This window comes from Aquila chrysaetos, chromosome 26 (assembly GCF_900496995.4).
Source record: "Aquila chrysaetos chrysaetos chromosome 26, bAquChr1.4, whole genome shotgun sequence".
Taxonomy (NCBI): domain Eukaryota; kingdom Metazoa; phylum Chordata; class Aves; order Accipitriformes; family Accipitridae; genus Aquila; species Aquila chrysaetos.
In genome coordinates, this window is record NC_044029.1 from 17,646,070 (window position 1) to 17,715,979 (window position 69,910).

At 48.8% G+C, this 69,910-nt stretch overlaps 2 protein-coding genes and 1 long non-coding RNA gene across 3 annotated transcripts; all 3 read right to left on the minus strand.

Moving 5' to 3' along the window:
* Positions 1-10,734: 10,734 nt before the first annotated feature.
* On the minus strand, positions 10,735-14,301 carry LOC115336082 (T-cell activation Rho GTPase-activating protein-like). The gene is made up of 10 exons (XM_030002593.2): positions 14,221-14,301; positions 13,956-14,075; positions 13,562-13,723; positions 13,368-13,477; positions 12,826-13,021; positions 12,478-12,598; positions 12,034-12,179; positions 11,486-11,577; positions 11,232-11,399; positions 10,735-10,850 (listed from the first exon to the last, which is right to left on the minus strand). Exons 1-10 carry the CDS (start codon positions 14,299-14,301, stop codon positions 10,826-10,828), a joined length of 1,221 nt encoding a protein of 406 aa, XP_029858453.1. The 3' UTR covers positions 10,735-10,825.
* Positions 14,302-15,077: 776 nt separating this feature from the next.
* On the minus strand, positions 15,078-26,168 carry LOC115336083. The gene is made up of 7 exons (XM_030002594.1): positions 26,063-26,168; positions 25,547-25,767; positions 16,302-16,495; positions 16,092-16,211; positions 15,712-15,882; positions 15,296-15,337; positions 15,078-15,183 (listed from the first exon to the last, which is right to left on the minus strand). The coding sequence occupies exons 1-7, from the start codon at positions 26,166-26,168 to the stop codon at positions 15,078-15,080; spliced, it is 960 nt and encodes a 319-aa protein (XP_029858454.1).
* An 11,750-nt stretch (positions 26,169-37,918) lies between these two features.
* Positions 37,919-58,775, minus strand: LOC115336356. The gene is made up of 3 exons (XR_003921730.2): positions 58,765-58,775; positions 54,107-54,109; positions 37,919-38,063 (listed from the first exon to the last, which is right to left on the minus strand). It is a non-coding gene; the product is annotated as an uncharacterized LOC115336356 (long non-coding RNA).
* Between the last annotated feature and the right edge of the window lie 11,135 nt (positions 58,776-69,910).

The following is a 69,910-nucleotide window of genomic DNA, read 5'->3' on the forward strand; positions in this document are numbered from 1 at the left end:
CCTCTGGGTTGTGTAATTGCCCACTGGAAAGATATTGTTGGACCGGAGGTACGGAAAGTAAAAAGAACCTTATTAAATACTGCAATCAATGGTGGGCCATTGTATAAGTTAGAAGGTGATACGAAGTGGCCACTTAATGGGTCAATAGATTATAATACTCTATTACAACTAATGCTGTTTTAAGGAGAGAAGGAAAATGGGGTGAGGTTTCGTATGCACACATGTTTTTCAACCCTCCGAAATCATCCGGAGTGGCAAAGGGGACTGTGGAATGGTACACCCAGAGGACGCCATGGTGCTTGCACTTGAGCGAGAGAACAACAAGGAGCTTAGAGGTAAACTGAGGCGGTGTTGTTCGGCATGTAGTATTGGACAAAGAAGTACAAAGATAAATAAAATCCATCAGGCACCAGAACAAGATCTCACTGATTGGTTTAAGCCTCCCCGACGACCACACGAACAGGATGCAGACTCGGATAGAACTCCGACCACCCCCCGGACAGCAAAGTACCCTTTTCTACTGCTGACCTAGGGGAATGGAAAAAGGTTGCAAAAGATTATAGGAGTGATCCGGTAAGTGTAACTAAGCATTTCCAATTTATTGTAAAATAGCATAACCCTGATTGGAAGGATATACAGCTATTACTGGAATATATGACTGAGACAGAGAAGAAACAGCTGATTTTAAAAACCTGGGAACCCCAGCCAAAAAGCAACAGAGCTACGCTCCTTGTAAGAGTTTAAACAACAACAAAACATCATTCCCACTGCACAGAGAAAATACTCAGCAAGGCAGATGAATTCCCAATTTATTGCTCTTAAAAAGCATCCATTCTTCCACAAGGACTGTTCCTTTTCAATTTTCTGCCCATTTGTATTTTGTGCATCTGAGGATACACAGGATGAGAGATCAGATCTTTTCAGTCGATCCTCACTAACCTTTAGGATTGGGGTTTTTGACAAGGTGCCCTCAAACCAGCACCTCTCTCTTCCAGCCTATCGCAATGCCATTCTGCTCAAGGGACTAAAACAAGGAACCGGCAGGACGTGTCTCTTAATCCCCTCCACGGGGCAAACCTGCAGAGGAACAGGCCTTCACAGCATTGGAGCTAGGCCCTGTGATGCTGGGAGTTGCGTACTGCCTGCATCAAACTGTGTTCCCAACTATTAACTACATCTTTTGTAAGCCAGCTTCTCAAAAGTTGTTTGCTGCTAGGTATCGGCCAACAATAAAATGCACAGGGAGAGAGAAGGTCTCAGAGAAAAGCTGAACCCATTAAGAAGTAAACAAATGTCGCACAAATGTCACTTGGAAATAAGGAAATACGGTGGAGTGTAAGGAATTACGGCGTGCAAGTATTCTCTGGTATATGGTCTGGCAGGCAGCCATTCTCATATCCTCCACATTCAGGGGCCCCAGCCAGAACTCGGTCAGAGATGAGAACTTACCTTCCTCTTCAGAAAGGGCCCTCTCCTTGCTTAATACGGAACAAGTTAATGAAGGAATTACACAGCGCGCCACACCAGAAGGACAGGTATCACCCACCCAAGACTTACGCTGTGGTCATGAAGTCCTTCATGAATCAGCAGGGACACAAAAGTACGATCAGGAAGGGACGCTGAAGTGGCGATGAGGAGAAGAGGGTGGAAAGAATGGAAGAAAGCAAGGGGGCGATGACAGGCTGCCAAACTCAAACAAATGCAGTGCTCTCTCTACCATCAGGAGATCAAACACCTGCAGGCTGTTCAGAAACGTACGCGCACTACTGGCAGTGCCGTCCAAAGGGATTACACTGAGGGAAAGAGCTTGGGTCACAGACAAGAGCAACATTTCAAGCATCTTCTGAACACCACAAGACAGACAACACACCTTCCTCTCCAAAATCAACACAGAGAACAAAACAAGGAGGAAGGTTAATCCTCCTGGATCTGACACTATTCCAGCAGAATGCTAATAAGCAAAGCTAAAGAAACAACTGCGTTTCAAGTCATCCCCAAATAAAGTCACGCGGCAGAATTTCAAAGACCCAGCCCACTTTTCCAAAGGAAAAAGGAGACTAGTGTGGCACGAGATCTAATGTAGCTTCAGGTCTGGAGACAGCCTAATTCGCATGGTGTTCATAGCACAGTCTCTTCAATTCTTCTGCAGCTAACAACTGTCACTTCCAGAGTAAACCCAGGCCCTGGCAATGCCTGTGCACATCTCATTGCCAAGCAAATTCACTCACACTCGTAAAACCACTCTCTAGGCAGAGGCCTGAGTCATTGCCTACGGCATTTTGGCCCTGCTGCAACCTCACTGGCATGAAAACAGGGGTTTCGGGATGCCACGATGCTCTTCTCTTTCTCTGATGCAGGGATACCTCCTGGCTCCAAAGGATCTCAATCCTAGTTTCTGCATGGGTGCCACCACCTGAAAAGAGACTTAACCTCAACACTTTAGAACACTTTCCAAAAGCCTCTGAGGGCATCACCTTGAACTGCTGTCTGATGACGATCACAGCCTTGGAACAACGTACACAGGAGCCAGATTATGCCGAGGCACTGCTTTTTTATTAATACTTATGAATACTATCTTATTAATTTTTTATCAGAGGCTGAGACAGCAACATCTCATAAAGTTTCAGACCAAGTCTGAGCCCTACAGAACACTCCTTCAGCAGGACCCAATCTATAAGCACCTGCTTAAAAATACAACCCTTAAACCTAAGCAGCTCCAGCTCCTTTTCCGGAGCAGCTCAAACTTCTGGAATTATTACAGATCGCAGCCTCCGGGAATTCCAAGTCCCCTCTCAAACTAAAAGCTCCAGAGCTCCTTGAGTGAGCTGGTCAAGGTTTTGCCCGCTCACAAAAGCACTTGCCCATCATCTCTGTGTGCCTGACTAGCAGACACAAGCAGATTCCTCCAGGGCAATACCCTCAGGGAAAGTCTCTTTTTCACTTCTCAAGGACCATCCTCTTCACTTGTTTTACATCTTCCCCAGTTGGCCAGACTGCTCAGCACCCTGTGCTTCAGTTACTTGGCTGGCTGCTAACTCAGACTTCCCATTTGAGGCTTACCACACAACTGTTACCTCCCACAACCCTCCTATTCATTGTCCCCTGCACACCCAAAGGCCGCTTTCCTTTCTCTGCCTTGCATGCCAGCAGTACCACAGACTAAAAACACTCTCCCTTCACTCTCCTTTCTCAGGCTTGCCACTACAGCGCCTTCTAGAAACTGAGAGCAGCAGTTAACCTAAAAGTCCTGTTCGGCCCCTCTGCCTGCAGCAGAGGCACGCTCTTCTTTCAAAACAACAGGACAGGTTTGTCACAAACACATCGGAAGAGAGTGGCAGCGCAAGGGGAGCCTTGTGAAAGAAAAAAATCCCAAGAGCACAACAAACAACTACTGCCAGTGAGAGTTTCCAAAGACTCTTTTCCACATCCACACTTGAGCGCCAGATTGCCAGGCCAGCGAAAGGCACACTGCTAACAGCAGACAGCCCAAGAAATAAGAACATACTTTGAGTCAGAGCTTCACAGCTGTGCTGGTTTTGACTGGGAGAGAGTTAATTTTCCCCACAGTAGCTTGCACGCGGCTACGTTTTGGATTTGTGCTGAAAGCAGCGCTTACGCAGCATCAAGGCCTTTTCTGCCTCCTCACACCACCCCACCAGGGAGTCGGCTGGGGGTGCACAAGAAGCTGGGGGACACAAGGCTGGGACGGCTGACCCCAACTGACCCAGGGATATTCCAGACCATAGGATGTCACGCTCAGCAATATAACTGGGGGAAGAAGGAGGAAGGGGGGACATGCCCAAGTAACAGGTGTGACAGAGCCCTGCTTTCCCTGCAAATTAAACACCTGCCAGACAATGGGAAGCAGTGACTGAATTCCTGATTTTTGCTTTGCTCGCGTGCACAGCTTTGCTTGACTGATTAAAACCGCCTTTATCCCAACCTGCGAGTTGATTCACCCTTCCGATTCTCTCCTCCCCACTGCGGGGGCAGCGAAGCGAGCGGCCGTGCGGGGCTTAGCTGCCGGCTGGGGTTAAACCACTACAAAGGCTCTAGAGCTTCTCAGTTGAACGCTTTCAACAAAATTTCAAAATACCGTCAGTAAAACCAGCCCCTTTTCCCACTGAAGCACGAAATCCACACACGGCAGCGAAACAGGAGCGCTTTTTACAGCTCCCGTTACTCTCTCAGGCCGATGCTCAGCCTGTGCAAGGGCAGTAGCCACTCGGAAGCGACCGCTTTCACGGTCAGTGACAGAAGGCAGGAAAAGAGCAGCCCCCACCCTCTGAATTTAGGGTCTCCTATGAACTCGATGCCACCCGCAGCCACCAAACTGCAGGCTGTAGCTTCAACATGCTCACCTGCCGATTTTAAGTCCGTACACAAGCCTGCCTGCATGAAGAAACCCGGGGTCAGGCCACCGACAGGTACCTGCTTTCGAGGACGTCCTCCTTTCTCCCAGCCTAGGGAAGGAAGCAGGAGAGCCAACGGGACGTGACTGCTCTGGAAATGCCGCTGCCGACCTCCCCGAAGCTTGACAGGCCTCTTGCCCCGGGGGCTGCCAAGAACGCCCGGGCAGGACCGTGGCGCAGCCCGCCACCGACGCCAGGCTGTGAGGGACACCCACGGCGGCGGCGGGTCCCTGCGGGGACAGCCGGCAGAAACTCCTTTCTCTCCGCAGCCGCACGTCTCCGCGGTGCCCGCCGGCCTCCGCCGGACAGCCACCAGCGGCAGGCACTCCCTGCTGCCCCCGCAGCCCCGGGGGCGGCAGGAGGGGCCGGGGCTGCCCTGGGTCTGCTGGGGAGAAGGCCGGGACCCGGCGCCCCGGCCTGCCGCGAGGGGAGATGCCGCCGCCTCAGCCCCGCTGCCGGCCTGCGAGGCCCCCGGGCAGCCCCGGCGCTCCACGGACGGGGAGGAGCCCCGCACGGCCACCGGCACCGCCGCGCCCGCCGCCCGCCCTTGCCTCAGGCGGGGGCCGGCCGCGGCGCGGCCGGAGCGGAGCCGAGCCCACAGCCGAGCCCAAACGAGTTGAGAGCCGAACCGAGCCGAGGGGAGCCGAGCCCAGCCGAACGACATGAGACGAACCGAGCCAAGCCGAGCCCAGCCAAAACGAGATGAGCCCGAACCGAGCCCGCCGAAGGAGCCGAGCCCAGCCGAATGAGCCGAGCCCGGCCCGGGCGCCCCCTCCCTCTGCTCCAGCTCCCCACGCGCTCTGCACTGGCGGCTGCTGCTGCTGCTGCGCTGCGGAGGCAGCTGCATTTTGGGGCTTGGAGCGCTTTGGGTTCCAGCGTGAGCCCGAAGCATCAGAGGAGTTGGCCTGTACCTCGTGGCAGGTCTTGCAGCTGCTTTCAGGGGGGTCCGGGCTCTGCCCAGGCCTCTCGAGTCAACGTTAACTCTGGTGCCTAATGACAGTATGCTGGCAGTGGCCCTGGTAGCTCAGCCCTTTCTCTCCCAAATTGCGACGATGTCAGCAGGTTTGCCTTTTCTTGGTCTAGGCACCCGTCACGCAAAGATTCCCAGAGATTTTTTCATCCCTCCCCTACACACACGGTGGGATTCCTGGAGGGCCACAGAAATGCAACAGCAGCAGCGTTAGGCTCTTCTGGGGCTTGGGGGAGGAAACGCCCTCGTAGATAGCTGTCTGGAGCTTTTCTGGCAGCCACCTTTTACTTCTCAAACAGACACAACCAAAAAGCTCCGACGGTCAGTGACCTAGCCGAGCGATGATCAAAAAAGAAGCCACTTTTTATCCCACGAAAGCCTAACAGCGACGTTTGTAGGAAAAAACAATGTCGCCGTTAGTTCTCTCGTGCCAAACACAAAAACGGATTTTGGTGTAAAAGAAGAGGCTCCTAATGAACTAAATAAAAACCTAAACACAGAACGTGGGGGGTGGGACAGTCAGCATTTCCCTTTGCCCTCTAAAGTACATCCTTTCCATTCAAATGAGGAGTTCCTCTTTGTTGAACCAGCAGGCAGGCAGTGCTCACGGGCTTCTGACGGCAGCCCTGCCTGGGGAACCCAGCTCAGACAAGTGCTTGCACCACTTTGGTGCTGCTTGGGAGATCTGGACACCCCCTGCCTCTCAGCAAATGCCTGGATCAGAAATGAGCTCAGCCCTTCGACTCTGCCTGGGGAGCTGCCCGCTGGAAACTGGAGCGGCATTTTTCCAGGAGGAATCCTCTTTTCTGATTGCTTTTCCTCGCAGCTCACGTACCTGGGCGTCTAGGGTCGAGGTAGGTTTTCCATCCCACTTCCTCATGTCCTCTTCACGGTCACGCAGGTAAAACCACAGGGTACACCATGGTGTGTACCTTCTAGCTCCTCTCTCTTGAGCAGAGGAACGCTTACTCCTAACAGCTGCGATGCGGGCCCATACAGGTGGGGAGAAGGACATAGCCTCTTTGAATTGCTGGAACTCCCGGGACGGTTCCTCTACAGCCGAGACACGGGCCCGTCAGGAGGAAGAGAGACTTCCTTTGCATTGCCGGAGTCAGGCAGCCACTTCATCCACCGTTTGTCCCTCGCCTTCTTTCCAGGACATCACTGCCAAGGAGTTGGCATACGACGCTGGTGCACGTCGTAGAAACTTCCGCCACAGGGTTTGTGTGCATTGCACTTCATCTGGATCTGTGGGTGACTGCTCGTTATCCGGATCGTTATAAATCACCTCCAGCACGGCTCATTCCCTCAGGTACTGGATACCTTTCTCCATGGTGGTCCACTTGCCTGGGTGACACGTAACATCTTCCTTGAAGGGGTATTTTTCCTTCACGCCTGACGGAATTCCCCTCCAGAGGCTGAGGGCTCGTGTCTTTTTCCCAATCGCCTTGTCAATGGCCCCTTCCCTAGACAGGGATCCCACCTGCTTGCCTTCCCTACCCTCTAATTCCAAGCTACCGGCCCGTTACCCCAGCATCGGAGCAGCCGGGTAACAACGTGCTCACCCGGATGGCGGCCGAAATCCTTTCGCGTATCTTGCAGCTCACTCAGGGACAGGGATCGGGTGATTATCTCGGGTTCTGCCTCTTCCTCCTGTTCTCATGATGACCCTGGTTCACCTTCATCCCTCGCTAAGCGAACCGATTTCTCCGTGTATTTCTCTTTCTGCATAGGGGCCACTGACACCGGCACAGGTTGGTTCTCTGGTTCAGTCGCAGCGCCTGTCGCCGGGGTTGGTTGGGGTAGCTGCAGTGCTTGTCACGAGGGTTGGAATAGCTGCAGTGCCTGTCGGTCTGTTTTCCCTCCCTTCCCCCTGGGGGTGCTGCATAATATCGAGCAGTGGTTGGCAGATACCGGCCAGGGCCCAGCACAGCGCGGTAAGTTGTGCCTCTCTGGAATAGGCACCGCATTTTCCTTTCCAAGGTTCTATCACTTCACCAGGGTCCTGTAGCTGTTTGGGAGTGAAGTTCCAAACCATCGGAGGTGAGAAGTCCGCTAGATACCTGCCCGTTTTCTCCCACATGCCACGCCACCCATGACTAGTCAGCCTTGGGGCAGATCTCTGGGTGGTATTCTTAAAAAACTTTTTTGGAGCCCTAAACAAGACCTGAAACACGTTCGGGAGACATAGCAAGACGAGCATGCTGGCTTGAACATCCCAGGGATATTCAAACTTCTCAAAAGCTGCTGAAGGAGGAAGGGGAGGTGAACGAGCGGGGAGAAAGTATTCGCCCCAACTTCCCCACAGATTGGGTGCGATTACCAACGAATTCCGAGAGAGGCCGCCCGAGGCACGGGAATGACATCGACGCCGCACACAACTGCCAGCTTAACCTCAGGACCCGTGACGTAATCATTTTGTAAGTCGACGTCACCCAGGACAGCGAAATGATAGTCCTGAGCCCGCGCCCAGAGGTGACAAACATCACCGCAGGGAACACAGAGTGCACGTAAGAACTCACACAACACTGCCACGTGAACAAATGAGCCAACACTGGGACCAGCGACTATTTGACTAACGTAAGAAATGCGTGCAACAAATTTGTTTTAACACGCTCCGGCCAGATCTGTCGTTATCTCAACCCTTCGTGCCCCACGTTGGGCACCAAAAAGGACTGTTGTGGTTTCAGCCCAGCCGGCGACCAAGCACCACGAGGCTGCTCGCTCACTCCCCCGCTGCCAACACCTTTGTCCGTCCAGAAACAGGAACGAAGACTCTCCCCGAGAGTAACGTCCCGACGGTGCTCCACGAAATCTAGAGTCCCCTTGGACGCTGGCGGGAGCAAGCTAGGAAAATCTGAGTGCCCAAAGCCCGCGGAGTTTCTGCTCTCAGCCCCAGGACAGATTCCTGTTCATCCGTAACAGGGAAGCCAGCGTCACCCTTGCAGGGCGGGAAACAAGGCTTATCCGACCGACGCCGAAGCGCCACGTGAAGCCAGAGCGCAAAGCTGGGCAAAACCGGGGGGGCAGGGGGGAAAGCCCGGCCCGGCCCGGCCCGGCCCCCTGGGAGCCCCGAGGGTCCCCGGGGAGCGCAAAGCCGGGCAGCTGCCCTTCCTCACGCTCCCGGCCGGCTCCTCCCTGGAAAAGCGGGCACCGGCCTCCTCAGCCATCCCGGGGCCCGGCCGGGAAGACCCCCGCCAGGGACAGCCCCGGGCGGTGCTGCCCAGAGCCCACCCGGCCCCGCCGTCCTCCCCTCCGCGGCACCCACCCCTTCTCCCCCGTGGGTTTGTCCCCGCGGCAGCTGCAGCAGGATCGCGCCGCTTTCCGTCCCCAGCGTGCGGGGCAGGGCTGCCCGAACGGAGCCCGGGGGTCGCGGCCCGCGGGCCGAGACCAGCGGAGAGCCGCCAGGGAAACCGCCGCCTCGGTCCATCGCACGGACGGGAGCCGCAGCAGCCGGAGAACGCTCCCGAGTCGTGCCGCTCCCAGGGCGAGCCCAGGCACCGCTTCACGCGTGGGACGTGCCGTCCCGAGAGCGGGGCTAGCCCGGGGGCGGCGGGGACAGGCTGGCCAGCAGCGCTGAGCCCGAGGCAAGTCTGCCGCGGGTGCAGCCGAGGGCTGGCGCGGCCTTAGTCCCGGCTGGCCCTCGGCGCCCCTGCAGAGCGCCGGAGCCACGAGAACCGGCTCGGTCCCTTTGCATCGGTGTCCTCGCCCCCGGGGCAATCGCTGCCAGAGACGCGGGGCCCCCCGGGCCGCTCCCCGGGCCCTGGCAGCGTCCCTCTCCATCTGCCCGCCCGCCCCTGCCGCGGGCAGGAGGTCTCCGCGCCCGCGCTCCCCCGGACGAGGAGCTGCAGCGCCCGGTGCGCGGTGCCGAGGGGCCGGCTCCTGCCCACCATCACCTGCGGCTGGCGGAGCCGCACCGCGCCCGCAGGCAGCGCTGCCCGCCCTGCCCGCCCATGCCGCTGCGCCCGACCGCCTCCGCTCGGCTCGGCTCGGCAAAGCTCGGCTCGGCTCGGCTTCGCTGTGCTTGGCTCCACTCGGCTCGGCTCGGCTCAGTTCGGCTCCACTCGGCTCGGCTCGGCTTCGCTGTGCTTGGCTCCACTCGGCTCGGCTCGGCTCAGTTCGGCTCCACTCGGCTCGGCTCGGCTTCGCTGAGCTTGGCAACACTCGGCTCGGCTCGGCGGAGCTCGGCACAGCGCCGGAGCCCCCCAAAGGCGAAGCGGTCGGGATGCTGACCGAGCAGGAGCTCTCCTTCGGCGGGTCCCGGGACATCCCTGCTGAGCTCAGCCGAACCCTCCTCGCTGGGCAGCAGCTGGCAGGACAAAGAAACCCGGGTGGGCGCAGGACAGAGACACGGCGGGAGCCACCTGCCCTTCCCGGGAAAGAGGAGTCAGCGACGGCTCTCCCGGGACTGATGCCCCACGCCCACCCGTGCCTCTGCACCAAACAGGCTGGAAAAGGTCCCTGGCTGCCGACCCCAAACGCGCTCCCCCGCAGGAGCTCCCCGGACCCTGCTCGGGGCACCGGGGCTGGGCTCAGGAAGGAGTTTTTTCCCCCGGGCAGATTGGCACAGGTCCCGGGGGGGGTTTCGCCTTCCTCTGCAGCACTGAGCACAGCCCCTTGCCGGGGTCCTCGGGGCCGTTTCTGGCCAGCGAGTCCCTGCTGTTGCAGGAGCAGGAGCCCAGCTGTGCCCTCCAGCCCTCTGCCTCTTCCCTGGGCCAGCTTGGCAGGGGAACCTCACGGACCTCCACGTCCCCAGGTCACCTGCAAAACAAGGAGCCTCAAGGAAGCCGACTTTTCCCTCGTGCTTTTAAGCTGGCACACTTCAGTGGGGAGAAGAGAAAGCCTGGGGGTGTGGGGGGGTGTCTTATCTATCTATCTATCTATCTATCTATCTAAACCTGCTGGGAGAGAATGAAGATGAGGGAGCCAGGCTCTTCTCAAGAGTACCCACTGAGAGCACCACAGGCAACAGGTGCAAATTATAACACATGATATGCTCCAGCTGCACATGATGAAACAACCTTTTCCTGTCGGGGTGGTCAAACACTGGCACAGGTTGCCTAGGGAGTTAGTTAGCGGAGTCTCCGTCCTTGGTGATGTTCAAAACCCAAGGGCACGTTGTCCTGGGCAACCTGCTCTAGGTGAGCCTGCTTGAGCAGGCGGGTTGGACCAGAGGACCTCTACAGGTCCCTTCCAACCTCCACCCTCCTGGCGTGAGTCTGTGCTTTGGTTTCACTCCTAAAGCACCTGAACGCAGCCCTGATACCTGCTGGAAAGGATGCTGGGGCAAGGCACGATCGCAGACTCCTCCCCGAGGACTCATCACAAAACCCCGTCTACCTAGTCCGGAATATCGTATGGCAGACACACTCAGAAGAGAGAAAAGATCCTTTTATTGTGAACATCAACTGCGGTGGGGGGCAGGCCTGGGAGTCACAGGGCTTCAGCCAGTAACAGGGAAACGGCACCTACAACGACAGAGTCAGACAGCACTGATAAACCCACAAAGGCAGGAATAGGCATGACTCGGTTCCCCTTTCTTTGGGGAACACTGTTGATGAGGAATTGTTCATAGCCCAGAAGAGAGAGCTATGGCTGGCATCGACCAGGGGACGGCTCTGGCGCCTCATCCCCACGGGTAATGCCCTCAGAGACCTGCGTGCATGCAGAGATGCACAGGGCCCCCGTGCCACGCAGCAGGGCTCGATGGGGAGCCCCTGGGGAGCGGCCACGGAGTTATTTCCAAGCCCTGCGCAGCACCATCCCTCGCTGTCCCTTGCCAGCAGTTTGGTCTGACTTGGAGCAGCGCTGAGAGTTGGGAAAGATGGGCAGCAGAGCCTGGTACACACCTGGGCTTCCTGACCTGCTGGACCGTCCTGCATCTTTTCACTGGTCCATCCCCAAAAACGTTTTCTCTCTTCCTCCTCTTTTCTGCGCGTCTGTCACTCTCCTCTGCCCAGGCCTGTTTTCTCTTTCGGTTTTTCTTTTTCTCCTTGTCCTGGGGAGAGCCTGCAAACCTTTTCATCCCACAGTGGTATTAGGTAGGGAAAGGCACGACCCACTGGGGTTGGTTCTGATTTTAACAAAAGCGAGCTCGTTTTACCGTCTTTCCTCTGACAGGTTCGCCAGCTCTTCTGGGCGCACCAGGGGCTCTGCCGCACTCTCAGGCGTGGTTGGAGGCAAAGCTGGAGGTGCCTACAACAGAAATGTCAGAGTCAGCAGGTGGCAAGAGACGGCCTGGAACAGTAAGCGACTGTTTGCCAAACTGCTAATCTAGCTCTCCAGAGGAGATCCTTTTGGCTGGTTTGCATCATCCACATTTCACACAGTCCCCCCCGCCCCCCCAAAACAGACTTGGAGAAGCACTGACGAAGTTGGACCTCAGCAAAACCCTGCTGAAGTTGACAGCTACTCCCCTCTGTCTATTTGTAGGTGATTTGCAGACCTTCTGTTTAACGAAGCACATGCCAAGTGCATTTGAGAAACAACCTCGCCAGTTTTCCTTGCTAGGTATCTTCCCGGCGGGTGGAGGAATAACCCAAACACACTCCAGCTCTACTGCCAGGAAGAGGCACAGCAGGGACTCGGCCTCATCAGAAACTCCCCTCTTACACCAGACATGCTGTCACAGTGTTTGGGGACCTGACATACCTCTCCCCTTTCAGACTTCACCACCATAGCTCCCCCAGCTTCTCTGAGGACACCGAGCAGAGAGGGGGGTGCATGCAGCAAGGCTTCTGCCTGATGCTTGGTGTCTGCTGTGACTGCTGGCACACTTTGCTCTTCCAAGTGCAGTTCTGGAAAGCAAAAGCATGTGCAGCAAAGTGACTTCTTGGAAGTAAACAACCGCTAAAGCAAAACCCACCCAAAGCCCTACACCGCTTAAGTTTTCAGCCCTCCGATGCCCTGTCTGCAGGCTTCAGCACATCTTGCAGAGCAAACCGTTCATGCCCCATGAAGCAGTGGCCAAAGAGAGGCCATGGGACAAGCGGGGCTGAGAGCACAACACTCCATGCCCAGCCCCACTGGAAACGACGCTGAGGTTTCTGGTGTCCCAAGCCCCAGCCTCTGACAACCCTCAGTCCTGCCTCTCACCTCCACAGCTCTCTGTGGGGGCTGCCGACAACTCCTCGGCCGCTGAACAGGAAAGGTCAGTTGTCTGCTCCCCAAAGAGTTCCCTGCAGTTGTCAATCATGAATTCCACCAGCACGTTCACCTGCACACACCAAACCCTCGGTCTCAACCCAGGTGCCTGAAAATGTATCACGCAGCCTTTCCCACTCCCGACCCTCGCCTCTGCGCAGGCGGCTGTGGTTGTGGGGCTGCTCTTGCAGGCAGCCACCCCACCAGCATTTGCTCAAGAGAGGAGGCAGCCAGGGACCTCTGAGCAGCCAAACTCGGATGGGCCGGTAAGGCTGCAGCCGGCTGCTCAGTACAGCGCACCTTCTCAGTCACCGCCAGCATGGCCTCGAGGGGGAGCAGGTCCTCGTTAGGTGGGCTCAGCAGATTTGGCCCAAGGCAGATGGCCAGGCTGCCGGCGGTCATTCTGCTGCTGGAGGCGTTGTGGCCGATGTGCTGGAGGAGGGCCAGCAGCCGCTTGAGGAGGAGGAGATTGGCTCCAGGCAACTTCTCGGCCACCCTGAGGGAACAGGAACTCAACGTTAACAGAGCAGATGTTGCCCACAGCCGTCCCCGAAGCTTGCCCAATGCGGGTGGGTTGCGCAGCTTTCCCGGTGCTCTCAGCCAGCGGTCAGTGCTCCTGCGCTTCAGGAAGGAAGCACGGCGTTGCTTCCCAGCTCCTCATTTCACCCGAGCCCAGGCAAGGGAAGGCTCCCTGTCCATGCCCTTTCCCCCAAAATCTAAGCCCACCCCAGCAAAAGCAAGCTGTCAGAAGACATAGCTTTTTAAGGAGACCGTCCCTTTTCAGGCAAGTCCTAGGCCTCTACAAGTCCCTCCTCGAGAGGCAGGCTGCTGCCCACACTTACGCTTTCAGCTCTTCAACCTTCTCCTCCTTGCCGCTCTTCTGCATCGCTGCCATCCACTCCTCGTAGAGGTCTGTCACGAGGAGCTTGGCGGGGATGCTTCGGAGGAAGTCCTGCAATGCCAGGGGCTCCAGGTGAGCCTCTGAACACTCCAGGCCAGGCAGGAGCTCTTCCAGCTGCAGGTCAGAAGCGCTCACCTTCAAGATGACGGCCAGCAGCAGTGCAGGCTGGCTGCCCAGGTCGACATCCGCACCGTGGTCCAGGGCCTCCCGCAGCTCACAAAACTCTGTCCCGCTGGCAGCTCTTTGGAATACCCCTTCTGTCGACGGTCCTTCCTTATGCAGGACAGCCAGCATCTCCTGCAGGAGGGGCAGGAGGACAGTTGCTTGGCTGAGAAGCTGCCTTCCAACAGCAGTGACCAAAGCACTGCCCCAGATCCTGCTCCTTGCCCCCCACAAAGGGGCTGGCACCAGAAGAGTCTTCTGGGGGTGAAAGGCCCAATCCCCCATCCCCAGAGCTCCTGGGGACACCCACCTCCCCTCTGGAGCAGCCGGAGGGAGGGCTGGGGACCCCCTGCCCAGGCTGGCTTACCTGGATGGGCTGGGGCAGGGAGCCGTCCTCCCCGCAGAGGGCTGCCAGGAGCTGTCCAAAGAGCACCCCGCGGCAGCCAGAGCCTGCCTGCTCTGGCGCCTGGGCAGCGGCTGGGGTCCTCTGCAGAGCAAAGGGCCAGGGCAGCCCCATCCTCCTCCTCCTGCTGCTGCTGCTGCTGCTGCTGCTCCCTCCTGCTGCAAAGGAAAACAGAGCAAGAGCACGTCAATGGAGAGAGCCAGGCTAGCTCTCCTGGAGCCTGCCCTGCCTGCAGCACGGTGCTGAGTGGCGTGGCAGCATGGGCAGGGAGCCAGCAGCTGGAACCACGGCTCCAGCTCAGTGGCTCCATCTCGGAGGCTCCTGAGAGCCGGCATGCCACCAGGACAGCCTGTCCCAGCCCTCGCCCTTATCTCCTCCAAGCTGTGGGCAGCAGCAGAGGCTCTGGGTCCCGACAGAACCACGTCTAGCGACCGCTGCCCAGCACATGTCCTTTCTTGTCCAGGTGACGTCCTCCCTTGGGGTGCCACACCTGCTTGGCGACACTCAAGGGACAAGTGAGCACAGCTCAACCGTTTGCAGGACAATGCGTTTCTTTCCAGAACTCACCTGGTGAGCGGCAAAGTCCCCCAGCTTTGATAGACGGGGCTGTTGGTGGCCCTTGCTTGGGATGATCCTGCAAGAAGCAGGCTGCGCTTGGAGAGCAGCCCCGCAGCAGAAAGGGCCACCGGCGAGCTGCCACCCGGCACCAGCAGCCTGAGCGTGGCAGAGCTGGGACCCTCTGCCCTCCCGGGCTCTCTGCCCCACACGGCAGGTTTCCCCCCAGCGCCGCCAGCGAGGATGTGCCGGCGTTCCTGGTGGCTCCCCAACCCTCTCTGCTCCCCGAGTGGCACCACGGGACCGCTCTTCCCTCTATCCCTGCCAAACGAACTCACCCCACTGGCCGCACATGCTGGCACAGCCAGAGGCGGGTGAAAGCCAGCCATTCTCACCTCTGCCTGACCCTCTATCAGCGTCTCCAGGCTCCTGGTGCTGAATGTCCTCCACTGGCAAGAGAGAAGGAGCGGAGGAAGGTGAGCAGTGATGCCTCTGCTGCTCGGCTGGAGGACCAGGGCTTGGGGATAGAGCTCAAACCAGAGAGGCACTCAGGCCGTGGTGGCAGCTCAGCTCCTTCTCCAGGGTTTTGATGGACGGAAGACGGGTCACTCGGGCTCTCTTTGCTCCTTCTGGTGTCCTGTGCACCGGGAAGGGACAGGGAGAGAGCTGGCTGAGCCCCAAGCTGCCCCTTCTCTCCTGTGAGGCAGCTCTGCCCGAGAGCTGCCCGCAGCCGCAAGGGCCCGGCTTACCCCAGCAGTGTGCCCACCCACTGCTCCTTCAGTGCCTGGGAGCTGCAGAAAGAGAGGAGAACCAGCGTCAGGTCCCGCCGCCCCCCAGCCCGTGGGCAGAGGCGGGCGCCTGCACAGCCCTGCCCCGTGGGGAAGGACACAGGGGCACGGACAAAGCCCCGCGGGGCAGGACAGAGACGCTGCCCAAGCCCCGGCTCCCTGTGTCCTGCCAGAGCAGCTGCTTTTGCCCTTCTCTTCTGGGGACCCAAAGGGCACCAGGGGATGCAGGACCTGGCAATGCCCCCATCCCTCCCTGCCGGCGTGCTTCCCGCTCCCTGCCCAGGCTCTGCACGCAGGGCAGAGGCTGTTCACAGGATGGCGTGGGCATGATTGGGAACCTCTCCTGCCCGGCCATGGGACGTGGCACCACGACTCACCCGAAAGCGGCAACGCAGGAGCTGGTGGGCCAGATGAGGATGATGGAGGTCCTGTCCTCATCGCTGCCTTCCTCCTCCTCTTCTTCCTCCCCCGCTGCCTCCTTTCCGCCGCTCAGCACCCACAGCTGGTCCAGGGCCAGGCGGAGCTGTGGGCGCAGGGTGGTGCCACGTCTGCAGAGAGGAGAGGCAGGCGGTGAGCTGGAGGTGGCCTCCTGGGGGTCCCCCCGGGCAGAGCCCCGTCCCCCACCTGCCCTTGGGACGGACATCGATGGGTGCATCCAGCACCACGGTCCCGGGGCCTGGGGCTGGTGCCGGGGTGTCCCTGCCCTGGTGCCAGGGCCAGGAATGGGGGAAAGACAGCTGGGCTCTGAGGGTCTTACTGCAACTTGGCGACCACCACTTCCTCCTGGAGGAGGAGAAGGCGTCTCTCGCTCCTCTTGCGGCCCCGGGTCAGCCGCACGTCCGCGCTCAGCACCGGCTCGGCGTCGGCGAGAGCCTCCCTGCAGAGCAGAGAGCGGCGGGCATCAGAAAGGCCGCCGCTGCGGGTCCCGGCCGTGCCCGCGTGTCCCCGAGGCACAGGGAGAGCCCACCTGGAGCCGCAGCAGCAGTTGGCCTGGCCCATCCTGCCCGGGAGAGGAGGACCCTCGCCGCGGACCGAGGACGCGGGCCAGTCGGCGACAGCGGGGATGGGAAGCGAGGCGCCGGTGCCGGCTCGGTGCTGCTCGGCCAGATCCTGCCTCCTCCCAGCGCTCCTCCGTGCCAGCACAGCTCTGTGCTGCTGTCTCTGGTGGCCGTGGGCTCCAACTGACCAACATTCCGAGCCCAACGGAAAGTGGGAGGGGCACTGGGGTGAGAGTTCTCTCCAGTATGGCCGTCTCTGCCTGGCACTGGGGAGCCCAGGGCTGGATGGACACAGCAGAGGGGAAGGACCACCTACCTCCACCTGTTGCCAATGCTTTCCCTGCTGCAGCCCAGGATGCAGTTAGCCTTCTTTGCCCCAAGGGCACTTTTCTGGCTCTAAGTCGGTCAACTTGGCGTCCACCATGACCCCAGGTGTCTGCACGGCTGCTTTCCAGCTGGGTGTCCCCCAGCAGTTACTCGTGCAAGGGCTTGTCCGTCCCCAGGTCTCCAGGACTTTGCTCTTCCCCTTGTTGAACTACACGAGGTTCCCGTCAGCCCCTTTCTCCAGCCTGTCAAGACCCCATGACTGACAGCAGGACCCTCCGGCGCGTGAGCCTCTCCTCCCCGTTGTGTGCCACCTGCAAGCTGCCTGAGGGTCCACTCTGCCCCATCTCCCAGACCAGGGAATGTGAACAGGTCCCGCGTGGTGCAGCGCAGGGGGTGCAGACATGCACTTTGATAGGCCATCACTTGTCACAGTAGGTTCAGAAATTTAGCTGGGAAAATCCATATTGGTTTTGGTATTATTGACACAGTGCTTCCCCTTTGTATTCCTGCAAGCTATTAAAAGGTGTTCATATGTCTCCCTTTTCATCTGAATGTCACAGCTCTTCACAGTGCCGATGTTGTGTGTAACATTGGGTCAGGTTGTACTCTCACATAGATCGTTAGATAGTATGTAGCCTAGATTATTAGGTAGAAGATAGCAGATTATCTGCATTAATTGTGCTAACACCAACAACAGGAGGTTGCGTCTAGCTCTTGAGACGAAGGATAAAAATCCAAGGTGTCTATTGAACTCAGCGGGCTATTGATCAGCAGATTGAATTCACCATGTTCAAAAAAGAAAAGGTACGCGAGAAAGGCGCATTCCATCTTGACTGCTACAATGCCTGTTTTGGTAGGTATGAAGATATATTATCCATGCCCCTCCCGCCACCCCCTTCCAAAAAAAAAAGGACTAGAGAAAAAAGATTCAACTTCCAGAGCAATGGGGCTTTTAATAGCCAAGTATATTTCCCTAGATCATTCCCATTCAATGAGCCACTTTGTCTGACATTCTGCCTCTACTTGGTACCAACAGAAGACTCTACCTGTGCCATGCTATGGAAGATGTAGAATTCCTCTCTGATCCAGAACTTTCCACCTACAACCAAAACCATGGTGAAGTTTTCCTCCACCTCAACCCCTCCCTGGTGCCTCTTCCCCAGGGAAAGTCTTTCCTCTGTCACTCTGTGATCATAGCTGGTCACGGGCAACGCAAGCCCCAAGCCTCAGCCACCGTCCGAGGCCACCAACCCCCTTTAGCCATATGCAAGATCTCAAACTCCTTTTCAGCTGCAGGAGAAGGGTTGTTAGTAGAAACGGAGGCACACGGCACAGTCTATTCCAGAATAGCCACAGCGGTTAAAAGCTTTCCGTGTCCTGCATTGGTGGTTTTCAGGACCAGCTCCTGGGTGCCGTTGCACGAGGCTAGCGATAGCTCTATTTCATGTAGGTAATTCAGGCTTAATCCTTTGTCCCCACAGGCCCAGCAGCACAGAAAGTCACAGTGGGCTGTGTTTGAGCAGCCTGCTCCACTGGACTTGTGGCCAATGGCTGCTTCCCTGCTCTTCTGTTGTCCTCGTAGGGTCCTGGTCAATACAACAAGCTGTTTTCCCTGGAAATGACCATCGTGGCTAAAGACAGGCTCCTCCTTGTGGACGACAGCCAAGCTGTGGGAATGTCTCTGGCGCCCATGCTGTGCCAGCTTTCAATCCCCAAGAGACTGGAACCGAGGCAGGTCCAACAGGAAGAAAATTTGCAATTGTTACAGAAAGAGGGGAGCAACCACCGGCACTGAAGAGCCATTCATATCCTGCCGAAAGCCACAGGGAAATGAAATGTGTGGTGAGCTTAAGGCAGGAATACTCCTGTCCGTGGAGCAGCACACTCGGTTATTAAGGCTTTATCACACTTGGGTGATAAGGCTTTATCCTTGGCTCTCCCGCAGTGCTGACCGCTGTGGCTGCTGCCTGTTCTTTCCTGCCACGCTGGCTGCAGCCACCTGTGGGGCTGTCCTTGGGAAGGGCACCAGAGCCGAGAAACCCCCTGGGAGAGGGGCGGGAAGAAGCTCTTCTCCAGAGATTGGCCAGAAACTCTCCAGAGCATCCCTTTTCCAGCCCATGAGATGCTCTGTGTGACAAGGGAAGGTGCCTGTTGGTCCAATGGATGAGGCCCTGCAGGGCTCCCATCAGGGTCCTTTGACCTACCCATCTTCCAGCCGCCACTCCAGGGGCTGGGGGTCTCAGGAAGGGCAGAGCCCTGTCCCCCACCTGCCGTTGGGACAGACATCGGTGCATCCAGCCATTAAAACCTGCCGAGGCCAGCTAACTGGGAAAAAGAGATGAGCCACACTGCGCGTGCCCAAAGGGCGGACACTATGTCAATGATAACATAAATAAGTATATGATTAGAACAAGATAAGCTTGCCTTGCTGTAGGCAACGGTGAGCACGCTAGGAGGAACTAACCCCCCGTGCATCCAGCGCTGCAGTGAAGAACACCTGCTTTCTAAAACTCCAAAATCGAGCCTCAGAGAGTTTCTTCGACCGGCTTTTTCGGTTACGCACCCCTACCTCTGACTGGCAGGACAGAAGAGAAGATCGCTCGGGCACCTGTCCCTTTCACTCCTGCCCCCAAGACTCTCAAGTCCTGCTGGACCTTGCCCGCGTTTTGCTTTACCGTGTCCTGGTGCCCGCATGGAAAAGGAGCAGGGGACAGCAGTCTGTGTTCGAACCAGCGTGGCAGCCTCCCCGCGACATCCCGGAGCGCTCCTGGGCGGTCAGCACCACGGGGCCCTCCTATTTCTTCCGGCAAAGTCTCAGCTCCTACTCTCTGCCGCAGAGCGCAGCCCTCGCCTGCTCTCTGCCAGCACGCTCCTAATTCTCTGGCGACCTCGGGCTGCTGGGCAGGCTTGCACGGCCGCCAGCCAGCATGGGGCGGCCGTCGGGGCTGCAGCCCGAGGCGGCGGGCGAGCAGAGCGGGCAGCAGCCCCGCCGCTGACAGGGCGCGCTGCCCTTCCCGCGCTAAGGGCCGCTCCCGCCGGCCGGCGCTCCTCAGGGGCAGGTTCTTCGCGCCTTCCCGCCCCGTGCGAGCGACCGCCGGGGAGCGCCGGCACCCCCCGGCTCTCGCCCGCCGCCCGAGGGTGCCGGGGGGCCCGAGCCCCCCTCAGACAGCCGGCGGGGACCTCGCAAGCCTCGCCGTCCTCCATCTGCAGAGGTAGGGGAAATGGCCGCCTCACGGCTGCGCGGCGGAAGGCGCCGAGTGGCCCCCCCCGGCCTGGGCAGGAGCCAGAGGCAGCGCTGTCCTCTGGGGGGCACCTGGTCCCGGCGTGCCAGGGCAAGGCGCCTGGAAATTGGGGAGAGTTGTCCGCAGGCTTTCTTCCAGAAGGAGCACGGTTCTCCTCCGTCGGCTTCTCTGGTCAGCGACAGCGTTTCATTCCCCTGGGTTTGGGGGGTTTTTTGGTGGCTGTTCTCCTTGGCTTGTGTTTCCTCTGTTGTGAGTGAAACGTTTGGGATTGCTTCAGGGATTGCCGGGCCACAGCAGGGGTGAAGAAGAGGGGTAAACGGCGTCCCAGAAGCCACGGAGGGAGGGGGCTGAGCCCTGGGCGGGAGCAGCTGTCGGTCGGAGAGCAGCAGGTTGCTGCTGGGGAGGTTTCACCAAGCGAGGAAGTGGGGGGTTTTGCCAGTTGACTCGTGTCCTTTTCATTTCTTCCTGGCACAAAAGCCCCGTGAATTGTTGCGAAAGTGCTAAGTGTTGTCTGCCGGTAGGAAAAGCAGCGATTTCTTTCCTAATTACCACAGCGGCTGGCCAGACGCGCGAGTGTAACAAAATCCAGGAATAGTGTTTTAAAAACTATGTCCCAGAATGCAAAACCCCACACCGTTTCTCTTTAGTTCTTGGCGGAGACATGTGCCGTGACAGCCAACGTGAAAACCGGCTTTGATTTGGAGAAGGGGCGTTATGAAGCAGTATTCAAAGGGCTACACAAATTATTTCACGCAGGACTTGCGCGTGTTTCTGCGATGTCTGTGGTGGCCCTTCCTGGCATCTGCTAGGCTGTTACCAACCGTGAAGTCCAGGAGATCCACATTTTGACATCTGTCTCGGGAATGTAGGAGCCAGGGCATGAAATGCCCACCTGTGACTCTTCTTGACCTTGAGAGGAGGTAAGGTCTGGATGCCCACAATGTGATGCCATCCCTTCCCTTAATGAGCTGACAACCCGGATCGGAACACCCCTGGTACCTGTTGAGCTGTGGGTGTACGTTTCAGCGGGGGATCGTCGTGAGTTTGTGGTATTGCAGGGAGGTGCTTTTGAATCTGGCTACACCTGGAATATATTTTTGATTGTATGTTCAAACAAGCAAACAAAACCTCATGGGGTGGCAGTGGAGTGATGAAACTGAACAGGTTCTCTCTCTTCTTGTTGAGGGTGGTTTTGTTTTTTTTTCTCCATATGATGGAATACAGAAAAATGGGCTCAAGCCCTGACCTGAGCTCTCAGCAGTGATACCAGTCTTCCCTCTGAACAGAACTGGCTCATTGATGTGCAGAAAATTGCAAATTAGTGGGACTGCAATTGAGAAACAGCAGTGACTTGTGCGGTAGAAAAGATGCTCCTTTTCTAGGTGGTGGAAAGCATATTCTGCTTTCCCTGACTCCCACACGGCCCCTTTGTTTCCAGCAGGCTTCCCACAGGCGCCTCTGCAAGCCTGTTCTTAGGTGCAACCGAAAGGTGAATTTTCTCTTTATTATTCCCACACCTCAGAGGCAATTCTGCTTTCACTGAACTGAATGGAAATTTGTGAGTAAAGATGATGTTTAGATTTGTCTGCAGTGCCACAGTAGAGTTTGCGGGGCCCTGCCCATCTTCAATAAATGTCAGCTTTGTGTTGTGGTTTTCACTGGAGTGACAGCTACTGAATTGGAGAAGACCCATGGGAGAAAATAAACTGATGACGGAAGTTTTGAACGATGGGCTTGGGAACTACAGATGTGCGTGTTTATGGAGGACATCTCTTTCAATCTCCTGAGAGGATTTTTTCCTCTCATAACTTGAGTAGGATGGAAATCTTTTTGGTCTGGTGGATTTGATATTTTTAACGTCACTTTTTACTGTGTTGTGAAAAAAAATGCACGCGATCTTACCATTTACATCCCACAGTGTTACCCGCTGGTCAGAAATGTCTGAGGCTTTCACATCTCTTCCGTACCTCTGCTAACACTGTGCCAGTCTTGATCTGGTCGAATGAGAGCAGCTACTGCAAATAACGTTCTCGACTTCCCCATCTCCTCACTCTGGTTTTCCTCTGTTTCTCAGGCATATGCTTTCTCGAGACTGCACCTAGAGTCCTTCCTTATTCCTAAAGGCATCTGAAAGTTCTGTTCGGAGTCACTTGCTGTAAGATTATCTCCTGAAGTCATCGCAGAAATATCTAAGATTTTGTAGAAATTCTTTTGAGGCTCAGGAAGGTATGATTCTTTTCTTGTGCTCAGTTTAACAGAAGTCTCTGTAGCCTTGGTCTCATCTTCTTTAATGCTACATTTGAGGATTAGTGGTTCTCCCAAGCAGGGTGCCCTGCTGTTGAATTAGCCAGGCACAGCACAGAACCCTTGGTCTGGCCACGGCGAATACTTTTTTGGATAGGCTCAGACAAGCATGGTGAGTTTATGTTGTTTCAAGGATTTGCTGCAACATCTGTGCCTTTTTTGACCCAATACTGCAAGCCTTTTAAAGCCATACACTTTTTCCCCCCGCCTCCAATGAACCAGTCCGAGACTCTGTAGAGCACAGGATTATTGCACTATAATATAAGGTATTAATATAGCAGCAAAGCAGTCTTCCTTGCTGGAATACCTACCTAGCCTTCCTACCACGATAACAGTTTCATAATGTGTGTACTGGAATGAAAATGCTCATAAATGCAACATGAATATTTGCTAACTGCAGGTATTTTTACAGTGCTGATCCCTCTAATATCGAGGCAGATGTAGCGATAGTCACCCGTGTACTTCTATGAATCTGTGCAATGTTTAGTTTCTAATGGACTGGCGAGTGATTTCTGATGATGATTCATGCCTTATCAGAAAGGGAAGAAGTGGATGTGGAAATGGCAGGAGAGACTGGGAGCTTAAGTTTCTAAATATGGTAGCATCTGACAGTTCATCCAGTCTCAGTGGAAACTGTTTGGGAACAGCGCTAAGCACTGGATCTCGGTGAGCGGTCAGAGTAGGGTGGGAGAAGGCACCGTGGCTTTATTCAGATCTTCCCTTCAGCTGACTTAAGTAAGAGTGGACGAAAACCCTCTTGTAAAGAAGCACCTTTGCACCTTCCTCCAGACTTTGAGGGGTTTTGCCTTTGTATTTATACTAATGTGCAGTCTTTAAAATATTTTCCCCTGGAAAAGTATATCGATCTATGTGTTTCTTACTTATCGAAGTGTGTTAACATTAACTATTAGATAAAGAAGCTCTGTTGTATCAGAACCACTAGACGAATATTGTCACAGAACTGTATGGAAGTGGTGGTATAATTTAACTATGATTGCTCAGACAATCGTAGCAGGTTATTTTTATCAAAAGAATTGGTGCTGACTGGGAGTTGCTAACACTTATGGAAGCTCATTTTATGAAGCCTAAAAGCATGGGTAAAACAAGTGTGTGAAGGGTGATGGTAGGATGGGATTCAATGTGAGCCTTACATGCCAGGTGAGGTTTCCTAAATCAGACAACCAAGTAGATGGCTTCCTTGTGAACTGGTATGCATCTGGGATTAATTTAGGGACTAATGCCATTGGGATTAACTTCGGGACTAATGCCATTGCACAGTTGTGGCCTGATTCTACATTTCCCTTAAAGACATTTTTAAATAGGAAGCTGAGGATTCAACTCAACTTGTACAAGTCCCTGTTTCCTCTGAGAAGTACTAAGTTTTTGCTGTAAAACTAAAAGATGCCCAAGCTGAAAGAGCCTTAGCTTTCAAACAAAATCAGTGCTTTCCATGGGAAACATGCATAGACTCTTTAAAGATGTTTTTGTAGAGCCCTTCACACATCCTCCGCAAAACTACTCCTTTTTTTCCTAAACATCTCTATTGGCAGCGTAATTTCGTCAACTGCCAAAACACCGTTTTGAAATGCAATTGCTAAACGGCTGTGCAACCTAGGACAAGGCACCTTTAATTTACTTTCTGTCAAATTCCAACAAAGTGGGAAAAACTATTTCTTTTTCTCTGTTCACATTCTGAATGAGAATAGCATAGTTCAGCTGGAAGGGACCTACGAGTCCCTACTAGTCCTCCTGCCTGACCGCTTCATGGCCGACCAAAAGTTCAAGCATGGTATTAAGGGCATTGTCCAAATGCCTCTTCAACACTGACAGGCACGGGGCATCCACCACCTCTCCAGGAAGCCTGTTTCAGGGTGTGACCACCCTCTTGGGAAAGAAATGTCTCCTCACGTCAAGTCCAAACCTCCCCTGACAGTGCAGTAGCAAATGTCCCTTGGTGGATTGGTGAGGAACGGTGAGGAAACCATGCATGCTCTCTGCATCTCTGCAGAAGGAACCAAACCCCTGCCTTTCACCTCTGGCATCACCGCAACCAAAGGAATATCGGTGGCATAAATGCCCTTATTTACACAGTCTGAAGGGACCAATCAATTTTGGCACCAACGCACAAAATGGCAAGGAGAGTACCTCTCTTAATCTCTCAGTACTCAAAATACTAAATCCTAAAGGAAAAGGAGACTTGCCAGGGTTTCAGATAAGATCTGAACATCTTCCCACAAACCGAGGTAGGCAAAGAACTCTCAGAAAGGTTCAAGTCACAGATGAGCTGTGGAAGTTTTACTCATGCCTGAAGCGCGTTTTGTATCCCGTATAAACACGGCCAACGGGTGCGTTTAGCAGAGGAGCTGTGCAGCTTGCTTTCAGCGGGATAAGGGGATGTGATGGAGACAGCAGAAATGGGATATTTTGAGAGTTTGGAAGAGCTGTCCTTTGCCTGGCTGGGCTGTGGTCACGGATCCAAATATTCTAGGTCTGGATACGACCAACCTTTCCTTCCACCACACCAGTGTAAACTTCACTCAAATGTTTTTAAAAGCCTGTGTTATTCCGTTGGTGGTCTTTTGGCACCGTCCATCCCAGCCTAGGGGTCTCATTACACTTTGGCTTTCCTCCAGGCTGAAGCTACTGAAACCATCCTCTGTTATCCCCCTGGAAAAGGGTTTGTGTCCCTGCTCCTCCTGGCTGTGGGGCTGCATAGGCTTTAGCTCTGGCACAGAGAGGGGACGGCTAATAGAGGTGGTCTCAGGGCTGCAGGCTTGGTTTCTGCCACGGCCCGAGAGAAGAGGAACAGCACCAGGCTTGGCCGTGGGAGCTGAGTGGCAGAGCAGGCGTCAGGGACACCCAGCATCTGGGCCCAGGGCATGGCCACCAAGGGCAGGGAGAGACTCCCGCCCCTCCTGGGCACAGGGACTGCCTCGAAGCCAGCACCACAAAGGCCTTCCTCCGAAGGATGCTGGGCCGAGGGGTGGTGGGCAGGGCTGCGCACGGGGGCCCCCTCACCCCCGTGTCGCAGTGCCACCACCCGGCAACGCAGCAGTCACAATGCCCCGGGGCAGTATAAAAGGGGCAGCCTCCCCTGTCCCACCGCCAGTCTGCCTGGCAGGCGGCCCAGACACATCCGAGACCAAGTCCGCGAGGAGCCGCTGGAATGAGTTGGAGGGGGCTGAGGGAGGACCACCGGAGGCTGCACCAGGCTGCTGGAGACGAGAAGAACCACCAAGCCCTGGAGGTGCCCCAGGCCATCGGGCTTTTTTGGATGGAGAGCTGTGGCAAGACCAAGGGAATGCCTTCTTGAGGAGCACTGCAGAGCTCGCCGTCCTCACTCCCTGCGGAACCAGTGGCAGCAGCCGTAAGAAGTGGGATGCAGAGATGTTGCCGGGGTCCCAGTGCCGTGGAGCACCCGCTGGTGGCCCGAAGGCGCGGGAAGGATTCTTGCCCCCAAGGTCGATCAGGCCGCGGGCATTTGGCCACTCTCGGAAGCCCCGAGATGGCTCCAGGTTGAGGGAGAACAGGGCTCGGGCATCTTCTGGGAGGCGTGACCAGCCTGTGGGACCGGGAGGCAGGTCTTGCTCACGTGCTCAGGGAATAGCCGATCGCCAGCCCTGGGGTCAGGAAGGAATTTTCCCCCGGGGCAGATTGGCACTGGGCCCCGGGGGTTTTTTGCCTTCCTCTGCAGCACTGAGCAGGACCGCTTGTCAGGGCTCCGCCGGTCCGTTGGGGCTAGGGTACTGCCTGCTGCTCGTGCACCACGAAGATGGCCTCTCGTGCCCTGCAGCTGGGGGGAGGAAGGCTTTTTTTCCCCCACGGTGGGCTAGCAAGTGTCCCCGGGGGTTTTTTGCCTTCCTCTGCAGCACTGAGCACGGCCCCTCGCCAGGGCTCCTTTGGGCCGTTGTGGCTAGGTGCCCGCTGCTCGTGCTCCACGAAGGTGGCCCTCGTGCCCCGCATCCGGGGGGAGGAAGCTTTCTCACTCCCACGGCGGGCTCCAAGGGATGCTCCCGGGGGGTTGCTTCTTGTCCTCTGTAGCACTGAGCACAGCCCCTTGGCAGGGCTCCTCCGGGCCCTTTCGCCTAGCTCCCTGCCCGCTGCTCTTGCACCTCCCTCCAAGGCACCGCTCGTGCCCTGGCTCTCTCGGGCTCTCTTGCCCAGTGCAAGTCTGGAGCGGGAGCGAGCTCTGCTCTTCTCTTAGCTCCATTTCCCCAGGGGTTCTGGCTTGGGCAAAACAGCCTGTGCTCTCGGAAGGGCTCCAGGCTTGCTGCCCCATCAGGAGCTGCCACTTTTCAGCTCTCCCTGCATGCAAATCAAGCGCAGGGCCGGCACGACAGCGCCTTTCATGCATCGTTGGCCAAGAAGCACAGCAGCAAAGCTTGTTCTGGAAGACAAACCGTATGCTTGTCATCGCTACGTGTCATACTTTTGAGAATACCACACACCTCTTCGTCTTTATGTTTGTCATCATTGTCTTCTTTTGTGTGTGATCAGTCCCAATCCTTATTCTTTGCGTTGTTACTCTTCAGGAAGCAGGGACTGCTTGGCCTGTATTCCTCCTGCTACTCTCTGTAGCTCTGTGACTTGCCTTTGCCAGGCTGCAAAGGATGTTTTTTCAAGCTCAACTGAAGAATGCGTCAGCCTGCTCCTGGCTACACAGGCACATTGTGTTAATGCTTGTGAGCATCGGCTCTGAAGCAGACTCAGAAAAAAACCATAAAATAATATTAAAAAAAAATCCTGTTTCCACTTGTAACCTTTGTGTCACGTGTCCTTCAAAGTGTTTTTGGAGATGAAAACCCCCTGGCGTTTCAGGCAAGTAACAGTCTTGTTATTTGACTCAGGGTGAGCGCAGGGAATAGAAATAGACTAGACTAGACTAGACCAGAATAGTTATGCTATGTTGTGCCCAGAGTTGTGCATGACAAGCTCTGACCTAGGTCTGAGGGCTCCCTCCAGGAGAGCAGCTCTCTGCAGTGCAGGTCCCAGGCCCACCCAGGAGACAAGTGCAGGGACAGGCACACCTGCAACATGGCTCAGGCAGGGACTGAAGGCCCCAGGCTGAGCTGGGACATGTCCCCTGGGCCCTTGTCAGGAGATGGTGAGGGTGGGGGTCCCGGGGGAGGCTGATCCCAGCCATTGAGGCCTATAAGCACCCCCAGGACCCTGACAGAAGCAGACTTGCATGGCTCGTATGCTCTCTTTTAGAGAGTGATGGTTGGCCACCTTGGAGACAGTTTTGGGCCAGAGGGGCCTTCTTTCTGATGGAGTACTGTTGTTCTCAGGCTTGTGTGTTTGAGCATGTTTTTCCACAGGAAACAGGTCGGGTGTTTCTAAAAATGAGCCCAAAGAGCAAAAATAAAATCCAGGGGTAATGAACAGGTATTGCCCACCTCCAAAAGATTTGCAACCCTTTAGTTGAGGAGCATGTCCTGCTTCAGACTGAGGGCTTGATCTTGGAGCCTCACTAGTGTCAGAAACGTGGGGTCTTGCCGTCCTGTGGAAACCCAGCTGAACTGGATGAACACAGAAGACACCCAAAAACCGTACTTCACACTTGCTTTTTGCCAGTTTGTGCGGATGGTCCAATTATCTCGAGACGATCCAGAGCTCTTGCCCCCACCAGAAGGCACATGCCTCCTTCCCACAATGTGACAGAGCCAGTGCCTAGTCTGGGACATGGTTACCCACTGAATGCCTTCTGCTAGTGCAGGGCTGGGAAGAAATGTCATCAGAGATTTCCTCAGCATGCACTGGTAGGGAAAGGAGGAGGTAGAAAGAAGAACAGCATAGCATAGCATAGTTCAGCTGGAAGGGACCTACAATGATCATCTAGTCTAACTGCGTGACCACTTCAGGGCTGGCCAAAAGTTCAAGCATGATATTAAGGGCATTGTCCGACTAAATGCCTCTTCGACACTGACAGGCATGGGGCATCAACCGCCTCTCCAGGAAGCCTGTTCCTGGGTTTGACCACCCTCTCGGTAAAGAAATGTTTCCTCATGTCAAGTCTGAGCCTCCCCTGATGCAGGTTTGAACCATTAATTAAATACCTCTACTGTGAGTCACTTGGAATTTGTCCTTTCATTTAGACGTCATCCTATTATCTAGAGCTATGGAATAGATAGTGACTTGGCGGTGTGACAGGGGCGTACAGGCAGCTGTCTGTATTCTGTTACTTGATGTTCAGTGTTTGAAGTCAAGGCCTGAAGTTGGGAGCTTGGTTCAGTAAAGTGTATGCTTCTTCCTCAGGACTTGACCTGGTGTCCCTGAGGAAAACAGATTGTTTCTGCTGACTCGCAAAGGACTTGAAGTCAGGGCTGTTACACTTTTAGTGTCCACCTGCACAAGGGGGCTGGTTTCGGAGTGATAGGACTTGACGTATAACCACATTGTAATTGGTGACTATATATAAGGGCTATCTCCGAGTGACAAGCCAGTATTTAAAAACTGCAAGAGCTGCTGAACTGAGCCAGACTAAAGCATGTGCAGTCCAGTGGCCTGTCTCAGGTGGTGGCCAGAAGTGCAGGGTTATCAGCTTATTTTTTAAAGCCTTGTGATGGGGGACGTGCCTCTTGGATTAGATAATCAAGGCCAGGGCCAGATGTGTCCCATTCTTCTGCTGGGAAGAGATAACTTTTCCAGGCTCAGAAAGAGTAGAGAGTGGAGAGAAAAGAAACATGGCGTCTCAGGGAAAGTACCGAAGTAAGAATCTTCTGCAGATTTTCACTCAATTTTCCTTCATATTCCAGTCTGCCCTAGTGGGACTGGGGTATCTGGGCATCCTATGACAGCAATTGCTTATGGAGCAATATAGGAAATGGCACAAACTCTTGATTTTTGTTCTGCATCCCTGCCTCTAGATGGGGAGCATGGCCTCTCAGCTATGCAGGAATGTACCTGGGTCTTTGTACAAGGGAAGTAGAACTAAAAAAGGGTAAGGGGTGCGGTGTGAGAGAGAGACAAACGTGCTTGGGCTCATCCAGTGGCAGCTGTACTTAAGTTCAGGGGAGCACGATGAGCAGTGGAGGAGTGGGTGAAGAAGCTCAAAGACAGAAGATTGCTGCTGAGCAAGGGTATGCCAGTCAGGAGAATGTCTTGCTACCACATCTGGTACCACTTCCCTGTGTCTGGTCACTATGCTGTTGTGCATATGATGCATTTACTAACGGAAGTGCGCTGGAAGTCACGGTAGCCCACATGGGCAGAATCCTGTTCTAAAAATCCCCGTTCTCGTGGTTTATTATTTCCATCCATCTGTCTTAGATTCACTGCACAGAAATATGCAACCTGGACCAAGCTTTCCAGATGGATAGTTACCCTCAGGAGAAAGATGCAAGTGGGTTTGCTGTAACGGGCAATCTGTTAGAGCTACCAGAAATAAGAAATCTCAACTAAATGTTGAAAATCAGCCCGGACATTTCCAGGTTAAAAAAAAAAAAAAAAAAAAAAAAAGTCATATTCCAGAAGCCAGAAGTTAAGGTAACTTCATCATCTCCCAGTGGAGAAGTTTTATATACCTCTATAGTTCCTCTCCCATCATCTCCTGATTCACAACTTTTCTGATAGCCGTTTTCAGGCTCTTAGCAGGCAATTATGGGTCTATCACACGCTGTTGGTGGCTGGGTGTGCCAGAGGCCTATGGTGGTTTTGGTCCAGGCAGTTGCTGGTGTTTGCTCCTATTTTCCTTCATCTCCACAATCCAACATCAGGGCCCCTCCAGTCTTTAGGTGCCAACAGGGCCAGAGTTTGCAAGTTCAGTGTTTGTATCTCTGCCTCTAAATGAAATGTGGCTGATGCTCAGTAGGGTATTGAATAGTTTTGCCTCTTTTCACACAGATATTTTGCACCTGTTTCTCTGTTACAATTCCCCTGGGTCCACCTTGCCCTTCTGAAAGTGTTTCTGTAGCTGTCAGTGAGACACAGAAGCTCTGAAATCTGTACATGGAATCAGAGCCCCTTCAGAGTGAGGCAGCAACCATCTTCAGTTGTCTGAGGGAACAAAGTGTTTTCTTTTCCACTGTAGAAGCAACTTTCCCATCACAGATGCAAATAACCTACAGTGTAAGGATCCTTTCATAAGGAAAAGGAATCGTCAGTTGTGTACGGTGTTCCTCTCCCAGCTAATGAAGAAGGACAGTGTTTGGTGTACAGTGTCATTGCCAGGCAAACAGCAGCACCAAAAAGCCATTCGGAGTTATTCTGGGAAATGCTGGGTGGCGTATGCCTCTTGGTTATTACTTGTAAGTGAAGATTGCAGTTTCCTGCCTTCCACAAGTGTTTTGAAACATAGCTCTTGTTTTGAATGTGTTTTGTGATCTTCAGGGTATATCCAAGGACACATATTGTGCCTTTTCCATCTGTGTAATTGATTTATTACTCAATTGTAGTAACTCATTAGAATCTTAAGTCCAGAGAGACAGTCAAGTCATCCAATATTTTTTATCACCAAGAGGTTGCTGCATATTCTTGTAACTTTGTGACCCTACCGATTTGTTTTATAGGTGTGTTTATACCACCTGTACTGTTGATGTTTACAGCACAAGCATTTCAATTTCAGCCTATTAAGTTGCTGGTGTTTCCTGCGTGGTGACTGACTCTGGAGGGGCCTGAATAATCTCTGGCTTAGTAATGTGCACACTGGCTGCATGGTTCCTGTGCTGGCAATTTATGTAGTGCTGGATAAAAACTCTCAGAAGCAGAATTTGCCTCTTTATGAGGCATTATTCACTTGGTCTGAGACCTTTCTGATGTCCTTATTGGACTCAAAATCCCCCAAGAATAGGTTTTCTTATGAGGAACCTTAGCTCCTGAATGGGTCAGAAAGCCACCAGGAAAGCCTTCCTTGGGTACTATTGTGCTTCAGATCCCTGTGTGGGATTGACCTTGTGTAGGCATTTTGTAAATGACTGTGATGCAGAAAAAAGGAAGGTGCTGATAATTGCTGCTGAGGACACAAAGCCTTGCCAGTACAGGGGAGGAGCTGAGTATCTCACAGGAAGATCCACGTGACCTAGAGGATGGGGCTAACAGCAAGGGCTGAAATTAAGTAGTATGGAGTGAAAGATCATGCGGGTGGGGACTTAATAATGAAAGCTTCTGCTATAATCTGAGACTCTGTTAATTGTATGAGGGGGGTGTCACAGCACACAACTAATGTGTGACCAGGCGAGAATAAGGCCTCTTAATGTTTGCATAGGGTACCGGTGAGGAAATGAATTGACACTGGAGAGGTTCAGTAAAGATGGGGAGGGGATATGAAGATACCTACTCTGTAAGGCAAAACTAGATGATGATGGTGTGTTTAGTCCACAAAGTGATGGTGGAAGAGGGGCATTCAGTTCTTCGGTGGCCAAGTCAGAGGAGGATTAAGTGCCAGAAAAAAGAAATACTTCAGCTTAAAGAGGTTGCTGGTGCAAGAACAAATTGATATAAATTGACACAAATTAAATGATAGGACATAACGGGCACTGCAATCAGGTTCTGGCAAAGTCTCATAAGATGGGCAAGCACAAAAAAGAAGCTACTCTTAAGATCAAGCTTGATAAGTTTATAGAATGACTAATGGCATTATAGTCTTCGAGAGCAAAAACCGCTGGAGTTTCCAGAGTTGATCTTGCTTTGACTTGCCTGTAAAAAGTAGACGGGCACAGTTGTCTCAGCAGTCGCAGTACTATCTTTTATTCTCCTCAGTTTAAAGGAGAAGATTACCAGGAGATGATAGGTTAGGGCAATCCAAAGATTTTTTTACAGGAATGCTGTTCAAAATATGTGGCATTGAAGGGGAAAAGAAAGAAAAGAAAAAGAAAAATCCTAGAGAAGAGTTTATTCAGATTGTATGTTCAGTGTAAATTTATCTACGTATCTGTGTTCTCCCCTTACCTAATGTACTTTTCCTAACACTGATGAATTTACTAGCAGCGTGAAATATACAGTTAGGCTGATCTGCCCTTTGGCTGATTAAAAAAAAGAAGTCTCCTTGAAAGAATGTGTTTACTGGTGGGTAAAAAATACCTGACTTTCTTTTCTCAGCCTTTCAGCTGCTTAATGGCAAAATATAGATGATGTGCTGTTCTTCTGTCAGTCTTGGTAAGTCAATACTACGAAGTGGTATGTTTTTCTTTGCATTGTACTAGAAGTTTGACAAAGGATCTTTGAAAGTTAAATTGGCTGAGGGGGCGTACTGGTGAAATTGATACCTCCAGTGGAAAAAAGGTGGCAAGCTGTAGGAAATAGTTTAACAGGGCAGACCTTAAAAAATGAAGCCTGCTCGTGAAGTGGGCATGCAGTGGACTCACATACGAGTGATCCACGTTAATCAAAGAACTGATCATACCTATGAAGATATTTTTATAATTGCAGTGAGAGGCTCTTGAGATTTCCAGGCAGTTACGATACAAGATAATACTTTTGGAATGGAAGGAATTTGGCTAGGCCTGGTATTTTGTTGCCTACTTGGACAAGAGAGCACAGACAGCACGTGAATGTTTTGCTCTAACGGGGTGATTACAGGATGATGTCTCCTGCCTGTCATGGCTGTCTTTCTGGAGGAACAGAAGTTACTTAAAAGCTACCTGCATGTTGCTGTACCCTTCACCAAGATTTATTTGCTTGCAGGTTAGAATGGAAAATAACTTCAACTCTGCATGGTTTAGTATTAAAAAAAAAAAAAAAAAAAAAAAAAGGTGGGATGGAAACTGAAGAAGGTCCCACTCACTTAGGAGAACGAAGTAAGTATCTGCAGTTTTCACACTGATAGTCTCATCTAATCAGAGATGAAAATCAGCTTAGACTTCAGCGTACAAGGGTGGAGTGTGGCTGGAGAATAAGCATATGTGAAGAGACAGCAGTACAGGAAATCTTTGGAAATACCAGAAATGGTCTTTGGTGTGGGTTGTGACTTGCTGTCTCAGAAATTCAGCTTCTTTCTCTAGCTTCATTAATTCATACCTGCTTTCTCCCAAAAGCTTATTGCTACTAATAAACTTGAATAAACACAGGGTGGAGAAGATTTCAGGCCATCTGGAGAAAAAGTCTTTTCTCATTTACATGTGTCACATAGGTAGGTCTGTTAGCTCTTTGTGTCTCCAAAGGCTCCTGTAAGACAACTGTGGGATATATATGCAGAATTTCCACAGTAAAAACTGCATCAAGTCAAATCTTCTAAGATCTTCACACAGAGCAAATGCAGAAATGCTCTTTGCCTCTGAACCCTTCCCCTTTGATGGCAGGGCTAAACAGACCTGAGATCTCACCTATGCGCACACCTCCTTGGTCCCAGACAATTCCCAGGCAGCAGTTAGCTCACTGGTATCAGGAATCTTGCTAGTAATGCGGGTTCTGCATCCCCAGCGCTTTCTGTCCTGCTCATAGGTTTGCTGTTCCATCTGCACCTTTGCTCCATGTGGCTGTATGCCGGATGGAAGGGCATGACTCAGTATATGACACCGTCTGATGTTTGGAAGGCACTGACAACCAAAACCAAACCTAAGCAGCCTGGAACTGGAAGATGCTTGTGTTTGAGGGGGTTGACAACACCTGTTGTGTTGGATGCTGTGAGTCTGGGAGCTGAGCTGCCCAAACACAGATGGCGGGTGGAGTGCTCCGAAACTCCTGTTGCAACATCCAGCTGGAGGGTGGCACAAAGGTGAGACCTTGTGTGCACCTGAAGCCCCTGGTGACCAGGGAGTGCCGTCTGCCACCAGAGTGGGGGAAATACTCTAAAGCAGAGAATAGTGCAGTTACAAGGCCCTCAGCAGGCTCTTTCCTCATTGACCTAATAGTCCGTTCCAACTTAGACATCAGTGCATGTTATGAATTTGCCCGGGCTCTGCTGCGATATGGAGAGATACCTAGGACCCCAGAAGGGACCAGTCCGGCAGGCGATCTCTCAGCCTACCCCCCGTGCAAACCGTCATCACTGAGTTAAAGAGAAAGCCTGGCCGCTTGACCTTTACATATTGGCTATAGCAGTGTTTTCTGGCATGGTTTTTGATCTCACTGGGTCCAACTCTTGATCCATGCCCCATGGAGGATGCTGCTGCCTCTCCTTCACCACGCCATCACCTCAAGCAGAGCCAGGTTTGACTCTGAAACGATGAACTGCTCTGGCCCTGCCTAACTCTGCGCAGTCACTCCGGTGTGTCTGCACTCAAATGTCCCGGTGTCGTGGTTTAACCCCAGCCAGCAACTAAGCACCACGCAGCCTCTCACTCACACTCCCCCCGCCCCCCGCAGCGGGATGGGGGAGAAAATCGGGAAAAGAAGTAAAACTCGTGGGTTGAGATAAGAACAGTTTAATAGAACAGAAAGGAAGAAACTAATAGTGATAATGATAACACTAATAAATTGACAACAGCAATAATGAAAGGATTGGAATGTACAAATGATGCGCAGTGCAATTGCTCACCACCTGCCGACCGGCACCCCGCTAGTCCCCGAGCAGCGATTCCCCGCCCCCACTCCCCAGTTCCTATACTAGATGGGACGTCCCACGGTATGGAATACCCTGTTGGCCAGTTTGGGTCAGGTGCCCTGGCTGTGTCCTGTGCCAACTTCTTGTGCCCCCCCAGCTTTCTCGCTGGCTGGGCATGAGAAGCTGAAAAATCCTTGACATTAGTCTAAACACTACTTAGCAACAACTGAAAACATCGGTGTTATCAACATTCTTCACATACTGAACTCAAAACATAGCACCTAGCAGCTACTAGGAAGACAGTTAACTTTATCCCAGCTGCAACTAGGACACCCGGGAGGGCTTATTTGGCTGGGGTTTGTGCTGCAGGTACCTGTGATGGACGCAAGCCATGGAAGGGTGTCTTGTAGGAGCCCGGAGACCTCAGGGCGGCCGCTCAGGCTAGCCTGGCCAGTTCCCCAGGCTGATGGAGAGGCACCAGTCTTTTAAGAGCACCATCCACTGGCTAATGGGAGCAAAATGAGGCAGGGATTTGTTAGAGTCCCTCTGTTCACAACACTGAGTGCTGGAGCCACCTTAATCAACAGGTGAAGATTGGAGAGCAGGGGGAGAAAGCTGGAGTGACACTGGGTATGGGTCTTAAGTAAAGCCAAACTTAAACTGACAACCTTAAGACTTGTCAGAAGAATGAAATTTCATGAAAAGTCTTTTCTGGCTTCAAAAAGTCCATTATAGTTTAGTTGACATTATCTTGCGAGGAAGCTGTGAGTCTCAGTTCTGGTCATGTTTTGCATCCTTTTGTGGGCTTTCGTAGCTTGATTGGTCTTGTCTCTAGAAAACAGCATTTTTAAAGAAAGCAAAGAATTGGCAAGGTTTCCGTGTGCACTTATAATATGCTCTCCTCCCTATGGGCCCATCAGTGCTGTTCCTCATGATTATTCTAGCTGCAAAAAATAAAAGGTCATGGGTGGTAATTCCTCTCCTTGATAACTCTTCTCTTTTTTCAGCTGTAGTTTAATATTGTGAGAACCCCAAAGAGCCGTTTGTGCTCTTGACTAACTGCATACCGGCTGGGTCACAGAAATGTTGAGAGCTATGCCAGTATGAATCTGAGGCAGAAGAAAGCAGGATTTTTATTCTAGGCGATATCTGTATGCAGTTCCAAATGTCAGAGGATTCCTTTGCACAGATTGTTAAATTTCATTTGATTTGCTATTAACTTTGCTCTGGGCTTCCAAAGTTGCTAGTGCATTTCCTTTTATAGGTGGAATAATCTTACTTTTTTCTTCCTGTACATGTTAATGCAAATGGGAAAAATGACATTGTGTTTAGGACCTGGAAGACGGTCCAATATAAAACAGAATTTGTAAGGATGACTGCGATCCTGTATTCCTATGTACTGTTAACGGCTGGTGCTTGAATGTTGGGCAATCATACGATTGATTTATTATGCAGGACAAGACAATGTTTGCAGGTGCCTGTGGTGTGCCCTCCTGACTCTGAAAGTCAAACTGAACCAGACAGACAGGCAAACATGCAAAGTAATATATTTGGTGGCATTAAAAAAGGTATTATATATCTATGTGTCTGTCCAGCTGCTGTTACTGTGAACAGTCTTCTCTCCCTCATATGCATGAGAACTGCTGTTATCATTAATCTTACTGTAACATTTAAATTTGAATGGTTTTTCTTTCTCTCTTTTTTCTCCTTTCAGTTGCAAATGAGACAGGTGACAAAAATGCACCACCACTTTCACCATAGTAGCCTTTTTTATTTTAGCTGGTTGGTTTCTGTAGCTACTGTAGCAATGAACACATTTAATAAGTCGTTTAATCTCACATTATGTCCACCTTGTTCTTAGAGTTCATTTACAGTACTAAACTGAGGAACCATAGTACTCAGTTGGAAAAGTCCCTTAGAGAAATTCAGTCTTACTGAACAGAGTTGATGCAAATTTGAAAGAATGGAAGGCTTTGTGGTCTTACTACTGTTTCAAGCACAGAAGGTTCTAACAATTTAAGTGTCACAAAGCCAGCTGAAGTTGACTACGGTGGCTACAAAGAGATTTGGGTCAAGCCTTAGTGTACGAAACAATGTAATTAAACCATACGGATAGCTCCTCCATCACCTTTTGCTTCACACAGCAAGGTTAGGAACGAAAGGTACGGCTTGGGATGTGGGGTCGTTTACCCGGTGTGTGAAACGCCAATATACACACAGAGCAGAGGTATTTTACTCCAATTCATGTTTGTGCAAAGTTGGGGGCTAGGTGGTAATCCACAAAGCTAGCACACCTCATGCCTAAACGGGCAAGCACTTTGTACAGTTCAGTTATACATATTCGATTTCCAAAGTTCTTCCCCCAAACTATTACTGGGAGTCGCTTATCTCGCACAGTTTCTATTGGGTTAAAGTTTCCCCGCTTCGAATTAAAGGTATTAAAGAAATTAAAGTGTTCTTTTGTTCTACAGCACATGCTCAAGGGGGGGTGGGGGGGTGAGTAAGTCTCTTGGTGTGGAATTGAGTCGGTGGTCTGATCTCCCCCTGCCGCCTTTACCTTTCCTCCGGTTATCAAAGATTTTTGCTGACTTCGTGCCTGTTATAAATTGAGTCTATTAACCGTAATGATCAATTGAAATTTTTATTAATTATAGTAAGCAGGATATGAGCAAAAGCAGCGCTGGGCGACAGGGGAGTCTCCGCTCCGCCAACTGCCGCGCTAAGCAGTTTAAACAGTCCCTTTTTTATACATCTTTACTTCCGTGTTCATGAAGTAATGGAGATACTCTGCGCATGTTTCAGTTGTTGTTAGGGGGGTCGTTTTCTGTCTCCTGATGGTCGTTGAGGCTGAAGATTGAAGTCTTCCTCAGTTATTTTCGGATGACCTTTATTTTGCTGTGTTGTAGTTTTCAGAGTTGTTTTTCAAGAGTCTTCGGCAAACAGTCTTGTGATTTATCGTTTACTTCAAGGTGTATGTTCAGTTTTAGTTTCTGTTTCCTGTCAGCTTTAGTCTCTGTTTCCTGTCAGCTTTAGTCTCTGTTTCCTGTTAAGCAAAGCACTTCAAGAGATAGCTTATGCAAGCACCTTTTTTGTGAATTATATGGTTGTTTGAGAAACAAATATGACCTTTAACAATTCCCCCCTTTTTCTATTTATCATTTGTTTATCAAACATTACATTTTATAGAATTTTGACTATTTTCATCTTATCCTACATAGTTTTCGCTTTTTTCATCACTTATAGTTTCAATTGAAATATAATTAGTTTTTAATAATAGTAGTTTAGTTGTATCAAAGCGATCTTGAATTGTTTTCAACAGATATTTAATAATACATGGTCCAAAGGTTAGTCCTAACATTAACATTATTATAGGACCTGTTAAAATAGAAAGTAAGGTGGTTAATCAAGGGGAAACATTAAACCAATTTTCGTACCATGACCTGGATAATTACAATAACTTCTGTCAGGGTTACTTGGGCCTGAAGCTTTGCTAGATTTGGGGTAAAAACAGGGGAGTCCTGTTCTATAGGTATCAGGGAATATAGATGTACGGAGAAATTCCACTTCCCTGGACTGATCTGAGTTTGAATTAGTTTTGACTCTGGTAAATTATATAATTTCCAAGCCATAGGTTCATGAGGATTTCCATTTGCTTGGGTTATTATCAATAACAAAGTTAACGGTATACCAGAAAAAAAGGTGTTTGTCAATTTTGCCAATCCAAATATAATTTTACCAGTCCTGGGGAAGTTTGGCCATTGCTGCTTTTGCATCCCATTGTTCTGGTTCTTTTCTCCAGTTTGTTCCTCCTCTGCCTCGCCCGTCGACTCGGTTGCTTCGAGCCACGAGGTGTACCATCTTCTCGGCAGCAAGGGAATTCTTCAGGAGAACAGCTGCTTTGGGCTTTCTGCCTATTTATATAGACTTCTTACTTTGCAGCTTTAACTAATGGGGCAAAGCAAGACACGGTTAATACTTCCCTTCTACACTTTATAGCCAAGTTTTCAGTTACAAAGAGGACTGGTTCAGTGGAGTGGTAACAATAATATTGAGGGTTTATTCCTTTGGCAAAAATTTCTCACCACTCATGGGATTCTCGAATAATTTCTTGTTTAGATTCTAATTGTTTTAATTTCTACTCAGTAAGAGTTCTTTGGATTTTCCCACACTGTGTGTAAACTCCTATCGGAGGGTATCCACATTCACAGTGTGTCCACTATTTATCCTGGTATACCTTACACCTAAAACATACAAATGGGTAACATTCACACTGTTGATTGTTGCACCTCAATCGTATATTATGTATATATGTATTGTCTTTTTCTGTATACCTTCTATATTCTATATTAAGTTGCATGAGTAATCAACAATTTCTATGACCACACTTAGTATGTTTTCACATATAATACACCAACAATGAAATTCCTATAGTAATTAAAAAAAATATTATATACTTCACACCAAAAGGTAACACTGAAATATATTCTATTAGAGTCTCTGTCATTAACTTGGGTGACTTTAGAAGTATTCCTTCATATTTTAAAAGTCTATTATCTGTTAACCACTTTTCAGCTTTTTGTTGTAATATTCCTCGTATATTATGAGGTGCATATAAGATGATTTCCCCGTTAAAAGTTACCCGATTTGTCTCTTCTAATAATAAAGCAGCAGCGACAATTATCTGTAAACATGTTGGCCAGCCCCTACTGACTGGATTTAATATTTTTGAAAGATACCCCACGGGTTTCTTCTGACCGGCCCATTTTTGAGTTAATACTCTAAAAGCAGTTTCTTCATGTACATTTACAAACAAATGAAAAGGTCTTTTCAAATCAGGTAGACTTAGTACTGGGGTTTGGCTCAATTCAAGTTTCAATTTCTCAAATTGTTCTTCTTCTCCCTGTGTCCACTTAGGGACTTTATCTTGAACTAATTGATTATATAAAAATTTGACTTTATAACTATAATTTTCTATCCACTGTCTACAGTATCTAAATAGGCCTAATACCTGTCTAATTTGTTTTTTGGTCCTGGGCATATTTAACTCCAAGATCCCTTTAATTCGTTCTGGGTCCAATATCTTTTTTCTTTTGAACAAATAATGCCCTAGGTATTTGACCTTTTCTTCTACAAACTGCAGTTTGTCCTTTGAAACTTTTAGGCCTTTTTCTGTCAAAAAGTTTAATAATTTCACACTATCTTTTAATACTTTGTCTCTTGATTCCCTAGCTATTAATAAATCATCTACATATTGAAGCAAAATATTCTCGGGTTGTATGTGAAAGTCTTCTAATAATTTTTCCAAAGCTTGTCCAAATAAATTGGGAGATTCTGTGAACCCCTGAGGTAACACAGTCTATCTCAATTGTTGCTTTCTATTTGTTTTAGGATCTTCCCATTCAAATGCAAAATAATCCCTACTTTGTTCAGCTAGGGGACAAGCCCAAAATGTATCTTTTAAATCTATAACACTATACCATGATTTTTGTGGTCCTAGTTTATTGAGTAGGGTATACGGGTTAGCTACTACTGGAAAGCGTGTAATTGTTCTTTTATTAATTTCTCTTAAATCATGTACTAATCGGTACTTTCCATTGGGTTTCTTCACCGGTAAAATAGGAGTATTAAAAGGGGACATGCAGGGTTCTAATATTCCCTGTGCTATTAATCTGTTAATTTCTGGTTTTAATCCCTTTCTTCCTTCGAGTAATAAAGGATATTGTTTAATCCTGACTGGGATATTCGGGTTCTTAATCTGTATCTCGAAGGGAATCATATCAAGTTTACTTATGGTGTTCGGTGTATACCACACATCAGGATTTATCATTTTTTCATCTGTAGTATTTAAAGGATATACTGACACTCTTAATTTCTTATCTTCTATTTTGATTTCCAATTTTAACTCTATAATTAAATCTCGTCCCAATAAATTATATTCTGCTTCAGGGACGAGAAGGAGTTCACCTATTCCATATATATTATTTGTTTCAAATAATACGTCTTTAATTTTATTTATTTCAAACGGTTCTCCCTTAGCTCCAATGACTTGGACCTTTTCAGGAGACAATTTACAACCCATAGGTAATTGTCTAATTGTTGATTTTTCAGCTCCAGTATCTATTAAAAAGGTGAACTCCTGCTTTTGGGGACCTATTTTCAATTTTATCAAGGGCTCTGGGTGACTCCGATCCCCTAAAAGGTAGAGCCCCTGACTATCCTATTCTGATTTTACAATCTCTTCATCTCTGATCCTCTATTTACAATTCTTTTTTATATGTCCTTTCTTTCCGCAATAAAAACAACATCCTTGTTCTTTTCTTATAGTTATCTCAGCGTCTGTTCCCTTTGATCTATAGTCTCGGGACGCCACCTTTTGTCCTTCTCTCACTGCTGTAACCATCATTTTTATCTGTCTTCTATGGCTTTCTTCTTCTCGCCTTACATATACTTTCTGAGCTTCTCGTAATAATTCATCTAATCCCCTGTCCTGCCAATTTTCTAACTTTTCGATTTTCTTTTTTATAACTTCTCAGGATTTTGTCACAAATTGTGTTTTTAGAAGGGCTTGTCCTAAGGGTGTGTCAGGATCTAGCCCTGAGTATAACTGGAGTGCTTTTCTTAAGCGCTCCAGCCAGTCAGTTGGACTCTCATTTTTTTTTTCTGTCTTTCATTAAAGGCCTTATTGATGTTTTGACCACGAGGGACAGCTTCTCGGATACCCTGAATCACTATAGTTCTTAAGTCCTGCATATGGACTCTATGATTTGGATCTTGATTACTCCAATTAGGTCTTTGAAGTGGCCATTTAGTATCAGCTTGAGGTCCTTGGGCATGTTGTATATCCCAGAGCCTCATTCCTGCACGCCGGATCATCTCTCGTTCTTCGGTTGTAAATAAACGAGTAAGTATTGACTGCATTTCGTCCCAGGTGTATATATTAGGACCTAGAAACTGGTCTAATCTCTCGGCCACTCCTATGGGGTCTTCTATTAGATTCCCCATCTCCTCTTTTTTAAAATCTCTAAGATCAGCCGAATTTAAGGGAACCGATATAAACCCTATTTCAGGTTGGGCTCCCCCCATAGGTATTTCCCTTAAAGGGTATATTTGAGTAGTTCCTTTTTGACTACGAGTTCTGGGCCTTGAAGGGGGAGAACCTGGGTTCGGTTCTGATGGCAAAGCAGGTGCCTGGGGTATCGCTGGCGCCTGTATGGGTGGTGGGGCATATGGAGGTGGGACTAAGAGGCTCTCTTCCAATTCCTCTTTTCGTTTTTCACGTTTCTCTTTCGTCTCACTAACTGGATAGAGAGACATTGTGTCTTGTGGACATTGTATCCATATTTTTGCATAGTCACTCTCTTCTGGGTTGAATGGTGTTTTAGTATTAACCCAGAGATTTAGTTGCTGCCTTACCCAATCTTCCTCTGACCCATATACTGGCCAATATACAGATTTAGAAATCTGTTTCCCTCCCCAAACTTTTGTACAATAACTGATCATTTTATGTTTCTTTTTCCCAGACGTTCCAGGAAAGTTTTTTCCAGTTACTCAGAATATGTCCTAAGGGCGTATCCTTAGGTACCTTGGGTAACCCACCCATGGGAATCGAAGGCTTACTATTCTTTGAACCCATCTTCTGGAATACCTTCTTTCACACACACACACGTTCCCCTTGTTCCTGGCCCAGTCCCTTGCGGGAGTTGGGAAACGCAGTACTTAAGGGTCCACACTCACTTGATTCAGTATATCGAACCTCTCAATTAGCGTATTCCAGGAAAACCCGACCCCGACCGAACGGTATCCCGCGTTATACTCACGCGTCCCTACGCCTCCTGCGTCTTCGTCCGGACTTTCATGCACAAAATTTATGGGATCTTACCGGTTCCTTTTTGCTCGATATCCTTTAATTTAGGTTCATCGGTAAGGATTTTAGTAAAAAGAAACAGCCTCCTCAGAGCCGCAAAAATCTTGCGGGGCGCCCCCCTGAAGGACTGTATCCCAACTCTTCCTTATCCGAGTCACGGCACCATAAATTGTTATAAATTGAGTCTATTAACCATAATGATCAATTGAAATTTTTATTAATTATAGTAAGCAGGATATGAGCAAAAGCAGCGCTGGGCGACAGGGGAGTCTCCGCTCCGCCAACTGCCGCGCTAAGCAGTTTAAACAGTCCCTTTTTTATACATCTTTACTTCCGTGTTCATGAAGTAATGGAGATACTCTGCGCGTGTTTCAGTTGTTGTTAGGGGGGTCGTTTTCTGTCTCCTGATGGTCGTTGAGGCTGAAGATTGAAGTCTTCCTCAGTTATTTTCGGATGACCTTTATTTTGCTGTGTTGTAGTTTTCAGAGTTGTTTTTCAAGAGTCTTCGGCAAACAGTCTTGTGATTTATCGTTTACTTCAAGGTGTATGTTCAGTTTTAGTTTCTGTTTCCTGTCAGCTTTAGTCTCTGTTTCCTGTCAGCTTTAGTCTCTGTTTCCTGTTAAGCAAAGCACTTCAAGAGATAGCTTATGCAAGCACCTTTTTTGTGAATTATATGGTTGTTTGAGAAACAAATATGACCTTTAACAGTGCCTATTAGCAATTTTTCAACTTCTCGGTGCCTCCTGGGGTAGGATGTTCCCTTCTTATCATTATCAGTCTTTTCGTTCTCCTTCAGGGGCCCAGTCGTTAGCAAGGCATGCCTTGTACATACAAAGGATATCTTATTTCACAAGACCTCTGTGATCTTCTTAAGTAAATCACTCCTTAAGTACATCGCTTCTCAAGTACATCTTTTCTTAAGTACATCGTTGCTCCTTTGGACTCCAGTGAGATCAATGCTTGCTGCACCTCTGTTGAGCGAAGCCTCTTGACTGAAATAACCCCCACTTCAGTCCTTACTGCTCTCCTTGGGATCTGCTAACTCACTCTTTCGGGTTTCTGTGGCGGGGTTTTTGTGCTGCGGGGGCGGGGCCGCAGGGCCGGCTCCTGGGAGAAGCTGCTCGAAGCTCCCCCGGCTCGGAGCCGGACCCGCCGCTGGCCCAGGCCGAGCCCCTCAGCGACGGCGGTCGCGCCTCTGGGAGAACAGATTCCAGAGGGCAACGGCCCGTGAGTCGGGGGAGTGGGATGTGAGAGGAACCCCTCTGCGGATACCGAGGTCAGGGAAGGAGGAGGAGCGGGGGAGGACGCGGTGAGGCGGCAGGCTGTCCCCCCCCAGCCCGTGGAGGGGAGCGGGGGAGCGGAGGCCGCCCAAAATGGCCGCGCCTCCGTGGCTGAGGCAGTCTGTGACTGAAGGACTGCACCCTGTCTGTGGAAGGGACCCGCGCTGGAGCAGTTGGTGAGGAACTGCAGCCCGCGGGAAGGACCCACGCTGGAGCAGTTGGTGAAGGGCTGCCTCCCGCGGGAGACACCCCACGGCGGAGCAGGGGCCGAGCGCGGAGTCCTCCTCCCCCCGAGGAGGAAGGAGCGGCAGAGACAAGGGGTGAGGAACCGACCCCAGCCCCCGTCCCCTGCTCCCCTGGGGAGAGAGAGCCGGGAGTGGGGCTGAGGCGGGAGGGCGGGGGGGAAGCTGTTCTCAGGTTGGGTTTTGCTTCCTAATAGCCTTGTTGTGATTTGATTGGTAGCAGATTAAATTGATTTTGTTTCTTCCCCACGTTGAGCCTGTCTTCTGCCCGTGACCGTAAGTGGGGAGTGATCCCTCCCTGTCCTTGTTTCGACCCACGAGCCTTTCTTTGTATTTTCTCCTCCTCCCACCGAGGCCCGGGGGGAGTGAGCAAGCGGCTGCGTGGTGCTTTGTTAGGGGCTGGGCTGAGACCACGACCCTCACCCGTGCATGTGCTGTAGTACTTGAAAGTTAGAATGTGACACAGGTGTTCAGTGTGGTAGGGTCACTGGGATTTTCAGAAGTGCCTAATTTGTTCAGAAGCCATCCGGAAATTTTTGAGTCTGTGAAACAGATACAGTTCATCAAATTTAAGTAAGGCACGTATTCTGTTCTTCAAAGGTGGGGAGGAGATCTGACTGAAGGATGCCAATTGTACTTTGTCAGTGGAGCTAGACTTACAGGTGAGGATGGGTTCTCTGAATGACATGCAAGAGGCACCTGGTGACACTTGTAAATAAATGTAAAAAGATCATCCATAGAAATGTTTTGGCATTTGAATGTCTGCTGGGAAAAGCTGCCGTTTCAACAGAAAAGGAGTATGTTTGTTTGATACTAGTCCTTCAGTGATATCTCAGATCTGTAATTTAAGCACGAAGAAACTCAACGATTGATATTGTATTGATTTGGTACTTTGTTTTTTGGTTAGTTCTTTGGCTTAAAATACAGCCACATCAGTACATGCTAAGCTATAAGTTAATGTGGAGAGGATGGTTTTTATTGAGATGTGAAAACTCCCTGTTCTGTAACCAAATCTTTTTATGGGAAGCATTGTGGTCTTGGACTTGGAATGACCTGAAAGTTAGTGCTTATTTCCACTTGGAACTTTATTTCGGGTTTTCAGGCTTAATCCCAGACTGGTGGTGATGCAAAGGTAAAAAGATCACAGAGCGTCTTTGTTTTGCAGACTGCTGAGCGGCTGGGCAGTAGGCCTATGAATGTATTTTGCTGACTCTCTGGTTTTGCAGGGTCTAAATGACAAAACCGCTTGTGGAACACCATTATCGGTGGGCTGACCGGCAACCTCAAGGAAAGGCCAAAGCCAACCATCGTCAGTGATCCTAGACCTCCTGAAGAAATCTTAGCGGATGAACTACCACCAGTGGACAGTCCTGAGGCATTGGTGAAAACATCTTTCAGGTCTGACGGATATGAGTTTACTTTGTTTATCCTTGAGAGGATATCTCTTTAAGATTAAGTCTGCAATGTGGCTTTGGTGGGAGAAATCAGTCCCGAAGGATTCCGCAATGCTGCGTATCTGTACTGAACAACAGTGGAAAAAGAGGTCGATAAATAATACTGGCTGGTCTTGTCCTTTACTTCTCAGACCTCATTAGCCTTCCTAAAAGATGATGAACTAGACAGGTATAAAGTCTGTAACTAGTCAAAATGGTCAGCAAAGACAGCTCATTATAGGAAGATGTCTTTGAAGGTTGGCCCTGTTTCTTCTGAAAGTGGTTTAGTGATGAAGACTTGCACTTTAGGTCAGATGATGTGCTTTATTGATGCAAGAGAGAGCTAACCCTTTTTCTGTTGATGCGATGTCTTGAGAACTGTCTAGCATTAATTTATTTTACCAAGGGGAAGGATTCTGGCCAGGGGCTTGCAAGCAAGCGATCGCTGGTGTTGTAAAGTGTGTGATAGATCTGTTGCTGGGTTTTCCTGCCTCTTATTTAATCATGTGGATGTACAGTTGTCCAATGTTTCTTGGAGGCATGTTTTCTGAAAATGATTTTCTCAAACTGAGGTAAACTAGAGAAGCCGTGTGATCTTTGACCAAAATGTGAAAATGGGCGTGCCCAGCAGAAGCCGAGTGAGTGGCAGAATTGATTTTTTCCAAGTGTTTTTCGAGCCTTTTTTTGGTTGTTGTTGAAAACCTATGCTCTACTTTTCTTTTATAGTAAACATACATGTGTGCAAGCATAAAATGATTTTTGCTTTGGATAAATTTCTCTTGAGTTCAGTGATTTTGATAATACCTCAGTCTGTCAAACTTATGTCGGTCTTCGTATAATCGTTATTTTGAAGGCACTGAAGTTTAAGTCATGATATTAGGTGGTAATTTCAGATACCTTGTTTATACTGCTTGACATTTAAAACCACGTTACCATAAAGTGAGTTTGTCAGTCTATATAAATGAATCCTGTAGTTCCATGGGGCATTTTCATTCTTTAATATTTCCATTGAAATGATTCAGGCCAAGTGTTTCAGAACCTGGATCCTTCTTTTATGGTGAGGCGTGGTATTTAATGGCTTTTAAACAGTTTGTGCCTCTGATATTTAAAATGTATAATTTCAAGAGGTCTAACTCTTTTTCAGCTTTCACTTCTCATAGCAAATTCTGGGTATCTGCAATCCTTAGGTTGCCGTCGTCAAGATAAGTTCAACCTTTTTATATGCCAAAATAATGTCACAGCATTTCAAATGGCATGATTTGATCACGTGAGTAGGGGTGACTCTTGGAAGAAGTGAGCTTGTGTATAGCATGAAGGGTTGGAAAATGTAATTACGCAAAATAGTTTTGCTAATGCAGTTTAAATGGCTTTATAAACATTACAGAACCTTTGTATTTCACCAGTAGAGCAATCACTGTACAATGTGGCATTTTTGGAGGCTTTTATAGATGGGAATCCAAACAAACTGTTGTTACAAAGTAAATTTTAATTGTCTAGTTTCATAAAGAAAGGAAGCCCCGTGTGCGCTTGAGCTGTGCAGGGGAGTGGAAGAGAAGAGAGTACATTGCAATTACTGTCTAAAGACATGAGAAAATAAAAACAGTGCAGTGTTTTTATTGAGTTTGGGATCTTGTTGATATTATGGTGCAGAGTGGGGCTTAGGAGGCAGTAGCATCTTTTGTATGATGGGCTGCATGTTTGATTCATCAAGGTCTTCTGTGGGTCGTGATCTTCAAGTGCTTCCGTGACAGAGTTTGCCTGGTGTGTCTGAGGGTAAGTGATTGCCTGGCAAGCATGGGCTTTCCTTGTTTCTTGTTTACTAGACGCTAGTGGAAGATCTTGCTACCCTGTTGCCGTTTGGGGACTGAAATGTGCTTTCCAAGTTGTCCAGTTCAGCATGTCTTAATTGGGAATCTGGTGGCTGAATCTCAGGGGGTGCATGGGGCCATGCTGGGCTTGCGTGAACTGATTTTACAGACCGAAAAACCAGGCCTTGCTTTCGAACGTGACTGCTACAAACTGTAAAATGCAGCGACTCCCTTACTAGTTCTGATTCACTGTTGTTGGAGCAGTGTATGGCGAAACTATCCCTTTCATGCACAGGTAGAAAGAGAATGCCTCTCCAGTGTCAAATGAGTCACGCTTGCTTGTGATTGCATATCTTTTTATGTGAATACATTTAAGCAGCATGAAATCCCAGCTGCCACCTCTTGTATTAGATCTTGTTTTCTACTGTGCAGTACTTATTGTTCTGTAGCTTGGAAAATTAGGAAGAGATCTATGTTTGATTTTGTTCCGCTTCTAGATATGAGCTTGAAACGCATTTAAACATGGAAGAAGGAATGTGACTATTTCAATCATTTCGGTTGTACTTTTCCTGCGGTAATAATCCATCTTTAAGATGTAAAGGAAAACCCAAATGAAACCACCCCCCTCTCTATACCCCACATAAGTCTGGTGCGTGATCCCTCCCTAATGAAAAAGTGTTCTGATGGGTCTTGATTGTCTTATACAATTATTTTACTGTCTCTTTTCTGAAGATACCAAGAACCAGCACCGGATTGGTCTAAACAAGGCTGATTACCTTTCTAAAGAGAGAATTGAAAGAGTTTGTAGTATCATCTTGTTTGGAATATTGCAGTGAGCGAGCAGTTGTAAGTAATTTTGTGTCTTGACTAGTTATACTACTCCAGTGCTTAAAATACAGATTTAAAATCCATTCTCACTGGCATTTAGTCTATTTGTCTAGTAAAGGCAGGGGAGGCCCCAATTTGAATTACATTTGAAAATACAGTGGAATATGGAGAAGGGTGGATTATCCCCTTTTGACAAGGGAAAAAAGTGTAATGAGACACATAGAAGTGATTAGCTTCTTGGCCCACACTTTATGCAACAAACGCGATATATCCACTGTCTGTCTTTGCACAAATATGCATGCAAGTTCACGATTACAGGAGCTGTGATCCCTTTCTATTTGAATAGCTGTGCGTGGATCAGCATCCATGTATGTACAATCATTGGCAGTGGCTGTGGACTGATGCCAGTGTGGAATATTAGGTGGTGGGCGTACGGCCTTGCCAAGGCTGGGTGATCTGGCTATTGGCTGGAGATGTCAGCGGTTGCTGACACTGAAGCCTGTAAGTCAGAAACTCTCTTCCCAGATCTGCTTTTTGGTCTGCTTGGTCCCTGTACAGAGTAGTGGTGCTATTGGTCTTGGTAAGAATTAAGAGTGGTAATTACTGAGCTCTTCGGGAGACTGTGTAGTAACTTTACAGCCTGCTTTAGCTTCTGTGTGCTGCTCCCTGGCAGCGCTACCCAAGCAGGCATTTTGATAACGCTGGGCTGGCACCCAGCAGGGGGAGCAGAGCAACCAGAGACAGTTTGGGTGCTGTTCTCCCAATACCACCTAGAAGTTTGTGGAAGTGTTTTATATTGGAGGATAGGAGAGAAACTGCTGCATTTGTCCCCAGACTGCTGCCTGGAGTGAACCAAGTGACCAGGGTGGCACTGCTCCAGCTGAAAACTTGATGTGTCCAAGATGTCATCATTTCTGCTAGACTTGTTTGGTTTTGATGTACGGGACAGACGGGACAAGTTGTTATTTTGAGTCTGGAGACCTGGGACACTGGATTGGGGTATATGACTGTGGTGGTGCTTATGGGATGTAATGGCCGTGCTGGATCTTGTGGCAGGAGAGTTCCCATGGTACAAGGTGACGGTGACATCCAGGGAGGAGTGGAGATGGTCATCTGAGACAAAATGTTCAGTGCAACCTGCCATCCTGGTCCAGGGCCTGTGTGACAGCTGAAGTTGGTCTGGAATCGTGGAGTAGTCCAGCTGGCTCTATCTAGCACGCGGGGGCTTGGGTCAGGAGTGATTCCAAAGTGATCAGTCAGGGTAGCAGGCAGCTGAACAGTCAGCAGGTGAGGCACAGACCCTCTGTCCTGTACCAGACAAGCCTTACTGGATACCTCTGTAGCTATACTGAACTAGGAAGTGATATATATCATCTGTTACTGAGGCCATATGTCCTGGGAACCAGAAAGGCAGATTCAGTTCCTTCAAGGTCAGAGTGTTTTTAAGCTCAAGGCTTGCATGGCTTCTTAATCGCTGTCACCTTTCAAAATACTTTTAGCTTGAGACTGGTAACACCCCTGCTTACCTTAATAGCTGCTTTTCCTGTGTCAGCTGCAAAGTTTCTTTATCTTTCCAAGGATGGTTTGCTTTGCTTTCCTTATCTGCTTCTGTTCTGCTTTGGGAGTCTTAAATCGCACTGACAGCTAATCTTCCTGTATTTCAGGTTTGGTTGTGAGTGATGTAAACTGTTGCTCGTGCCAGCTACTGGCCATTTGATCGACAGGATAGAGGTGATACTGCAGTGCTCCAAATGCGAAAACTTCAGTCACAGCACTGTGTGCTGGGAGTCAGCCCACAAGCCTCAGTTGTGTGGGTCAAAGTGGCATCGGTAGGACTAAGGGGTATGAGCCAGCCTTCCCCCTCCCTTGCCTGAGTCCTAGCAAGAGCCCATCTCCAGTGACCTGGTGGAGAGGGACCTACAGGACTCCTTTAGCGCCTCTCATGTTTTGACACTCTCTGGGCAGCACCAAAGCTTGGCCGTAGCTACCTAAGCTAGTATGTGAGGTCTGGAAATCAGAGAGGGAGGTGATGCTATGCGGGAGAGCTGTGACCATGACCGCAGAAGAACAGGAGTTGAGGGCTAGTCGTGGGGTAGAATAAAGCCCGCCTTCCCTCCCGGGTCTCAGTATTTGTTTATTGCCTTTTTTATTTGGATTTTCTTCTTGTTTTTTTAAAGAACACACAAAAATGAGAGATCAATCTCACTTGCCCTAACTTGTTTAAAAAAAAAAACCCAAAAAACCAAGACATTTTCTCATTGTTTTCTGTACCCATCTAGTGCAGATTCAGGTCTCGCTAAACATTAAAATGTAAGCAGTCTCTCTGAAAACCACCCTTCTCAACATCTTTTTCAATCCAGACTTGTTATAAGGCACTTTACTTGCATTAAACTTAAATTCATCGATGTTGTATTCAAACCTGTTGCTTCTTCCTGTTATTTATTGGTAGTCATTGTGACAAATAAGAAGGGAAAAGTGTTCTGTTCATTAAGGAAATGGCTCCCATATCATTTGTCTCTCTTGTCTCTTCTTTTAATTGTGCCTCCCTTCTAGGTGCATGTCATGCTTTGTGAGAGCTATGCACTCATTTCTTGGTAGATTGAGATTTATGAGTCAGAGGGGGAATGATCAGAGGAGAAAGATTGATCCCAGTTATTGTTCAAAGGCTGCATTCTCTCTCTCTTTGTGTATGTCCACAGGAGTCCAGAAGGAAGGTGTTTTTTCAGGCAGTTGAAAGAGAAATGGACTTCTCTGTCTTTTGGTTTGGGGTTTTTTTTGGTGTCACAGTCGTCTTGTTCTTCATAGGATAGATGTGTTATTGATGACAAGCAAAGCCAGAGATTTTTGTCCCTGTAAATATCAGACACGTGAAAAGACCCAAGTTGAGAAATTCAGATGGACTGTGGGTGTCCTAACAGAGCTGTGCCTCTGAAAGGCAGGGAAGAAATCCACTTCCAAAATGGGAATGAGAGTTTGAGCTGAAGCTCCATGGCTAAACAAAGTCCTGGTAGTAAAGAAGTCCTGCTTTGAGGACTGCCCAATGCCTGTCCTTGACCACCCTTCTCTGCCTGACGTATGTCACGTGAATCTTGTACCATAATAAACTCTGAGCATTTGTTTTGCAGCTGTGCAAGGCTTCCAGTTCTGTCTTTGTAAGCATGCAGATCACCCCCAGTCCTTGACGTGGGCTACAGTACCCCCACCACACACAGAGGGCGAACGTATTTTTAGATCCAGATGTGGTATAGCTCTACAACCATGTGAGTCTTAAATGTCCGTGCGGCACTCCTGTGGGTATACAAGGCTGTTGCAGGGGCTGTGCTTAGTTGCTTGGCTTACTGAAGTTGCTAGCCCAGTGTTCCTTGCAGGTTTTCAGAAGAAACTGTATATGGGCAGGGAGTTGTATATAGGAAAAGACACTAATTTAAGGATAGCCTTTATTCTGATAAGGAAGTGTTTAATAATGCACTATTTAGTTGTCTCCACCATGAGAGATTAAAAGCCTCTACATACTAATATCAAACTGGGATGCCTTGCAATTCCTGTTGACGTAATTTTTAGCCTGGTTTCCTAAGGAAAGCTGGCTATCCTTTTCCAAAGGAAATTGCTGTATATGTCTCAGTCAGCCTTCCCGTTAAGTTCTTAAGCATAGCTGAACTTGATCAGTAGCTTAACAGAATGGTAGACATCTCAAAGGTATTGTTGTGGTTTAACCCCAGCCAGCAACTAAGCACCACGCAGCCGCTCACTCACACTCCCCCCGCCCCCCCAGCGGGATGGGGGAGAAAATCAGGAAAAGAAGTAAAACTCGTGGGTTGAGATAAGAACAGTTTAATAGAACAGAAAGGAAGAAACTAATAATGATAATGATAACACTAATAAATTGACAACAGCAATAATAGAAGGATTGGAATGTACAAATGATGCGCAGTGCAATTGCTCACCACCTGCCGACCGGCACCCCGCTAGTCCCCGAGCAGCGATTCCCCGCCCCCACTCCCCAGTTCCTATACTAGATGGGACGACCCACGGTATGGAATACCCTGTTGGCCAGTTTGGGTCAGGTGCCCTGGCTGTGTCCTGTGCCAACTTCTTGTGCCCCTCCAGCTTTCTCGCTGGCTGGGCACGAGAAGCTGAAAAATCCTTGACATTAGTCTAAACACTACTTAGCAACAACTGAAAACATCAGTGTTATCAACATTCTTCACATACTGAACTCAGCACCTAGCAGCTACTAGGAAGACAGTGAACTCTCTCCCAGCTGCAACCAGGACAGGTATTTAGTTGCTCTCTGCTTTGTGAAAACTGACAGTAGGATAAGAAAGGGTCCCAGTGAAGGAATGGATAGGAGAGAGAGAAGCTGACTTCCCAGAGTTGCTGTCTGGCTGACCAGTGCTAACATACTCTCTATCTAATCATATCTGTAGCAGTGAACGAGGCGCCATATGTGACCACACAAGCAGGCAGGGCGCTATTTGGGGGAAAAGCCCAAGGAGAGCAGAGCAGCAGGAGACACAGCAGGTCAGAGAATGTGTTGCTGTGGGGAAGGTAGGAAAGATGTAAAGCACAAGTGCCTAAGAAACCAGTCACAGCTTGTGCTGCAGCTTTGAGTACTCCAAGTGATGCTAATGAAAGGTATTCTTGTCACTACTGTTATGCTATAAATCGCGTCTAATCACCCTGGTGGAGTGGACCACATATCTTATTTGGGTAGATTAAGTGAATTCTATGCCATGACCCCCTGGTCTCTTGGCATGTGGTGACACCCAGCGTGGTCTTTCTGTGCACATGCAGAGGTCGAGGGTTCCTGATGTGAACTGACTGTCGTGGTGTGTCACCTAATGGGGAGGAGCAGCTCGGTTTTCAGGCAAAATAGCACTGGAAAGGGGCTGGTGGCCACCTGGCCTACTCCTCCAGCCTGCAGCCTGCCCTTGAAGGGCACTTGGGAGGAGGGGAATGCGGGCTCTGGAAGAGAGTTATTGTCCTTGGCAGTCTGTGCATGTCCTGTGGTCCGTAAGTTGCTCATCCTGTTATTGAATTAAGGCTGTCATGGTGTATATTTGATTCCCAATGAGAAAATGGGATAGTGGCTTTCTTACTCTTGGCAGTCAGAGAGAGTGTGATGAGCTGAGCTAATTGTCTGTGATGAATTGCTGAAGCTTTGAGTTCTTTAATTTGCATAAGCAAGAAGCATTAAAAAGGCACTCAAAAGGAAATTCCTGTACAGTTTCATCTGCTTTTAAATGGCTGGCTGATGGCAATGAAGTTAAGTGGTACGTTGTACTGTGATGCTTTCCTAAAGGATGTGGTAAAACATTCTCCAGATCCAATCCAATCAGGGACAGATTTGGTTTGGTTTTGAGACCACAAAACCTGCAAGTAAGAGTTCAGGAATATTTTGAAGTGAATAACAACAATAGCAATCATGCAATTACCCAAAATAATCTTAAGGCTGATGGATAAGAGCTTAATCTTTGCTAACGTCCTGCATTTCTTCTTAATGTGAAGAGCTTTGAAGGAGGAGGAAAAAGGCATACTTAGCTCCAGTTAATTGAGTATGACGATCAGATGTGGAGAGAAAACTGTGTTCCGTCTTGGGAAAACACTAGCCATTTATGCATCGAAATATCAATTTGAGATTTGTTTTTTTCATGAAACCCAAGAGAGAATCTATGCTAACCATGTACCTGGGACACATTGGAAATCCCCATACCTGTTGCAGGTGTCATGCATCCAATGGATTGAATTGTTGATTCCCCCAGGAATGCTATGACTACCAGGCTATGGATTGCTTGGAGTCCCCTGTTTGCACCCCCTGCTCTGTGTATCTCTCTTTTGACCCTGTGCTTTCTGATGAAGGTTTTGTCCGGTTTGCCTCCCCATGCAGAATGATTTTTGGTAACTGCTGTATTTTGCTGGAAATTCTTTTGCCAGAAATTCTAAAGCCCAGCCTACCAGTGCCTTTGCAGATGGATAGCAAGGTCTAGGTAAGCTGCTGTGAACTGTCAACACCCCTTACCCACCTCACTTGCTAATGGCTGTTCTTTATCTGGTTTTTGCATGTTGGGCTGCCAACTGGCAATTTCTAGAAACTGTTTTATGTAATAGAAAGGTCTCATTTGGAAATTATCACACTATCCATCTGAGTACTCAGCACATGCTGATGTCAGAGCCGCTGTGTCTGTAGTTTGCAGATTGGGACATTTATTTTTAGTTGTAATAATTTTTGGATCTGAATCTACTGGAGTGTTCACAGCAAGACTACTAAAGCTATCATGTGTTACTTGGTTTCCATGTGAACTTTATAAATTGATCTAGACTTTATAAATTGACTCCGGTTGTTTTCAAAACAGGCCTATAGTTTAAATTTGCTGTCAGTGCTGCTCTTACTCTGGCAAAGAGCAATCTTGTCTCTTCTTTTGGTGGAAAGGCCTGCATTCTGAGGTGTGGCAGTTGACCCAGGAATGTGGGCTTTGGGTCCCCATTTGTGCCCAGGGCTTCCTTCTGTTATGTATGTACCTTTGATCTGTCTCTTCTTTCATGTGAGCGCTTGCGGTTCCCTGTCAGAGCAAATTTTCTCTCAGCTCAGCTGAGAAAGGGCTAGACCTGAGGTTGTGTTTCTTTTAAATGAGAGCTACTGAAGAGCATTTGCTGTAAAAAGGAAAACTCTCAGAAGCTTCTTTTCCTTCCTCTTAAATGATGTGCGCAAGCAGCATTTAGATCAGCGTGAGCATCTGTAGTTGGAGTTTCTAAGATGAAGGTAACATTTCTCTTTCCAGTACTTGGAACCTCAAGACTGCTTTTTGTCATGTAATTGTCACCAATAGTATCTGCTCCTGAATCAAAAAGATGCTTGTTATCCTACCAGCTGCTTGTAGCAGTTACAATTAAGTCTGCCCTAATTTCAAACAGTATCACTCATAATAAAGCAATACTCAGATTCATTCTGAAGATGCTGAGAAAATTGGATTCCTCATATGGCACTGTACTTCCTTGTGAGAGTTTCTTCGCTTCCTAAATAGTTTTAAAGTTGCTTATAGTATAATTACCTGCAATGTCTGCAGGACTGGAGTAAAAGAATTAGAGAGTGTAGTAGTGTAAATGGAGTGGGCCAAAATTGGTGTAAATTGGCATAAAACTCAGTTGACTTCTGTGGAGTTATACTGATTTACTGCAGGTGAGTGTGTGGCTTGGTATTTCAAAACAATGCTCGTGCACCGAAGCGTGCCTCTTTGTTGATTAATGTTACAAATCTGATAAACTTGGCAGAGTGGTTTTGCTGAATCAGGAGCGATGCTGCTGAATAATGTGTTAATCAAAGTGGCCTGGGCTAGATACAGCAAATTCCCATCTGCGGAATGCCCGCTGGCTTTCACAAAAACTCCGTGAAGCTTGCAGACTTGGAATCAGTGTGGCCTTTAACTGTTGACCTTTTTTCACCACTGCTTTAATGCTGATTCTAATGTAGCCAAGGCACTTTCTGAGCACCTGAGGATGGTGTTGGCAAGCCATGAGCTGCCATGTAGGTTTTCTTTGTGTTGCTTGGGCTTTGCATGTTTGCTCATTGCATTAGTTCTCAGAAAAACCAAAATGTGCTTAGTGCTTTTCTGCTTTATAATTCATTATATAATATAAATAATTGTGTTATCCTGATATATCAGCTCTTCTGCTAGCAAAACTGTCTAAATTTCTTACAAAAATTGCTGGTTGGTATCAACAGAATACAGGCTCCTTAGTTTTGTGCTGCAGCAGAATATCAGCCGTATTGCTCTCTTTTTTCCAAACTCATTTCATTTTTTTCTGAATTGAAGTGAGGTTAAACTCGGATTTGTCATCTTCTATATGTCATTCTTTTTGAAGCAGTTGTACAGTAATGAATGAAATTTTTATAATAGCAGAAATTGATTCAATCTGTTTTACACAGATCGGTTTCCACCCCGGTCGCCCGTGTCCCAGCATGGCTGTGTTATGGCCTATACAACTGTGGTTTGTGCTGTTTAACGTTAATGACCTGGATGATGGGGCACAGCGCACCCTCTGCAAGTTTGTAGATGAACACCCCCCCAAAAGAGGGGGTGTGGTTGGTAGACCTGGTGGGTGTGTTGCCATCCAGAGGGACCTCCACAGGCTGGAGAACTGGGCTGACGGGAACCTCGTGCAGTTCAGCAAGGGGAAGCACAAAGTCCTGCTCTGCGGCAGGGAAAAACCCCATGCCCCAGTATGTGCTGGGGGCTGACTGACTGGAAAGCAGCTTTGCTGAGAAGAAGGTTGGGGTCCTGGTGGACAACCACTTAGACCGTGAGCCAGCAATGTGACCTTGGAGCAAAGGCGGCGGCCAACAGCATCCTGGGTGGCATTAGAAAGAGCGTCACCAGCAGGTCCATCTTCTGCTCTGCTCAGCACTGGTGAGGCCACATGTGGAGTGCTGGGTCCAGTTCTGGATTCCGCAGTGCAAGAGAGACAGGGGCACACTGGAAAGAGTCCATCCAGCAAAGGACCATGAAGAAGATGAAGGGACTGGAGCATTTGACCTAGAAGGGGAGGCCAGGAGAGCTGGGACTGTTCAGCCTGGAGGCGAGAAGGTTTGGGGGAAGCTTATCAATATAAATACCTGACGGAAGGAAGCACACAAGATGGGGCCAGGCTCTTCTCGCTAGTGCCCAGTGACAGGACAAGAGGCAGAGGGCAAAAATGGAAATTCAGGAAATACCATTCAAACATAAGAAGAAGCTCTTTTTTTTTTTTAAATGGTTTTTGGGTTGGATTTTTTTTTTGTTTTGGGTTTTTTTTTTACTGTGAGGGGTAGTCAGAAACTGGCAGAGGTTGTCCAGAGAAGTCGTGGAATCTCCATCCTTGGAGATATTCAGAACATGATGGGACAGAGTCCTGGGCAACCTGCTGTAGCTGACGCTGCTTTGAGCAAGGGGCTTGGACTAGATGATCTCCAGAGGCCCCCTCCAGCCTCAGCATTTCTGTGATTCTGTAGTGGGAACAGCGAAGCTGAATGATCACCCTGTGAGTAAAATCCTAGCATCTGATCTGCATTGTGGATCTGTTGTCTGCATTGCAGATTTTTGTTGCATTGTCCGCACACATCTGCTGGGTGGAACTCCCTCTAACATCAGTATGAAGTAGAGGTCTGCAGTGCAGATTGACAGCTGGGATTTTTCTCTGGAGCGTTTCCCCATCTGTGTTTGGGACAAACGAGGATAACGTATTTTGACTTTTTTCCTCTGTAAACCGAGTGTTTCGTGAGTTGAGTGTTCCACAGAGAAGTTTATTAAACGGCAAGCTTCATCTCCCAGTCCTCGAAAGAAAGTGGCACTGAGTTCACAGCTCAGATGATAGGAAAGAAGAAACTTCATGTGACAAGATACTAATACAGGTCCGCAAATGTAATTTAAATTTGTCTGAACAAGTTTCCTCGAAGAAGGGAGGGGAAGTGCAAATGACAAGAGACAACTTCCATAGAGAAGTAGTGAAAACTTTTTTATCAGTTCATTGTGAGTTGGGTAATGGTCTTAGTGAGATTGTCTGTAGCCTTAGAAAGCATTAGTTCATTTCCAGGGTCAGCCAAATGCTTTGATCTGTTTTGAATCGAAGCCTGGTAACAGAGGTTGCTGCTTGTTGCTTCTGCAGAAGCATTTCTGGGGGTCCTGCTGAGCTTTCTCTAGGTCTTAAAAAATACTGCTTAAATATTGTTCTTTGCAGAGATACTAGGCTAAGGTGTCATCTATTTTTAACCAGTACTCTCTACTAATGTTGATGTCAACAGAGAACTTGGCCTAAAATACTACATGGGAAATTTTCTAGTGTATTTCCTCCAGCCCTGAGATAAGACGAAGCGATAGGAAAGCAAATAAGCCCGTTCTCTCATTAATCTTTCAGTTGCTGAATTTGTGTGTCTGTTGATGTGCAAAATGTGATTATACTTTTCCTTTGTCTTGTCAAAGGTAAAGTCATCTTAATGACACTCCTCTGTCCACAGACACTTTATTGGGAACTACCTGTTAAATACTTTCAGTAGCTGGCTTCTAAAATTCTCTATTTTTGTTTGGTTTTGTTGGCCCAGGCACGGCCTCAGATGTGAGACCAGATTCTCTGCCAGTTTTATCCATGCAGTTTTATCAGAGTACCTGCCTTTAGCAGGGCTGTACCAGTATATGCCTAAGGCAACTAAGATGTCACAAGCTGAATGGCATTAGCTAATTGAGTGCAATTCAGATGGAGAGCAAGGTAGTCAATCAACCAGTTCTCTGTTCTCCTCTGAGTGCCTTCATACTTCTGTGGGAATTTCAAGGAATCTGGTGATAGAAACAAAGCACCAAAAGCTAACTTGACTCAAAATTTCAGATGGGTAGCATGAACAGCGACCATCTGTGTCTTTTTTTTTGAACAGGAGATATTTTCTGGAGAGGAGGTGAAAGAAACAGGCTTGCTATGTGACCACATTGAGATAAACACTGGCTTTGTTGAACTCTGAGACAAAATGCTGGCTTTTGAGGGCCAAGTATGTGCAGTTTTCAGAGTAAGTCCCCATGGCTGTAGCTCTGGCTAGACAACTGCACCCATGTTCATGCTGTTTGACATCACCGGTACAGACAGGCTGAGTGCTGCGAGGGATGCTTGCTATTCCGTAGCACCTGACTACAGTCTGCCTAGTCTTGGTGAGCATTTGTGCCATACTTGACTTCTCTGTAACCATGCGGACCCCAGGGCCACCTCACTGTTACCTTTGTAAGTGGCCCTGCCCCATGTCCTCCTTGGCTGTTCTCTAGTGACCACGGAGGGATTATTTTTCAGTGGGATGTTACTAGCAAGACAGGAACGGCAGGAGGGGTTCAGCTGTTTTGTCAGGGGACAGCCAGAGCTGCAGGTAAGAGAGCTGAGGTGTCGTGCGGTGACTTCCTCGTGGTCGTGGATAACCAGCTGGTTCACATGCAGGGGTCTAGCTCCTGTGCCAGTTTTATGTTGTGTGTGGGATTTCGTGTGATTTTGTTGTTGTTGTTGTTTTTGGGTTTGTTTTTTTTTTGGCGATTCTTCTTGAACCGAGGCCTGTCACCTCAGGCTGTTTCTGTCAGAGTGACACCAGCATCCCTGGGTAGGACTGGATTTGCAGGACTGGGCTGTGGGCTAAATGAGCTGGCAGAAAGTCTGGAGTAGTGCCAGGTCTGGGATGAGCTGCCCAGTCCAGGAGGAGAGGGTGGTGGTCATCATCCTCTGTCTGCACTAAACTCGCATTACCTTGTGGCTTTCCTTGCTTGGCACCAGCCTGTTCAATGTCAGCATTGGAGCGTGCAGGTGTGTGAAACTACAGCCATCTGGCTTGTCCTCGACTTAGCAATGAAACTAACAGTCGCTTTCTGACAGAAGGCCATCCTTGGCTGGGCTGGGCATGTCCACGGGTTCCCTGTTGTGTAGCATCTACTGGAGGATAGTGTCCATTTGTGTGGCACTTGCCATTTTCCTGGGATGACTGCCATAAGCATTCCATTTATGCTAGTGTCACTGATCAAGTCTATGATTTCTGCGTGTTTTAGGGCTTTTGTGTGGCCCAAACTTGTAAGCAGTCCAGTCCCAGGTGTTAGTTTAGTCTTGTGAAGCCCAGTGGCAGTTACCTGATCAGAAACCTCCTTGCTTGGTGCCCGTGTTGAGATGACATCATGACTGGTTACGGTGTGGCAGCATTGCATCTAGTTTTCTGGGTCACACTGGCTATAGCATCGTGCTGACCTGGCCATGTAACTACAGTGTTTTGGGCTATGCCTCTTCTCCAGGTGTACATTGACTAGTGATGCTTCAGGTGGCTTGGGTCCAGAAAATGCATCCAAACTACATATGAGTGCCGACTGGAAAGTGCATCAAAAGCCCACTATTTTCAAAGCGTTACTGCTTGTTGAACAAAGGCTGGGTGCCTTGCTGCAGCCTGGGCAGTGTGGACATATGGCCAACTTAGCCCACAAAGTGTCTTTGAGAAGATAGTCTCAATAGAACTGATGGAGAGTTTAGAGAGGATCACTGAGTTCATTTTATAGCTATTTCCTGAAATTTCTTCTCAGGTTTATTCTTCTTGGTCATATAGTCTTCAAATGAAACTCTTCTTTACGGGAAAGAAAAAAAAAAATTCTGGCTCTGTCAGGCAGCATGGATTATAAAAGGAAATAACCCAACTGTATATTTAGAAGCATGCAAGTGAATGTCTCGTAGCTAAACTTAATATAAAGGTACAGCTAATTGGAAGTAGTATGTTAACACAGAGAATAATGGTGTACTTATTTCCCATTTCACAAGGTAGAAAATAGACTTCAGTTAAATGAAATTGCAATGAAAATCATAATTATTTTGTTGTATTTCTGAGGAAGAAAGTAAACCTTGGAAATTTCTCAGGTGATTTTGGAACTTTCTTCTATTGTGGGTGTTCTTTCAACTTTAAAACATTTTCATCAGAATTTTTTGATGCCTGTAAAAATAGGAATAATGTAGGAGACTAGCAATATTAGGTAAACAATTGCCAATTAAATCAATCTCACCGTTAAAACACAATATGAAAATGTACACTGCAAAGCAGCATGAAAAAAATGCGTAGAAAAATGGTAATGCGTGATTTTCAGAATAATGTGCTTTGTGTTTTTTACATCCCTGTTTAGTGGTTTGTCATAGTCCTTACCAGACAGTCATGTAAGGAGCCAGCTTTGCAAAGGACCTTCCTTGCAACACTGTCCTTGGGATGCCTAGTTTGTGACAGCAAAAATGGGAATGCCATGGAAAGGAAAATGAGGAATGAGAGTAGATGGATGGTTTTCCGTGTGTGTGCATGTGTAGGTAGGGAGAGCCCTGGACCATTTCATGAATGTCAGACCAGGATCCTGCTGAGAGATGCTGGTGGTCCTGCAGGATAACTCAGCCCCGGGTTGTCTTCCTTCTTCAAGTGCTCTGTCTGTGAGAAGCCTGAAAAAGGTGGCAGATGTTGGAAAAGCAGGGTGTGTGGTACCAAGTACCTGCTTTTTTTACCCTGATAGGAGAGTAGGATTTGTGGCCTGTCACAGACTGCAAGCCTGCTTTCGTCTCTAGTGTCAGCAAGTGGAAATTTTGCTCCTTCCAGGGCAATATCCTAGGTTGAGACCTATGAACACACTGCAACAACTCAACCAGGTGGGAAGCCTGAAACCATACTGAGGGACAAAACTTAGCTGCTAGAAGAAGCATTAGAAACTGGCAGTGCAATTTGTCATGAACAGGTCCGGTGAGGAACCCGCTATGTTGTGCCCATCTCTGAGGAGATGCAAAACCCACAGCTGAATACTAAGCAAAAGGGGGGAAAAAAGAAGGAAGACGAAAAAAAACAAGCAGCATCGTTTGGAGGAAAAGCACGTATTTTTCACTCTCATGTAGAATACAGGAAGTTGGTTTCAAAAGTTTTGTTGTTGTCATTACCTTCTTGATACGAGTAGTTCATGCTGCTACAGGAGAATCCCAATTAAAACTGATGACGGTGTGAGGGTAGCGTCCATGGTAGGGGGCAGTGCATTCCCCTCTGTCTGTGTTGGCTTGCAGAGCCTCGCTCCTTACTGAGGGAGGTGGGCTGCCACACCGCTCTGAGCAGGAGGCGGGTGATTTTGATGCTGAAGGTCATGCCCAGCTCCTCTTTCATGTGCCACAGGTCTGTGACTAGCTGAATGAGTGTAGCTGCCCCTTATGGGATAAGCAACGGGAGATCAAGAGGGCTGTTTTTCTGTGGCTCTACAAAAGCTGTGGACAAGAGGACGCGAATGACAGAGGAGTGATAGCCTCTCGGATAAGCAAGACCTCTACGCAGTGGTCTAATGTTTAGTTGTTTATCTGACCAGTGGGTAACTGGAATGTTGTCAAATGGCAGATTAAAACCCTAAAAACGTGCACTGCTGACCATCCTTTTATCATTCGTTGCAAGTAACCGATGGGGGTAGGGATCCAAGAAGTCCGTTTTTGTTTCCCCGTTGTTCAGTTTCAGAGTGAAATCAGGAATAACTTTAAGTGAGAGTCAAATGGACTCCAAGCCTGAGATGAAACTAAATACAGGACGGAGACTCTGACCTTGTCTATCCAACAAAAATAGCAGTGATTTAGAGATCAGTTTATGAACTTATTGCTTGCATCTATTTAATTTAATTCAGTAACTGATGTGTGGCAGCATTCCCTTTCAAGCACACCTGGGTGGAGGAAGATGTTATCATGCCAGTTTCAGGCACTCATGCAGCAGCAGGAAATCATGAATAGATTAGCTGTTGTTTTCTTCCTTCCTTCCTCTCGAATGAACACCTGAGTAAGGCAGAGGGGCATCTTTCCACACTGTCATTCTCTGTATTTCTTTTTCGTCAGCCTGTTTCCAGTGTATTTAAATTTTGTGCAGAAGGGATGGCTTGCCCATGACACCTGACTGATGGTTGTTCTCTCATTTGGCCCTTGTCATGGCAGAAGCAGGCGTACTGTGATTGCTTTACTCACCACGTTAGGCTATCAACCAGCATTTGTTGATCACTTATGCGCTTGCAGATTTGAAGTTGTCATTCTTTCCATTTGCCACAGTTCTCTTTTCTTTTTTCTTTTTCTTTTTTTTTTTTTTTTTTAAAAGCCTCTGGCACAGGACACAGCCCTCGCTATACTTTAAGTAATGTTCTCTGCACCCTTCCCAAAATTCGTCATGACTGTTATTCAAGAAAGCAAAGAAGGGTTCAATGAACAACACTGAGACAGTAAAGAATGAAGTCCTGTCAGTTTATATTTCATGGATGGCATTTTTAAAATTCCTAATTAATACCGCAACCTTTTCTCATTTCAGTTGTTGGCAATAGTTTTGCTGTAGCCCAGTGTAAATTTACTGTTCTCAGGCAAGAGAGGAGCCCTGTTGGTGGGAGAATTGTGCGGGTGGTGTAACACAGAGAGCTTCCAGCTCACCTTCCTGTTATTCAGATGCCAGAGTCTGTGATCAGTTATATACAGCAAGTTGCCTAGATTTGTGTTTCACATTTTGGTGGCACTTGCAAGATACCTACAGAATCATAGAATCATAGAATCATTTAGGTTGGAAAAGACCTTCAAGATCATCGAGTCCAACCATTAGCCAAGGCCACTAAACGATGTCCTGAAGTACCCTGTCCACTCGCTTTTTGAGTATCTCCAGGGATGGTGACTCAACCACTTCCCTGGGCAGCCCATTCCAATGTTTGACAACCCTCTCATAAAAAAAATTTTTCCTAATACCTAACCTAAATCTCCCTTGCCTCAACTTGAGGCCATTTCCTCTTGTCCTATCTCCAGCCACCTGACAGCAGAGACCAACACCCACCTCACTACAACCCCCCTTTCAGGTAGTTGTAGAGAGCGATAAGGTCTCCCCTCAGCCTCCTCTTTTCTAGACTGAACAGCCCCAGTTCCCTCAGCCGCTCCTCGTAAGACTTGTGCTCCAGGCCCCTCACCAACTTGGTTGCCCTCCTCTGAACACGCTCCAGCAGCTCAATGTCTTTCCTGGAGTGAGGGGCCCAAAACTGAACACAGGACTCGAGGTGCGGCCTCACCAGTGCCGAGTACAGGGGAACAACCACCTCCCTGCTCCTGCTGCCACACTATTTCTGATACAGGCTCGGATGCGATTGGCCTCTTGGCCACCTGGGCACACTGCTGGCTCCTACTCAGCCGGCTGTCAACCAGCCACACCAGGTCTTTCTCTGCTGGGCAGCTTTCCAGCCACTCTTCCCCAAGCCTGTAGCGCTGCATGGGGTTGCCGTGACCGAAGTGCAGGACCCGGCACTTGGCCTTGTTGAACTTCATACAGTTGGCCTCAGCCCATCGATCCAGCCTGTCCAGATCTCTTTGTAGAGCCTCCCTACCCTCAAGCAGATCGACCCTGCCCCCCAACTTGGTGTCGTCTGCAACCTTGCTGAGGGTGCACTCGATCCCCTCATCCAAATCATCGATAAAGATATTAAACAGAACAGGGCCCAACACCGAGCCCTGGGGAACACCACTTGTGACCCGCCGCCAACTGGATTTCACCCCATTCACCGCTACCCTCTGGGCTTGGCCATCCAGCCAGTTTTTTCACTCAGCGAAGAGTGCACTTATCCAGGCCATGAGATGCCAGTTTCTCAAGGAGTATGCCATGAGAGACAGTGTCAATGGCCTTGCTGAAGTCCAGGTAGATAACATCCACAGCCTTTCCCTCATCCACAAGGCGGGTCACCTGGTCATAGAAGGAGATCAGGTTGGTCAAGCAGGACCTGCCTTTCGTAAACCCATGGGCTGACTGGGCCTGATCCCCTTCTTATCCTGGACTTGCCATGTGAGTGTTATGTATTAGTCTTGTATTTTGCCACTAGTATGAGATTGCTGCTGAGCTGATTCATCCTTGTGGAGAGTGAAGTCATATATGTAAAAAGTAAATTATTTGGCATGTGCTTGACTTACTACCCTGACTTTTTATGATGTTGTGAGTCAAATTCAGAGTGTTTGTCCTCATCTTCAGTGATCTGGATTGGCTGTAGTTCAAGCTGCAAACGAAGGCTGTGGTCAGCAGCCTTCTGGACAGTGGAGCTTTTTCTACAAGCGTACCAGTCTGTATAGAAAATGGAAATAACTTTAGCTTTCAAGATTTTTCTGCTTTTTAATGGAAACTTTCAATTCTGAACAAATCCTGTGTGCAAAGGTGGCTGGGTTAAAATCAAAGAGTGACTCCTAGGCAAACAAGAACAATGGGAAGTTTGACAGAAACCGGTCCAAATTCCTGCAAGCATTTGGACGAGTTAGCACAATTTTTTTTTTATAAACTTGAGGACATCTTCTTGGCCTCGTTAAGGTATCTTTCAGGGTTGTTAGTTCCTGCAACAGAGAGGTTTCCGTAGTCATCCCGAGACCTTTCAAGCATGGGATGTTTGGCTGAGCAATATTAATTGAGGAGTGAGGAGTTTTTTGGAGTCTGCTATTAATAGATGAGTACTAATAAGGTGATCCAGGAGAATTTAATATTTTATGAGGTTTGGGGGGAAAAAAAGTATATAAAGAGATGCAGGAGGGAAAATATTCCTCATGTGAATCATTCTGATTTAGATAAATGGTTTCTCATTCCACCTCCCAAAATGTGAGTTAAATATTCAGAACAAGTAATTGTGAAGTAATGGACAAAACCTGACATCCACCTGCTGCATCATTTCTACCTCTTAATGAACAGTAAATGATGCAGCTGCTTTGCCACACTGGGTGTATTTAGCTACAGAAATGGGGAGATGGCAATAGAGAGCTGTGATGAGGCTGTGGTAGGTTTCTGTTTTTAACAAAGGCTGCCAAATGTCAGTGTGTAATTTATGATCATTTCAATAAAGACTACTTTTAGATTGAATACAAAGGGGAAACAGGCATGTCGTGAGTGGCAGATTTATGCCCAAAGTCCTCTACTCTTAAGAATATAAGTGAAATTCGAGAACAAGTAATTCTTAAACCATATTTTACTCTGTCCACTGTAAGTTAGGAGTAAGTAGGTGCGTATCAGACTGATAAAGGAGAAGTCAGATGCTGTTATCTGATTTTACTGAATGAACCTAGTCTATAGCGTCTCTCTTGGTTCTTCTCCTAGAGACAATACAGTGCTCTCTTCTTCTCATCTGCACGGAGGTGCTTTTGCATTTTTTTTTTCCCTTGATGACAATTTTGTTGCCCAGTTGACAGCTGAAGAAAATGTCTTCACTAAGCAAATTGCCTGCAGTTTGCCAAGGGCAGGACTGAGGTTTGTGCGGGAAACCATCTTAGTTGTTGTTCATTGCTGATTTTGTTTGGCGTCAGAGGTCTTTGCTGTGCTGGCGGTTTCAATTTCAGGACAGAGTGACAATTAGAGCAGTCAAAAATTCCCTCCTCCTTTTGAGGTTCATTGCATGTTGATGCAGCTCCCCAAACGTTTTCCAGAGGCAGCCAGCCATCTAATTTGCTGGAAAAGCAGTAAGGTAACCTTCCATGTGCTTTCTACATTGCTTGTCTTCTCATATCTCTGAAAGGGATTTGATCGTGGGGAAAAGAAAGTGGACTAGCAGCAGAGAGTACGTGTAATTTTGGTATAGCTTTTTTCGGTACCGCGGTTCTAGAACAGGACAGGGTGGTGTGTCAAAGCCAGGGCAGATAAAATGTTAGTACACAAACTTCGTAATCTGTCTTTGCTTCCTGTACAAATAAGCCCGTACTTTATCATGCATGAACACAGCTAATGTTGATGAATGATAAAACCGTGTAGCATGGAGGCAGCAGTGTTGTGGGATTATCATATTCCCCAGTGGATATCTGCAAGTGCTGCAAAAGAAGGAAACAACACGGAGAAAATGTAGGATGTGACTGACGCGCCGTTATCCCACATGCTGCCGAGCAGAGACAGTCTGTGACTTCTGTGTCCAGAGGGACTGTTTATTAAGGAGAAAATGTACAGATTTTTGTGTATCCTTCAAGTGGCTTGGATTACACAGTTTTGCATGCTCACAGCAGCGTAATTCTTCTGGGAATGTCCACCCAAGGAGAACCGATGTGGATGTGCAGAGCTCTGAGGTGTCTTGGGAGTTGTGGAGTGGCAGGACTGCAAGGCAGCAGGAGCATTTCTTTGCTCCCACATGATGCAGAGGCTGCATGCAGAAATATAATAGCAAATTATAGATCTTTGTGAGTCCCAAGCAGTGTGAAAAATCTGCCCCTTGTCCTTTAGGCAATAGTGGGGTGGAGGAAGAGATCTCCATAGCCATACCTGGTCTGTGGGTTTTCCATGTGGGCAATGAAAGGATGTGCCTTGGCATTTTTTAAATCAGCATTTTCTACTTGTGTGTTTTTCCATCCAGCCTGAATTTTCAGTCATATTAAACCGTCTTTTTAACTTCCCTGGTAATGGAGAAGAGTCTACAGTGGCACATACTGCATTGTACCCACCTCAGGAGCATTGTGCTTGGTGAAAGACCTGTGATGTAAATGAGCATCAGACTGGCGGATTTACAGGCGAGGGATGTTTTGGAGTTGCAGTTACAACTGGACTGCTGTAAAACTTAGAGATGTGTTAAAACTAAAAAAGTGTTTTTAAAACCTGAAATCAGTTGTTTGTTTTGAGTGGGCCCATGTTTAGAGATGGAAATACTGAGTAGAGTGTAAAACAGTTGGAATTACAGAAATGAAGGATCTCACCCAACTGGCTTACAAGTGGTGGAGATGTAAGGATAAAAATGAAACAAATTGCAAATTAACCTATTAACACTTTGTTGTACGTGTGACATAGACAAATCACTGATCTACCTGTGCTGATTCCCGTTTCTCTATTATTCGTGTACAAAACCTCACACTCTCCAGAATGTGTGAAAGATGGTCAGCCTTTCAAGCCATATCACTGTGTAATCTTTGTATTAATCACAGAGCAATAACTTGAAATAACACTCAGGGTAGGTGAAAACAGCATTGGACTCTAGTCTTTCTGTTGTCATCTTCACCTCTGGAAAGAAACTAAAACTATAAGGGTGTTTGCAGTGAAGCTTACAACTTGCAGTTGAGTGAGTAGGTGTATACTTGTTTTCTCACGTTGAGATATGTTTCTTCAGCTCTGAAATAAATAACTGATCATTTCAAATGAACACATGCATATGTATTTTATAATCTGAGATATGTAGTTACAGGACAGTAAGTTCCATGCTGGTGGATAGCAGTATAACGATAATATACAGCAGGTTTTTCCAATAGCTCAGCTAACTTTATGACTAGAAAACTTGCTTCCAACAATTACAAACTGAGATTCAGAAGAAAAAAAGCCATCAGTACAGTGTGAAGTATTTTCAATGCTAAACTGTGTGCACGTGTTTTTCCTTTGGAGGCAGGGCTAGAAACCATACAGAAAGACACAAGCATACTTGAAGAGCTGTTGACATTTACTAATTTCTTCTGGAAAAACAACCAACCACCCCATCAAGCCAAAACACACCCTAAGGGTGTGACAAATACACTTGTATTTGTCAAGTATGTACAATTGGAGGAGGACTGTTAAGTACTCAGCTCAAAGGAGTCCTCTTAGCTACAGATTTTTTGAAAACAGTTAATAAAAGTGGCAGTTCTTGCTCTTGAGAAGAGTACTGTTCAGTTTCAGAAGGCAAATCGTGTTCCGCTTTCTCCCTTCTCACCCAGTAAATTCACTGTATCACGTGAATCTTAGTCCTGTGTTTGTCTACGCTGTGGATAGAGGATGCAGCATCCATCCTGGATGCACCAAATGAGACTGTTTTAGCCACCTCGTTAGCCTTTGCACAGGCATTGTCTCAGAAATGCCAGATTCTGTATGTGCGGGTACCTGTGGGAATCATATGTCTACCTAAGGGTTGACCAGTTGATGTTCCAATGAGATGGTATTCAAAGCAAGCTGTGATGAAAATAGCCCTACTAAGATAACTTGCTTTAAATGAGTATGCGTATATGAACGAATGAATACTGATAAGCAATACAGGTAATTAGGAAAGTTTGGACAATGCCCTTAACACCACGCTTGGAACTTTTGGCCAGCCCTGAAACGGTCGGGTAGTTGGACTAGGTGATCGTTGTAGGTTCCTTCCAGCTGAACTATTCTATTCTATTCTGCTCTGTTCCGTTCTAGTCCATTCTACTCTACTCTGTTGCCTGTGCTCACCAGGAGTCAAATACCGATGAGAGTGTTATTTGCCTGAAACGCCAGGGGCTTTTCAGCTCCAAGAAAACTTTGAAGGACACGTGACACAAAGGTTACAGGTGGAAAGAGGATATTATTTTTTATTTTTGTGCGTCTGCTTCAGAGCCGATGCTCACAAGCATTAACACAGTGTGCCCGTGTAGCCAGGAGCAGGCTGACGCATTCTTCAGTTGAGCTTGAGAAAACATCCTTTGCAGCCTGGCAAAGGCAAGTCACAGAGCTACAGAGAGTAGCAGGAGGAATACAGGCCAAGCAGTCCCTGTTTCCTGAAGAGCGAGAACGTGAAGAATGAGGATCAGGACCGACCACACACCAGAGAAGAAGAAGAAGAAGGATGAGGAGGAGGAGGAGGAGGTGTGTGGTACCGTGGGGTGTTTTCCAAAGCATGGCAGGTAGAGGTGAAAAGCGTATTTTTGCGTTCGGCAACTTGCTCCGCCGCTGTGCTTCTTGGCCAATGATGCATGAAAGGCGCTGTCGTGCCGGCCCTGCGCTTGATTTGCATGCAGGGAGAGCTGAAAAGTGGCAGCTCCTGATGGGGCAGTGAGCCTGGAGCCCTTCCAAGCGCAGGCTGTTTTGCCCAAGCCAGAACTCCTGGGGAAATGGAGCTAAGGGAATTGCAGAGCTCGCTCCCGCTCCAGACTTGCACTGGGCAAGAGAGCCCGAGAGAGCCAGGGCACGAGCGGTGCCTTGGAGGGAGGTGCAAGAGCAGCAGGCAGGGAGCTAGGCGAAAGGGCCCGGCGGAGCCCTGCCAAGGGGCTGTGCTCAGTGCTACAGAGGACAAGAAGCAACCCCCCGGGAGCATCCCTTGGAGCCCGCCGTGGGAGTGAGAAAGCTTCCTCCCCCCGGATGCGGGGCACGAGGGCCACCTTCGTGGAGCACGAGCAGCGGGCACCTAGCCACAACGGCCCAAAGGAGCCCTGGCGAGGGGCCGTGCTCAGTGCTGCAGAGGAAGGCAAAAAACCCCCGGGGACACTTGCTAGCCCACCGTGGGGGAAAAAAAGCCTTCCTCCCCCCAGCTGCAGGGCACGAGAGGCCATCTTCGTGGTGCACGAGCAGCAGGCAGTAACCTCGCCCCAACGGACCGGAGGAGCCCTGACAAGCGGTCCTGCTCAGTGCTGCAGAGGAAGGCAAAAA

What these genes read in the sequence shown, in the direction of transcription:
- LOC115336082 (XM_030002593.2), bottom strand. Translation starts at nt 14,301, where the DNA reads ATGGAGCCACTGAGCTGGAGCCGTGGTTCCAGCTGCTGGCTCCCTGCC. An exon ending in CACTCAGCACCGTGCTGCAG is followed by an intron (nt 14,076 to 14,220) that starts GCAGGGCAGGCT and finishes TTTGCTCTGCAG; the next exon opens with AGGACCCCAGCCGCTGCCCA. An exon ending in CAGCAGGTCAGGAAGCCCAG is followed by an intron (nt 10,851 to 11,231) that starts GTGTGTACCAGG and finishes CTGTCGTTGTAG; the next exon opens with GTGCCGTTTCCCTGTTACTG.
- LOC115336083 (XM_030002594.1), bottom strand. Translation starts at nt 26,168, where the DNA reads ATGCGGGGCACGAGGGCCACCTTCGTGGAGCACGAGCAGCGGGCACCT. An exon ending in TGCCACTGGTTCCGCAGGGA is followed by an intron (nt 16,496 to 25,546) that starts GTGAGGACGGCG and finishes CACGGCCACCAG; the next exon opens with AGACAGCAGCACAGAGCTGT. An exon ending in TGGGTGGGCACACTGCTGGG is followed by an intron (nt 15,184 to 15,295) that starts GTAAGCCGGGCC and finishes CCCGGTGCACAG; the next exon opens with GACACCAGAAGGAGCAAAGA.